Source organism: Castor canadensis, chromosome 14 (assembly GCF_047511655.1).
Source record: "Castor canadensis chromosome 14, mCasCan1.hap1v2, whole genome shotgun sequence".
NCBI classification, from domain to species: domain Eukaryota; kingdom Metazoa; phylum Chordata; class Mammalia; order Rodentia; family Castoridae; genus Castor; species Castor canadensis.
Genome location: NC_133399.1, coordinates 20,116,656 through 20,188,744, shown reverse-complemented (window position 1 = coordinate 20,188,744; position 72,089 = coordinate 20,116,656). Strand labels below are relative to the sequence as shown.

The 72,089-nt window shown below is 38.5% G+C and overlaps 1 protein-coding gene across 1 annotated transcript; it reads right to left on the bottom strand.

Annotated features, from left to right (window-relative positions):
• Positions 1–18,281: 18,281 nt before the first annotated feature.
• Positions 18,282–69,185, bottom strand: LOC109674487 (uncharacterized). The gene is given in 4 exon segments (XM_020151438.2): positions 18,282–26,958; positions 27,604–27,655; positions 27,863–27,989; positions 69,038–69,185. Coding segments are annotated over 4 exon segments (1,491 nt in total). The 5' UTR covers positions 69,041–69,185; the 3' UTR covers positions 18,282–25,649.
• Between the last annotated feature and the right edge of the window lie 2,904 nt (positions 69,186–72,089).

Here is a 72,089-nt window from a genome sequence, read left to right as displayed (position 1 = left end):
GTTCCAGTAGGTCATGTTTTCATTTTCATTAACTTCCAGGAAACTTTTAATTTCTTCTTTTATTTCATCAATGACCCATTGATAATTGAGCAATGTGTTGTTCAGCTTTCAACTGTTTGCATGTTTTTACTGTTTTTTGGTTGTTGAGTTCTAGTTTTAATGCATTGCAATCAGATAGAATGCATGGGATTATTTCTCTTATCGTGTATTTGCTGAGGCTTGCTTTGTGCCCTAGGATATGATCAATTTTGGAGAAGGCTGCATGGGCTTCTGAGAAGAATGTGTATTGTGCAGAAGTTGAATGAAATATTCTGTAGACATCAGCTAGGTCCATTTGATCTATGGTGTGATTAGGATCTAGGATTTCTTTATTGATTTTTTGTTTGGATGACCTATCTATTATTAGCAATCTATCTATTAGTGGTAATCTACATTACCACTGTGTTGAAGTTTATATATGTTTGTAGGTCCTTTAGAGTATGTTTGATGAAATTGGTTGCATTGAGGTTGTGTACATAAAGACTGATAATTATTATTTCCTTTCGGTGTATTTCCCGTTTTATAAGTTGGAATGTCCCTCTTTATCTTGTTTGATCAATGCAGGTTTGAAGTCTACTTTGTTCGAGATAAGTATTGCTATACCTGCCTGTTTTCAGGGGCCATTGATTGGTAAATCTTCTTCCAGCATTTTACCCTAGTCAGTGCTTGTTTCTGTTGATGAGATGGTTCTCCTGTAAGCAACAGAATGTTGGATCTTTCCTTTTTAATCCATTTTCCCAAACGGTATCTTTTGATGGGGGAATTAAGTCCGTTAACATTCAGTGTTTGTCTTGATAGGTATGTTGTGATTCCTAGCATTTAGTTGTCTTTGTTGTTTAACGGTTTGATTGTGTGCAACTGAATCAGTGTTACTATTTTCTTGCCTTTTCTTCTGTGGATTGGTGCTGCCTGTCCTTTCATGGTTTTGTTTGCTTTCATTTTCTGTTTCCAGAAATCCTTGGAGAATCTTTTTTAGAGGTGGCTTGGTGATTGTATGTTGTTTTAGTTTCTGCTGATCATGGAAGTCTTTAATTGCTCCATACATTTTGAATGATAGTTTTGCTGGGTAGAGTATCCTTGGGTTGAAGTTATTTTCACTCAGTGCCCAGAATACCTTACTCCATGCCCTTCTTGTTTTTAATGTTTCCATTGAGAAATCTGCTGTGATTTTGATGTGTTTACCTTTGTATGCTATTTCTTTTTTCTCTCTTATAGCTTTTAATATTCTTTCTCTATTCTCTGTGCTTGTTGTTTTAATGATAATATGTCATGGGGTAGTTCTAGTTCAGTTGAGTCTGATTGGTGTCCTGGATGCTTCCTGTATCTGAATGTACTACACATTCCTTTTGGGAAGGTGTGGGGGCTTGTCAGAGGTTGTAAAGGGTGGGTGGATCATGGAAGTATAAAAGGAAGTGTGTTTGCTCTGAAGTAGCTAGTGCTCTTTCTGTGAGATCAGGTGCTCTCTCCTTGGACACTGAGTGTGGAATTCCCTCCACAGACTGTTGGACCGATTTCCAAGTGGAAGAAGCAGTTTCCACCCTGAAAACTAAGGAGGAAGTTTGGTATAACTGCAATGAATCTCCAGGCTTGGCTGGGTAATGACCAGAGAGGAGGCCAAGTCTGCTAAGGGCTGTAGCAGGAATCAGGTATTTGGTCATGGCACCCTTCTCCCCTAATGATATTGGATCACAAGTGAATAAGAAGTGCTGAAGGGAGTGAACTGTGGAAGAAGACCAATCAGAGGTCAGCAGGAAGAGGCCCCACTGCTTAACATATAAAATGCATTTCCTTGTGCTACATTTGCTATAGCTCTGTGCTTGTGAGGTCCATCTCTGTGACTCAGTTTCTCACTGTGAAATGCTTGTGCCGCTGGTGATGTGGGAGAATTGGGTCACCAGAAGTAACAAATGATGACTTTCTGACTTATATCCTCAGACCAGGGAGTATCAGGGGGTTGACACTGGCCTTAGCTGCTGTGATGGAGCTGGAACTCCCCATGACATCCCTTGGGACTTCAGTCCAAGTCATTGCTGGTGCCACTTACCATTTGGTCCTCTCTTTTCCAGGGTTGGGGCTAGGTGAATAGGTGGAATCCTGCATTCTGTCAGCTGCCTGACTGATTTTTCCCTGGCCCCCAACACTGTCCAGGAGCTCTGCATTAGAGCTTGTGCCTCTCCAGACTGTGAAGAAGGCAGAAAGTGATGGGTTACTATATGGTGTGATCTGAGGTCCTTGAGTTCCTGCTCCCACCAATCTCCAGGTACATCTGATACACCTGAATATTATAAATGCTTGAAAGCTGGGTTTCTAAACCTGGTTTGGTCCCCCATCCCCATACTTCTTTTTTTTAATTTTATAGTTTCTACATTTACTCACATAACCCAGTACTTCTTTATGGCTGTAGTAAATTCCTAAATTTATAGGTATCCATGCTTTGCCCAACTCACTGCAAAGTGATTGCATATGCATTTGGTGTTCAACTTGAAGAATAGATTTGGAGACATGTTTAGGGTTCAGGTTGTTGCTCTCTTGGACATAATTGATGTTGACCTTGGCCTGTGTCTAGATAGTATTTTCACAAATGAAATGCGTATTCAAGTAGGATAGGAACATAGTGAAAGGAGGTTACAGTGGCAGGACAGCACCAACTGTAAGGCCTGCAGGTTCTTAAGGATAAGATAAAGCAGGGCCATGTTTTATAGGGAGGATCAAATAGGATAATAAAGAAGGTGGGAGAGTAGGGAAGATGGAAGGGACATCTGTTCTTGGAGCAGAGATTCTTTCTCTGAGACCACCCTGTCCTCAGAGTGTCAGTAAAGGAGGTGTCATTTGGTGTTTCTTATTGGATGTGGTCAGAGATCACAGATCTGGAGGAAGCAGAGAACATTGAGGGCAATTTGTTTAATGAGGGTTCTGTTTTTTGTGATCAATTATGCTACTGATTTTGAGGCAGAAGGTGTGGGAATTGAGTATATGCCTACCTTGATGTAGATTTAAAAAGGAAGGACATCTAAGTGTAATGAGAATAGGAAGTATGATGGGGTGGCTCTCTTTAATCACCAGTGTTCACCAGGAGTTCTTGGGTAATCCTGGATAAGTTTTCAGCGGTTCACATTTGCATTCAGGTCATTGGTTTAGTCACAATGTGCTTTGTGACAATTCAGAAAGCCTGTCACAGACAGTGAAAAATAAGATACCTTTGGGATGTGTCTGCCTCAAAAATGGGTTATAAATTTCAGAGTTTGTGTTTGCTTTTGGTCCCAGGATATTCTACAGAGTAAGTAAAACTCACAATGTCCTGAGAAATAGGAGAATATTTGGTTGTTTATCCTTGGCCCTTTTTAGGTTGTGTCTGTATGTTACTAGTGATATGATGCACATATCTGCCATTACCAGATAACTTCAAAATAGGAAATGGTGCTCTGCACCAGTGACTCACACCTGCAATCTTATCTTCTAAAAAGTGGAGATCAGGAGGATCATGGTTTGAAGCCAGCCCTAGGAAAATAAGCCTGCCCTGAGCAAACTGTTTGCAAGAACCTATCTCAAAATTACTGAACACAAAGAAGGGCTGGTGTGGTGGCTAAGGGGTACAGCACCTATGTAACAAGTGCAAGGCCCCTAGAAAAACATAACAAAACAAAAAGATGGAAAGTGGTAACCATAACAAACATAACAAACCAAAAAGATGGAAAGTGCAAACGCATGCAGGATGGGAATCTCCAGTGGAGCCAGTGTGGTGGGTTTCAGTGCTAAACTTATTGAATGTCTACAGCTCTGCATTGCAGAGTGTAATCAGAATTAAAAGATGGGATGCCCAATGGTGTTGGGGAATTCATTTGAGTTTTGTAATGCCAGGAACAGACAGCACAGCTCTGAATATTGAATTGGGTCTGGATAACAGTTTGACACCTTTCCCAATGAATCTGTGTAGTAGTGATCCATTTCATAGTGGAAGCTGGGAAACATGGTGTGTAGAAGTCCCGGAGTGAAATTTCCTGGTTTTGTATGTTCCCCTCATTCCCTTCCTGAAGTGAGCCACCAGGGGCTGCATTTGCTCAGAGACAGTGGTCTCTACGTTGCAAAATGTGTATAATATTCTTCTTATGGAATGTGTGTTAAACAGGCTGCTTCTTTGAGTGGCTTTCATTTTGTTCCATTTATAGAATCTTTATTCTGTGAAATTGCAGTTTACTTCAGTAGTTAGGATGTTTTGTCATTATTTGTGTCTAAGAGATTAATGACAGAATGATGTCTTAGGATGCAAGTTTCATAAACTTTTGTACAGAATTGGAAAAAATTCTTCTAAGGGTTCTTGGATGATATAAAATGTATTTAGGAAAATATGATGGCATATAAAGTTATCATTTGATCTTTCCTTTATATTTGCTTATTTATTGTGTGGTTCGTCAAAAATTGGAATGACATAATTCATTTAATGTCTTGTATTAAGTAGGATTTCAGTTCAATTATATCTTGTTTGTGTTCATCACCCCTGATATTATTTTAAGTTATAGTTTTTATTTATTTATTTATTTATCTTCTTACTATATTGTGGTTTGAAGTCAAGTCTTCAAACTTAAATTGTTGTTCCCTTAGTTGTATCCTGGTGAAATCATTATAGAAGATGCTGGACAAGCAGTTAAGAATTAAAGCAATTCATGCCATAGACCAGGAGTTAAGAGTAAAGAAACCACAAAGTTTATTGAAAGACAGAAAAGCACACTGAGAGGTGAGAGTTAGTGAAAATACTAAGTCAAACAATGGCTGAAGTCTAGGCAATGATATAGAGCATTAACTGCCTTGGGTCTAACTATTTGACATTTTCATGAAATTTGTGATTAATTGACAATGAGTCAGCTTCTTACTGAACTTAGCCACCTCTGTGGTCCTCTCCTTATCAAACTGAGCATTCCATGAAAGTCTGGTCAGCTCACCCAAACCCTGGGGCCCCATCTTGCAGCTGCATTTTGTTATTTTGGTTAGAGGATTGTTCTTGTTGTGAGAACCCTATTGTTGATCATGCCCCTTTCATATGTTTGTTGCTAATGTACCTCTCTCATTGAAAATGGAGTAACTGCTGTAATTACCTTCCTTATGTTACCAACAAAACAACAAAACCAAATGGTGGGATTATAGGCATGTGACACTATAGCTGTGAAAATGGTCAGATTTTGTTTTTCCTGTTTTCAAATGCAATTTGATCATTATCAATGACAGAGAATAGAATGCATGTTTTCATGCAGAAACTGGGTTTGTCCTTCCTTTGTGGGTTAAAGAGATTTTGTATTTAATCAGTATTGTATGATGCCTGTTCTGTTATGAATCAGTTTTCTGTTTATATTAAAGCCCAGTGAAGGCTGAGTTCCTTTTGTCTGAGATCTATTTGTAAATCTATTTTCCTTTTTTCTCTTTGTCTTTCATTTATTTTTTATTTTTTTGCTTAGACAAGGAGGGGAATTTATTGACAGACTGCTCAAAATACAGCTGAGAGCAGGGATTTGGACTGGCAAACTGGTCACAGCTTTCTGTTGCACTCCCTGCTCACTGACCAGTCTGGAGCACAGTGTCCATCAGGAAAAATTTTGAGGCTCCTCCAGGCAATCCTCAACTACTCCTCCAATGTCCATTCCACTGCAGTCACCCAAATGCCCATCAGAAGATGACATCTTTCACAAACTCCCAAGGACAATGTCCTGCACTGGTTTGCTCTGTCCTCACAGTCTCTCCCACATATTTTTGACCATGGTCATTGGTATTTGGAGCTACCCCTAGGATCTGTCAGGCAACTTGTAAAACTCTTTTTTATAGTATAGTATCCTTAACAATATAGTTTCAACCTTGTTAATTAAGATTAGACAATTAATCACTTTGTATTCTTTTTCCTTCGATCTGTCTTCTTCCTTTTATTCTTTGATTCATTTCAAAGAGTTATTCTTGCTATGTAGAGGACTCCAACATGTCCCCATGATCCAGCTGATGGAATTACAAGTTTGGACCTGTGCTTGTGGTTCAAAGAATCACCTTCTTCTTATTTATATATTTTTATTGGTGGTAGTGAAGTTACACTCAAGGCCTTATGCTTCCTGGGCAGGTACTCAAAACTTGATCCACTTCAGCAGCCCTTTTTTATGTTGAGTATTCTTGAGGTACAGGCTCATGAACTACTTGATCTCTGCCTCCTGAGAAGCTAGGATAACAGGAGTGAGTCACTAGCATCCAGCATTTGATACCAATTTCTTTTTCCAATGATTTTAAATGCTGTTAGTAACTTAATGCACCTAATATACTTTGTAACTAGTTGATGTTTGGTAATTTCAGGTCTGTTGTGGAAATAAGAGAATTGTACTCATCCAACTAGATGTTATGACATGTTGAAATAGATCTATTTGTAAGGACATGTGCCACAGTCTCCTATGTTCATTGTTATTTCACATTTAATGAAAACAGCTTATTTTATCTGAGTTGTCAGTAATGATTCTTATTTCATATTATATTTGTGTAGGTTTGTAAGAAAACAGGTGAAGCTTCCAAAAATTGCAATCACAGAAGTAGTGCTTAATTTCCTGAAGAAACAAGATTCTGATCTGAGGTATTTTAAAACATCTGTCTTGTTAATCAGGAGGATATTTTGTGTCTGCATCCTATAGGATTTCTTTTCCTTTCTCTGGGTCACAATTGCCTGTGATGTATTCCTTTAAAATTATTGTAGGATTTATTGTTGTTGTCGTTCTGGGGTTTGAACTCAGGGCCTAACAATTGGTATTCTGGAAATCTACCATGTAATTCTTTCTGCCAGCTGATTCTCATCCCTAGGGAATATGTGTGTGTGTGCCATGGAGAGATTTTCTGTTGTCATGACATGAAGGAGGCAGTAGATTTAATGACATCCAGTGGATGAATACTAAGGACATTGTCACACATTATGCAGTGGTCAGGACATTGTCCACAATTAAATATCAAGCCCTTAATGTTCCTAGTGCTGAAATTGAGAAACTTTGTTGTAGGTGCATCTTGCCATTGTTGTGAAGTCCAGATTGATTTTGAACACTTCTTTTTTTTGGTGGCAATGGGATTTGAACTCAGGACTCATGCATGATAGCTCTGGCTCTAAAACTTCATCTACTCCAACAGACCATTGTTGTGTTGGATAGTTTCAACATAGTGTCTTGGAAACTATTTGGCTGGGCTGGTTTTGAACCTCAAGCCTCTTGATCTCTAGCTACTAACTAGCTATGATGACAGGCATGAGCCACTGCCACCAGCTCTGACCTGGACATTATGATCTTCATGATTAATCCTTTCCAAGTGCTGAGTTGAAGTCTTGTCCCTCCATGCCTGGCTTCAATTGCTGTTTCTTGTTTCTGCTGTTCATCTCTTCTTTGCTTCCTTTCTTTCTTTCTTCTTCCTACTTATTCTTTCTTTATTCCTCCATTCTTTTCATTCTTCTTTCACTTGCCAAGGGAACTTTTTCTAAATTATCTGCTCTATCTTGTAAATATTTCTTTTTGAAGACAGGTGCCTATTGTAAATTTAACTGATTTCTTCGTTTGTATATATTATTGTCATATCAGATTTGGACAGTGCATACATGTTTCTCCAGTATTCCATCTACCTCTTAACTTTACCCAGAATATGTTTTGTTGATCAGAAACCCTAATGTTAAGTGAGGTATGGTGTGGCCATCCTGTAATCAGGTATTTGTAGGCTGGGGCAGAGAGGTTGAAATACAAGGCCATCTGGGATAAATAGTGAGCTCCATCTGTCAATGTGGCTCAAGTGGTACAGTGCCTGCTTGGCAAGCATGAACTCCTGAGCTCAAACACCAGGACAATAAAAAATTATTGAGCTCTTGCTCAGTCTTTGTAACACAAAAACCAAACAAATCCCAGTCCCAGTGCCTCATTGTTGTAATCTTAGGTACTCAAGAGGCAGAGATCAGGAGGATGTGCTTCAAAGCCAGCACCAATCAAATTGTTCATAAGACCCTACCTCAAAACAATTGATCAGAAAACAAGGGCTGGAGGACTGCCTCGGGTGTTAAGAACACCTGCCTAGCAAGTATGACACTCTCAGTTCAAACCCCAGTTCTACCCCCCCAAAACACAGGATTCCCAAGTTTGGTCGCAAGCCCTTTGCATATGCATACTCACATGCATGTAAATGTGATGGGGAGATATATTGATATACATGTGCATTTCATTGTGATATGGGGAGGCAGGAATGTTGGCACATATCTGAAATCAAGGATAGTCATGAGAGTCTAGAAGAAGGTTGGAAGATGGAGAGCAGCAATGGATAGCATGTGTGCACAATAAAAGTTCACATAAACAACTTCATTGGAACACTTCACACTTTCCAAAGTTAGAAACTAAAGAATCTGTTATACAGTAAGTCACAAATACAGTCCTCCAAGTTTTTATTCATTCACATGAGTATTGCCTAAAATGTGTCTTCTGGACTGGCTTTGTGGTTCAAGTGGTAAAGTGTAGACTGAGCATGCAGTGTCCTGAATTCATCCCCAAATGGTGAAAAAGAAATGGGAAACTACACCATGTGTTTCTTCTAGCAGTAGGGTTCTGCTAGAAGACCCTTTAATAGGCTGAGTTTATGAATCTGTAGTAAATGTAGCTTCTTTCTTCCTTCTCTGGCTCTCCTCTCCTGCTAAAATTTGGTTTGGGCAATAACTAGAATATTCAGCCTCTGCCATTGTGCCTGCTATATCTAGAACTGCCATAGCCACCTTGGTTTCCTGATTTTCCAAAATATTGACCTCAAGCACCATCAGGGCCAGCATTTCTGCCTCTAACTTTCTACCACACATGGGCCCAAACTGTGAAAATTTATTGTTATAACTGCTAAATTTGACATAGTGTCTTACCACTCCTAAAATTGCATCCTTCATTACCAAATTCATTGTAGCCACCCCCTCTGCCATTATACTAACCACCACCATGGGTGACACCAAAGCCACCATGATGACTAAAATTTCCTCCTTGCCCAAACAAAAACACTACTGTGACTACCACCAAAGTTTACAGAAACGCTCATCCAATTTGGCTAGATGAAGAACTAATTATACATATGTTTCTTTACAGAGCTTTATTTCATTGTTGCACAACAGGCACCTACTGCTTCAGCCATACCTCCTTTTCTCTTAAATCTTTTATGAAATATAATTGCCATGAAAATACATTTTCTCCATGCATGAAATTACTGTTTTATTTCATGTTCTTCTGTGTTTTAATTTCTTGGCTGAAAATTGTTAGATTGAAATATAAGCTGTGAGAAAGTCCTGCCTATCTGCTTCATTCTGATATCTAGAGTTAGAGCATCAAACCTACATTGACTTCCTGCGTCCTAGCATTCCTGTGTATCTCCTCCTTAACTGCCATGAGTTTTCAACAGGGAACATTTAGTCTGAAGTTCCCTGAGCAGACTTGTTGTCTCAAGTTCAGCAGGAATATGCAAGATCTCAATGGGCATGACAAAAAGGAAGTGCCTGATCTGGAGGACAGGGACAAGTTTTGCAGCAATTTCCACTCCCACTCAAACTGAGACAGGTCTCTATGTAAAGAGGAAGAATCTGGCAGGACTGCTAAGGGATTCAGTCATTTGAGTTCACTTAATCAGCTTTAGGATCTCCTTCTTGTCACTCAAGTCTTGGGGGGTGGGCCCTGTATGCATTAGCCAATCAGAGCAGCAGGTTAATCAAATGCACCAATCATCCCATGAGGGCACCAGTGACAGCAAGTCCACTTTAACTACAACATATTCGCCATATTTGCTCTCTGCTGCTGAGAGAGTTCTCAGGCTACTCAGCTAGAGCAGCTATGTGATTTCTACTGACTGCAATACTGCAGGGAGGTCACCTGGACACATTAGAAGCAGGAAACTGTGAGGGTGTGGCTGGGCATCTGTACGTATCGGGTAGGCTGGAGTGGTGCTGCCCAAGTCCCTGTCACCTAGAGCTGACAGTGTGGGACCTGATCCCACTGTTGGGGCTTTAGGTGCCCTACTGCCTGCAGTATGGGGATGCCCTGTTGTCCTTGGTCCACATGGGGCAACTTCATTCTAGCCTGCCGCCCTTCCAGGGCTGCTGTGAATGCAAACCCTTGTCTCTCTGACTGTGAGGTGACTGTGCTGTGTCATGGAACACTGCTGGCTACTTATGGACTTTGTGCCAGGATGAGGCAGTGCTGCACAGTGTCCCCATATCTCCTTTCTCTCTTCTGGAACTTGGTTTCCTTTTGAGTCCTTAAGGTTCATGGGAAGCATGGATTAAATTCTATGTCCTGTCCCTTCAAGCCAATGCTTCTCAGCACTGCCAGAAAATCCCTTAATTCCCATGGATCCCACCCATTGCCAGACTCATTGGAAATTCAGATCCACATGTGCATGTGCTGGCTTTGGAGTGGAGGGGGCAATTTTTGCCCTTCCTTACTTAACTGGTAATTGTGCAAAAATTGTTTCTAAACATCATCTTATGACGAAAAGCTAATAAACTTAGAACATGACATCAAGAATATTACTCTATGGGGAAACACCAAAAGTAAGGTATACAGGAATCTCAAGGTAAAGAGGATTTGTACTCTTCAAGAGAATAGAGGAGAAAGAAATTGGGATAAGACAGACATAAAGTTTGGCAAAAATTAGTTTTCTCCTGTGATCACTTTGGAATTGTTTCTTTGTTTGCCTGCTTTATTTTGGGGACTGGACTATGAACTCAGGGGCATTTGCAAAGACGGTGCTGAACAGCTAGAACCACAGGTTCAGTCCATTTTTCACTGCTTGTTTTCAAGATGAAATCTTGCACACTATCTCCATAGGCCAGTCTTGACTGGTACACTCATCTCAGTCTCACAAGTACCTAAGATTACAACCCTGAGTCACCATTGCTTGGTTCATCTTGGTCTATTGTGACACTAAAATGTGTTTTTCGGACTTAGGCTGAGATTTATCAAAATTCACTTTAAACCTATTTACCAGTCATTGTAAAATTATTTTCACTAATTACACCACATGATTTTTGAAGCAAAAAATTGGCATTTGAAAAGGGTGTGCAGGAATGTTTGAGGTTATGAATGGAATAATGGGAAGGGTTGGTTCCAGGCTCTTTTTCTAGCATAGAAAAGAAGTCAGGGTTAATCACAGTAAATAATGAGTTAGTATAGTCAGATGCATGGATATTACTCCTGTATTATTTATCATAAGTAGTGGTTTGGTTCATTTTTGTTTTGTTTTACTTTGGGGGGCAGCACTGTGGTTTCAACTGAGGGCCTGCCCCTGATATACAGTTATTCTTCCACTTCAGCCACTATCTTAGCCGTTTTTTTGTGATAGGTTTTTTTCTAGAGTCTCATGAATAATTTGCTGGGCTTCTAACCTCAATCCTCCTGACTCTCGTTCTTAGGTAGCTTAAATTAAAGCCTTAGTCAGCAATGCCTAGCTGGAAAAAAATTTCAAAGTTCTGTTCAATTGCAAATATGCTCAGAATGTTCACATGGTGGACTGAAATGTGAGCCTACTTGGAGGCACAAAACTAATCCTTCATTTCCCATTGGCCATCAGAAACTGCCCAAACATTTCCCCTCTCAGAGTTTACCAGGGATTTAAAAGTATTTGCTAGTCTATAGTGGTTTAATCAGGTAATTAATCCTAGCTACTTATGAGGCAGAGATCAGGAGGATTGCAGTCAAATAGTTTGTGGACCCTAACTCGAAAATATCCTACAGACAAAAATGCTGGCATAATGGCTCAAAAGGTAGAGCAAGAGTGACACTCTGAGTTCAAAGCCCAAAACTGTCCCCCTTAAATTTTTTGAAACTGAAACTCCAGTCATCTGCTCTGCTTGCTGCTCCTCTACTTTCTGACAGAGATTACAGGGCCCCTTGTAATTTCCTCCCTCGCTTATATTAAAGTTTCTTGATATATAACTCTGTTTTGCCTGGATTTCTCCAAGTAGGATATGATGAGTCTGGATGTCTAAATCAGAGACAATGCAAAATACCAAAGCCAGGCCTTTCCTCCTAGCACAGTGAGTCCTCACCTGGTCTGGCCTCTGAACCACTTCTCTGAGATCATAGGCTATCCACTTGGGAAAGTGAGTATGGAATTCTCTAAGAATATTCTGGAACCCATTTCCTATCAGAAGCAGGCTCCACTCTGAACAGTAGGTTCTGCTTAACAACAATGAATCCCCAAGCTTAGCTGGGTAGGTACCAGTTAGGTGGCCTGGCCTGCTAAGGGCTATGGCTGGAGACTGGTATTTGGTCCTGGCACTCTACTAGGAAGGGGATCACTTCTCCTGTTACTCAGATCTCTGGGGATGTGTCCCAGAATTAAATTGCAGCAAGATTTGAATCAAAACTCTTTTGGTGTTCCACCATTAATGAAAATGTTGATTGGATTAATTATATTTGTTATTGTTGTGGGAATCTCAGCTGAGATACGGGACAGTGAAGCAGTTTAGAAGGAACGTTTCATTGTGCTAGCACAGACCGAGTGGACTCATGTTCAAAGTCTGAGCCCCGAGAACAAAGAGGTCTTACCTTAAATATCTTTGCAAGCTGGTGACAGAAGCAAAAGGCAAAACTAAACCCATAGATAGCTGTATGTGACTTTATTGGCTATTTCATTTCCCCAGTGCTGTGACCTTCTTCACATTTCAATTTTTTAAGTTTTATCTTTGCTTTGCGATCCCTTCCTCCTGCCTCATTATCAGAACATAGCCTGTCTCTTTCTCTTCTGGCCCTCTTTCCTGCTATTTTATGACCAACAAATGTTTGCTATCTATATCAGGGACACTATCAAAAGAATAGCAGAACAATTGGGACCAACTAGTCAGATGGCTTAGGAGAACTGGCTAGCATTAGACTTGATATTGGCTGAAAAGGGAGGAGTTTGCATAGTGATTGGAATTTCGTGTTGCACATATATATCAAATAATACAGTCCCCACTGGAACAATTACTAAGGCCATACAGAGATGAACTACCTTATCCAATGAACTAGCTTAATTTCACATATAAATGATCCCTTCACTGATGTATGGAAAATGATTTGGAAGATGAAAGGGTTGGATGACCTCCATCTCAACCTCCCTAAGTCATATTGTCCAGAATTTTAATTTTAGCAGGATGTTGCATAATGCCTTGTGGCCGAGGACTAATGCAGTGATCAATTGAGACAGCTCTCACCAAAAAATCACTACTACCCTACCCAAATAATTTGTTGCTATTAGAAACACAGGAATGTAAGAGCTCCAAAATGAATTTGAATTAAGACAGGGGGGAAATTGTAAGAAAAATGATCTTGTCTATCAAATCATATGTCACCCTCTTAGGTTACTTAAAATTCCTCAGGTCACCATCTTAAGTGACTTGCTGCATTGCCCACAAAGATTGCCCACCAAACCATGTACCCTAACCTATCCTCAAACCTTTTAGCCAATTGAGAAAGACTGTGAACTTGTGACCTGGACAAATGCCAGGTAAGTGGCAGGTACAACTGTGCCAGGGATGTAAGGAGAAGCCACTGTCGGCCATTTTGGGCACACATCTCTGCTCATGTGTCTGTTTCAACACCAGAGGATCTTTAATTCCAACAATAAATTTAGAAAATGATGTATTGTGTATTAAGCTGTTTCTACAGTCATACTGAAATCCATTATTTATTTATTTATTTATTTATTTATTCATTTACTTTTGTTGGTACACTGGAGTGAACACAAACCCTTGTGATTAGTAGGCAAGCATTACACTATTTGAGACACTTAGCCAGCTGTGGTTCTTTATTGCAGCAATTAATTATATTAACACATTTTCTCTCTACACAGGATATCAAGTGTTTTTAAAATGTATGGTTATGTTATTTCCTGAACACATCAAAATCCTTTTACCAGTAATCTAAATGCATTTCTAATAACAATGTGCCTTCAAAGGAGTGCAGGAACATTATTATGTTCCCCCAACTTTATCCATACTCCGTGTGTAACTTTCCAAATATTTTTCATAAGCCATGATCATCTGGTCTATGGCTGACATTGCAATGACCTTGAGTAAATGTGTTCTGTGAGTGCAAGTATGGAAGAAGCAAGTAAACATTCTTTCTACATTCTGTTAGGGTGAACAAAAGGAAGTCAGATAGTAACTGGTTCCCTTCCCCCTTAAAGTTTATTTATTAAAAAATCTCCACCCAGCCATAAAGAAAAACAGACATCCACCATAAACCATAACTTACCTGTAAGCCATTATCTCAGAAGGGTCAGAGGGTTATTGAGGATTATCCCATCCAGTGACCTTCTTGGGTCTCCTCTACCTACCTCCTTTATCTACCCCCAGTCTGTAAGCTGCAATGGGCTTCAGCTCTTTTGGTGAGGTCACTCTCCACAGGGCCACTTCTCCACAATAAACCCTGTGCTGGCATATGAGGCATTTCCCACCTATTCATTCCATGCTGTTCTTTCATTTCCAACATATGGTGCCAAAACTTGAGGTAATTGTGTAGGTTCAACTCCCAGCTCTGCACTCTCACAATTTGGAAAGCAGTGAACAGCAGCAGGTTTTCCCAGGTTCTCTCTTACATGGCCTGCAGAAGCTGAAATCTTCCTCCCTCATCCCCACTGTCTCCCCCCCTTTTTTTTCACTACTCTCCCACCCTTTCCTTTCTTTCCATAGGCCATCATCACTGGACCTCTGCCCAACACTGTCCTTCACATTTTGGCTTGTTTGTCCTTCCATTCAGGTGTCTCTGCAGTCCGACCCAGGATATCTGACTGTGCACCACAACAATGCTCTGCTGCAGGAGAGAATCCCTTTGTCCACCAACTGGGTGGTTTCTCCTGCTGTTTTCTGGGGACACCTAGAAAATGTCCACATACATGCACAAGATAGGCTAGCAGCTGGCAGTGGGGTAGCTCCTGCCCTATGATATGTCTATCCAAGCAATTAGGGCCACTGCAGGGATTACCTACCACCCCTCAATCTCAGTCTAGGTCCCACAGGATTTGTCCTGGTTTTGGACATTAAGTCCCATATTTTGTCTCAATATTGGATCTTTGGACCTAATGGACATGTCTCAATTTCTGACACTCTATTTCCAATCCACAAAAAATGGGCCAAAATTATCCAAGGCCCTTAGGGCAGTCCATTGTCATGTCTCCTCAAAGCCTTCAGACTTTGGAGTTCACAAAGACCATTAAACTGAAATGGCTAATTTTGTATTGCAAAGTGATTTCACCCCAATATAAATTAGACATTGGCCCAAACAGGCCCCTTTCTATTTCCAAATTCATCACAATCTCAAAAACTACCAATGCTATCGAACATGATTGCAGGTTTCCTGATATCAAGGTCCCTGTTTATCTATGCTTCAGTCTCTCCCTTTCTCTGTTCTCCTCCTAAACAAAAATACTCCCTCCTCCACATTTTTCTGTCTTCCACTGAAAACCACCTTCTCTGACTTCAACTCATCTTTGTCATCCTTTCCTCATTTCACAAGATATAAAAAATGTTTAACTTGTCTCTAAATCTTTCTCAGCCATGATGGACATTTCCTTTTACCCCTTGTACTCTATGGCCTGCACATGTCTCCTCTCACAGACTGGCAATCTGGGTGAGGACAACAGAGAAAGAAATGGACAAAAATGAAATGGAAAGAAAATTCCTGGTCAAGTCACACTATCAGTTCTCTCATCCTCTTCAGTGACACATGGTCCCAGAACTGCAAACATAAAATCAATTGCAAATCTAAATGACATCTGGTTGTGATGATGGGAGCTACTTTTCTGTAGCTCCCACCTGGAGCTCTCTCCTGGTCTTCCACCTAACGCTAAGCCTCTAAATGTACCTGAACACTTTAACAGTTTTTCTCCTTTAATACTTGCTTTTGAGAAAGGCTATTGTTCACTGCAGATATGTCAAGACCAGGAGAGGGAACAGGCCATATCCAGGTTGCTGCAGGTGGTGACCCTAGGCTGGCTCATTCTGTTGGCCAAGGTACAATAGGGTTGGGATTATGGACCCACAATCTCAGCCTCACTTGCACACTGTCTGGAAAGACCAAAGACAGAATATCAATTCTATATCTAAAAGTGCCCCGTGTGTTTAAATTAAAATCTGTTTCCTAGGTTATGGCAAGCTAAATGGCAAAAGTACAACCTTCCTGAGTTCTGCTATGGATTCAGTAAGGCATTTGGATTTTTTTTCACCAGGCCCCTTGCCTAAAATTAACTCTTCAGGAGTTAAATCACTCTACCTTATCCATGATTTCTATCACCAGTTCAATGGAGATGAGTCTGCCCTTTTTTCAGCCGGTCATACAAATTCTAATTAAAAAATTGTTACTGTGAACTAAAATGGTGGATTTGCACATCCTATATCCTTTATCCAGGCAAGTATATGGGATACCAACTCTACACCCAAGATTAGGCTCCCCAAATCTACTTTAACAGTTTGCCTAATAACAAACCTACTGTAGCCCAAGGTAAACTATTATTAGCATTAAAAAAAAAACCCTCAAGCAGTAAATGTAAAGCCTTCAATATCTTTGAGTGTACTCAAAGTGTAGTTGTATAGTGTGTCATTGGCTGAGTTTTCTGTATGTCTGTTGTATGATTAACTTATTAGATACAAAAATCTGATAGCTATGGCAACAGTCTTATTGGAGACGGAAACATATCGAAAGCACATTCCTACAATTGACTCTTGCTTTAGATATCAAGCTGCCAAAATGAGTCCTAAAAGAACAGCACAGGAAACATCTCAATCTGTTCCTAATAATTTTAAAATAAGGGATCATTTTACTTGGAGATGCTTAATTTTTACATGTTCTTGAACTCTGTGCATGCTTAAATTGATACTTATGAAATGGCTAATTTAAAACTTTCCTGCATATGCATGTGCTTGTACATCTTTAGGATGATTCTCATGATTGGGTTAATGCCAAGAAATGAAAGGTTTCTTTTCTCCTCTCCAGTACTTCTTCTACTGGTACTTTAAAGAAAAACAGGTCTAATTAAAATACAGGCATTTTTTGTGGACAGTAACAATTTGTTTCACTTTGTCATGAGTTTAATTTACATTCAATTCTTTTATAGCTAGATATATTAACAAAAGTGCCTTAAAGTTACTTACAAATAAACAGTTTTTTGAAGAAAGTAAATTGCCTTTCTTCATGGGTCTGCACAGTAAAAATATAAGGGTAATTGGAAAAATAATTTTATTTAATTTAAAATTCTTATAAAGTCATTTAAAAAATACAAGTTACAAAATCAACAAATCAAGAAGTAGGAAAGATATAGAAGGGTATTGAGTATGTATTTTTGGGGAAAAGTTAAAGGGAAAAATTCAGAGGAGGCTCTTCACAGACAGTTTGGAGACAAGAGGGGATAGCTTCACAATCCATATGGAGTCACTTGAGCCAGACCTCAAGAACTTACTAAAGCCAACAGGCTTTTAAGAAATGATCTTACACAGGGAGAGTAAACATCCATGGCCAGGCTCTGCAGTTGGGCAAATAGGGCCACAGTCATCTTATCAATGTGTGAATTGATCCCACTTTTGATGCCACTCACTGGTGCTGTGAATCCTGCAGGGGAGGTGGCCAGGCAGGGGGTCAGGAAAATTGTCCTATCCTGTCTTCTACCTGTGAGAGGTGACTTTGTCCTGGCCCACAGTCCCCTCTGAAAAGATCCATACGTAAAAACTGAGACTCCCCATCTGTGTGGTGATGCAGGGTATTCACTGGGTCCTCTATGCTTATTTATGAAGTTTGTGTGGGTAAGGAGCATCACAGTACAGTGCAACCTCTATCCCCATTCTCTCAGGTGAGTTCTGGGTTTCCTGAGATAAGAGTAATCAGGAATTAAGTCCTCTGATTCTTAGTGCTGCCACTAAATCTATGAATTTCCAAGAATCTCCTTAATGCCAGACCTTTTAGAAATATACATCCACATTCATAAATGGTTGCTCTTGGAGTGGAATGGAGACTTATTCCCACCCCCACCACACACACATAACTGTTACTGTTCTCAGATTGTTTGTCAGTTTTATAGGAATGAATGTTAAGGTCAGGTGGTCTTAAGAAAGTGGGTCTGAGGGCTTGTCAATTTTTAGAAATGAAAATTGAGGTTTTGTATTTGCTGTAGGAGAAAGGAATGGAGTAAGGGATGCACTTTCAGAATGGACATGATTTACAGAGCTAAATATCACTTCAAATTACCTTGAAAGATCCAAGTTCAACTAAAAGTCAAGTATATTTTATTTCCTTTGTAAAATTTGGGACTAATGCCAGGTAGATTGCTACCTTGATATTCTTGGGACCAGGAACTAGCCTTGTTTTACATTTAGAAAGAACTGTTATATGTGCTTTAACAATAAGTACTATTTCTTTAATGTCTCTGAACACTTTTTACACTGTTTGAACTTGTCAATCCTTGTAGACCTGTTAATCATGGTATAAACTTGCATTGAGTTTAAGACTGTGGTACTTAATGTGTGTATTAAGATACACATGTACATGGCAAATGAGTATATAAGATAGCGTTGCTGCCTGAAAGTGTTACTAAGATGATGTAAGCGATTTCTGCATGGTATAAATATTTGTATATATTTTAAAAAATTGTTTGAATTAAAATTTTGCAAACTAGTTTCCAAATTTGAAATTTGCAGGATTCTTGACTTTTGGAGTTTTAGCAAAACTTTTCTCCCTGCAAAGTGGACCCATGTTTTACACCAGCTCTTGCAAAGAGGTACTTGAGAAACTTAACTTCTGTGATACCAAATGATAAAATAAGGGGAGGTGCCCAGGTGTACTGAGCTCTTAGGATTTGAACTTCAATGTGTCATTCAGTGTGGAATACTTTTATCTACCTATAGCTTCTGACTCTGTGTGTAAAACATGATGCTTTTACTTTCCTGAATGAATTCTAAGCTAAAAAGAAGAGTCAGGTGGAATATCACAGGTTATTGGTACAACCAAAGTCTTTAGAACGAAGACTCCTGGAAAAATGCAAGAAGCAGTTGCTTTTTCTAAGAGGAAAGACGCTTTGTGGAAACCTTGTTTGAGACATTTAATTTGTACCATGATTCATGCATGACACTGAAGCCCATCTACCTGAAGTTCTTTCTACTGTTTGGGTTAATTTGTTTTACATGTTTGAGAGAGGGAACAAGTGAATAGGAAGACACCTCTAAGTAGATACAAGACATGAATTTGTGTTAATGATCTGTTGTTACTGTTTTGACATTCTTTATGATTTCATAGCACAGAGACCCATATTTTCATTGGTGGACTGAGTCCCACACAGTATGTGTCAGTGCTGCCATCTGTGATATTCTACCAATTTTTGAATTAAAAAACTTTGTTCACAGGCTCATATAGAATCATTTTTTTTCTCCACTTAAAATCTGAGGATGCAAATTGTGTGCTGGTAACTCACACCTGTAATTCTAGCTACTCAGGAGGTAGAGATTAGGAGGGTCAATGCTGGAAGAAACGCTCGGAAAATAGTTTTCAATATACTGTTTCAAAAAAACCCATCATAGAAAAGGGCTGTTAGAAAGACTGAAGGTGTGGGTACCAAACCCCGGTACCCAAAAAAAAAAAAAAATTAATGTTACAGTGCTTGCCTACAAGGATGAAAACCCAACTTCAAAGCCAACTACAACCACAAAAGAAAATCAAGAATGTGGTTTTTGCCCATATGGATGTGTATATGCCTGTATCAAAACATGAATAAATGAATCAGAAGAAAAAAACTGGATTCTTACAGTCAGCATTACAAGCTGTCAGAGATCAGAGTGCAATAATAATATACTCAGAAATTTTAAGGAAAATATTTTGTATTTTATAATATCTCATTGTTCCTCCTTGTAGTTCCTGATTTCATCTATTCATGGAGGCTCAGAAAGTGCTTGTGAACACTGTGGAATTCTCTTTGCATCTGTGTGAAAAGTTAACATTTCAATTCAACTGTGACTAGAAGACTATCAAAATATATGTATTTGGGGACATTTGTATTGTGCGGCAAATAACTTGAGTGAATTTATTTCCATGTCTTATGACCTGATGAAACAAAACTGCAGTGTAATGAGCTATAATATCTGGCAGAAAAAATATATCTGAATGAAAATTTTGGGATGGGAGAGCAGTACACTCATATATATTGAGGGTAAGTTATCAATGCTAATTAGTTTGCTAGGTCCACAAAGTAGAAGAGCTGGGAAATAATGACATTCTCCCACATCTACTGCAAAAGCCTTGGCCTAGTCAGAAAACTACCAGAGGCTGAAACATCACAGACCCTACTAAGGAAAGTACAGGGGATATGCTGGGTTGAGGTAGCTGTGGAAAGTCTTTTTGATAATAATGTCTAGGGGGTCCATAGATATGCAAGTACTGCTTAGACACCCAAAACTGTTCATCTAGTGGTATATGTGACATCTCAAGCATATGAGGTAAGTGCATATGATATAAAGCACAAAAGTCGGTCAGAAAATCTATGGAGGCAAGGCTACATGGACCTGTGGGCACAAACCTTGCCTCAGCATGTCCAGAAAGCAGAGTGTTGGATCAACAATGATTGCATCAGGGAACCCAGTCATCTAAATCCTACCAGGAGTAATTCCATCTTTCACAAAGCCAAAATGAGACTCTCCTGTGTCTTGAGGCTATGTGCCACACTTAAAAAAATTGAAGACATCTGGGCTGAGGATGGGGTTCAACAGGAAGAGAGCCTGCAAAGCCAGCAGAAGCCCTAAGTTATAATACATTCCTGACAAATAAACATTTAATTAATTAAAGTCAGTCTTTCCACACTGTGAAAATGTTTGCTGAGACCAGTATCATCCACTATAAAATTTCCACCTTGTGAAAATGTTTCCTGATCAATTTGAGCGGTTGAAATCCCATGAGACTTCTGATAGATGGATGTTTGCATAGGTCTTCGTGACAGGTGGATTTTGAAAAAAAAAATCTTAGGTGGCTTGGTCACAAACGTTTGGCACTAAGGACATCATTTAGAGGCAATTCCCTTCTACATTTCTGTATGTTTCTTAAAGATGTGTGTTGCAATGCCCAACCTTGGGTGTCGTTTCAAGGTGACTCCCTTCCTATTGTATCCAAAAGATGTTTGTGTTGTGATGCCCTTTTCTGGTTAGCCATGGATCTATGCTTCTTCAGTCCCCTGCCTGCCTATCCTAGGCTATTTCCTATCACTAGATTGAGACATATTACATGTGGTTCTCGGTATCTAGTGTTGTGGTAGTGATATTAAAATACATTCGACACTTCCCCTTTTAGTTTTGGTTGTAGAAATTTTGACAGTGATGACTCCTGATCACTCCTCTCCCCAGGAGTAAATTTTGACAATAACTTCCCCATTCACCTCAGTGTAGTTCCCAGGGCAGTCTATTTTCCATGCTGCCTTAAGATAATTGCTACCTTCATGAGTGGCCTAAAGCTGTTTGTGACTCAGTTACCTAAAAAATATGCCTTTAAGTATACTTTTCAATTTTTATTCCTCTTTGGCATCAGGATACCTTTGGTGTGAATCTGATATTCAGAGAACAAATGAAATCTGTGTCAATGTTAGATGTCTTGTTTCACTGTGCAGTTTTTTTCTCTTATGTTAATCAAGTCAGAGAAGTAGTGAGTGAAGTAAACTTAAGGTGAAAATATATTCCTATTCAACTGAATAAAAGGAAACACATAATTCATTCCTATGTCACCAAATTTATACTCAACTCTTTTATGATACCATAAACTACTTTTAAGGAACTAATAATTTTAAGTAATAGCAAAAATTAGACTTTCTCATTTCCACAAGTCTCTCTGACTTCTCTATGCCTTTTAAAATGTTTACACACTCAGTGTAAGAAAATGGACAAAGCCTTACCAAAATAATATGTGCAAAAACCACTTAATCCCACTAAAATTTTGTTGGAAAGCCCATGTAAGAAGGCACATACTCAGTTACAGACCAAAAATGGGAGTAGACTCACCTTCTATTTCATTGTATAGCAAAAAGGTTGGAATTATGGCTGTTATGGTGAGACTCTCTTGGCTAAGAAGCAGGATTATCTCTGACGAGGACTAATGAAGGATTTAGGAAATCTGATGGCTGAGAACCATGGCTTGTCTGTTGATAAGGAATCACATTGTAGACTAGAGAGCTAATATTAACAATACAGCAATCTTGCTGACCTGAAACCCCAGGACACTCAGCCTCAGCCCGATCATCCAAGCAAGTATGTCCTCAAACCCAGCACCTAGGACATGTTGATGACAAGAAGTTTTGAGAAGTATTCTTTTGGCACACTTGATTTGAACTTGTGGCCTCAGGAACTAATTATCCAGGCTGGCTTTCAAACTGTAATCACTCTGGTCTCTGCCTGAGTACCTACTGTTAACAGGAAAAAAGGCATGTTGGACTGAAAGGTAAGCAGAGATAAATGAGGAGATAGATATGCTAGACTGAAAGAAGCATGGGGATGGCTCAATACCTCAGCACATGCTTTACTGTGAGAATTCTTTGGAGGCAGACCCCAGCAAGAGAGAAGCCCACAGCTGCTTGCAGCCTAGGGACAGATATAGCCAGTAGGAGAAGTCCAAGTTCCCAGGGTGGACTCCCAGGAAGGTCACTGGACAGGAATACCCTCCATTGGCCCTCTGCTACTCCTGAGATAATGCGGTCTTTTAATGAGGCTGGGTGGGAAATTTCTAGTAGTTGGCTAAAGTTGAATGTTTGTTATTCATTAGGGCTGGGTGTAGTTTTCAGTAAGCCAACTGTAATGAGGAAGGGCACAATCCAAAGGTGGCTGCCCAATACTTACCCTAACAATTAGAACTGCAAGCTTGAACCACCAGCATCTAGCTCACACTATGAGAGTTAATCACACAGAGACCAGTTTTCCAGGAATGAAAATCCCCATCTGTACCAACCACAATAAAAGCTTGAGTTCTCAGGACACCCAGTGCAATATTCCTTCTAGAGTCTTCCACCTCTCTTGCTACAGGGTGTAGCTTTGATTTTTTAATTTTTTTGCTTTGCATTACATAAACAAACCTGCCCAAATCTCACATCAGATCAGTACGACTACCCTGTGTTCAGTTGCCCAGTGCTTCCTACGTAAAATTCTTGCTTAAACTGTTTTCTTTTCTTGATAATTCTTTTACCCAGATGTGGCATCAAATGTCCCTATCACTCTCCTTATCTGCCCTTTATCTTGTGTAGAAGTGTAAGCACATGTGCTGTTTGCTGTCATTCCTCCATATTCCTCTTGGCAGTTTCTGAAAGCATTTTAATTAAGCTATTTATTTTGTCTTATTTCTAGTGTTTGCCTATCAAAGGTAAGGGGTGGTTTGTGTGCATAACTGATTGTGTTTACTCTGAGTTGTCCTGATTCTCAGGTGTGTTTACAATTCTCTACTTCCAGCCACACAGTGTAAAGTATGTAACAAAATCCACTTTATGAAGCATACTAGGTAGACTAAATGCCTTAAGACATTTGAATTGAGTGGACAAATAAGGAAATCCCCATAGCTGGGCACCAACAGCTCACAACTTAATCCTAGATGGTGAAGAAGAGCAATCGGTAGCATTATATTTTGAAGCTTGCTTGGGCAAATACTTTGAGGGACCTTATCTTAAAAGTACTTATTACACATACAAAGGCTGCTGGGGTAGCTCATATGGTACACTATCTGTGCACCAAAAAAAGGTCTGAGTTCAAATCCCAGGGCCAGCAAAAACAAAAATAAAAGAATGGAAGGAACTGATCCAAATTGTAGTTCCACCAGAAGGATTGTGAACTAAAGTTCACATGTGTCTACAGAGCAAAACAAAGGAAGGGCAAGAGAAAGAAAAAAATGCAAAGTGAGCTATAGTTTAATATTAATAACAATCTTGTAACAATACTATTAAACATACTATATAATAATAAAGAGATTAACAAACAGCCCCCAGTGGAAAACAAATGAGTCTTCAGTGGATTTAAATTTAAAGAGAAAATTGACTCCTGAAAAAACAGGTATCACACAATGGTGGCCAAAACAACAAACATCTAAAAATGAGAAAAGAGCAAATTCAGTTTTTACTTAAAAAATGCTTTCTATTCTTGTCTGTGTCTTGGACAATATGCACACTGAAATGGGAAACAAGAAAGATAAAATCTGAACACTTTCACAAGTATTATTTCACATTTTTCATCCCAGGATTTGGAAAACAGAGGTTGGAACATCCTAAGTTCAAAACTCCTATTATACATCTCCAGTTAAATAAGTCCCTGTCTCAATATAAAATGTAGAACATGTTGAAAGTCACAATCAAAAAGACACACAAGGGCTGCCAAAGTGGCTGAAGTGTTGGAAAACCTGGCTAGCAAGCATGAGGCCCTGAGTCAAAAATTCCAGACCCATATAAAAGAAATATTTAAGCACCTCCTTCCAGCAATTAAGCAAGTCTATTGATACAGCTGCCATTATAGGCTGGCATCAGAATAAGAAGCATAGACTGTTTCTTGAAAAAAATTTAGACATACATGTCCCACAGATCTCTAAGAATGTTTAAGCCAATTGCCAGTGGCTTGGGCCTATAATCCTGGTACATGAGAGGGTGGCAAAGGAGGATCATGGTTGGAGATCAGCTTGTGCAAATAGTTCACAGATCCCTGCTCTGAAGCAACTAGGAGAAAATGGACTAGAGGCTTGGAGTCAAGTTTTCTCTTCATACCATATTTGAGCATATCTGTAGAGGAAAGCAGGTGACATGGCATGCTTTTACTAAACAAAGTTATATAAACTGGGCAGTGTCATGAGTGCAAGAATGGAGTTCCTTCATGTTGTAAATGGAAGAAGGGTTAAGTAAACTCTTTCCCTCAGTACTTCAATACATATTTTAATTTTGTATGTTTTGAAGGAGCACTGGAATGTGTGAAGGCTTAGTCACATTACACACATGAAGAGCATTCTGTTACAAGGTGAATTGTGTTGTGTAGAAGATTACTGCAAGGTGAAGGCATTTCTACTGTACTTACATTGATAGTGTTTCTGAATTCATTCATATCACTGTAGTGTGATATCTTACACGTATTCTTTTGGTAATGAGAATAAGAGAAGAATTGTGTCATGTCAAAGATTACGACAAAAGATGAAGGCATTCCTACCTTACTTACATTGATAGTGTTTCTGAGTTCCTTCATGTTGTTGAAGGAGACTAGGATGTGTGAACATTTTATCATATTTGACATGACCCTAGTGTTTATTGACATAATAAGTTCTTTCAGGTGCATGAAGGGTACTAGAACTAAGGAAGGTTTTCCACACTGCTTATATACACTGGGTTTGTCCTGTTTGCATTCTTTAGTGAGTATGGAGGATACTGGCTAGAATGTAGGTTTTTGCTCATTCCGTACATTTATAGTTTCTCTGCATAATGTCACTAAAAATTGCTCATATCCATAGCTTTCTTCTCTAGTCTAAGTACATTTATGTATTTTAAGGGTAATAGGGCATGTGAACACTTTAGCCACATTGGTTGTACCCATAAAATTTGAATTCTTTCAGGACTCAAAGGCGACCAGAATAAGTGAATACATTCTCACATTGCATTTATCTATACGGTTTCACATGTGTGTGAGTTCTTCTGTGTGCTTGAAGGTGAGTGCATTAAGTGGAGGCTTTCCCACATTGCTTATATTCATAGGGTTTCTCTCCAGTGTGAGTTCTTTCATGAATACAAAGGGTACTTGAATCAGTGTAGGCTTTCCCACATTGCGTACATCCATAGGGTTTCTCTCCAGAGTGAATAATTTCATGTTTTTTAAGGCAACTGGAACGAGTGAAGTCTTTCCCACACTGCTTACATCCATATGGTTTCTCTCCAGAGTGAGTTCTTTCATGAATACGAAGAGAACTGGAAAGAGTGTAGGCTTTACCACATTGCTTACATTCATAGGGTTTCTCTCCAGAGTGACTTCTTTTATGACATCGAAGGGCACTTGAATCAGTGTAGGCTTTCCCACATTGCTTACATCCATAGGGTTTCTCTCCAGTATGAATTCTTTCATGTATTCGAAGATAACAGGCATGAGTAAAGACTTTCCCACATTGTTTACATCCATATGGTTTTTCTCCACTGTGAGTTCTCTCATGATATCGAAGGTTACTCACACAAGTGAAGAATTTCCCACATTTGTTACATGCATAGGGTTTCTCTCCAGTGTGAGTTCTTTCATGAATACGAAGGGAACTGGGAAAAATGTAGGCTTTACCACATCGCTTACATTCATAGGGTTTCTCTCCAGTGTGAGTTCTTTCATGCATACGTAGGGTACTTGAATCAGTGTAGGCTTTCCCACATTGCTTACATCCATAGGGTTTCTCTCCAGTGTGAGTAATTTCATGTTTTTTAAGGCAACTGGAACGAGTGAAGGCTTTTCCACACTGCTTACATCCATAGGGTTTCTCTCCAGTGTGAGTTCTTTCATGTCTTTGAAGGTTATTGGCTTGACTAAAGACTTTCCCACAGTGCTTACATTCATAGGGTTTTTCTACACTGTGATTTCTTTCATGACATCGAAGGTTCCACACATGAGTGAAGAATTTCCCACATTGTTTACATACATAGGGTTTCTCACTAATGTGAGAAGTTTCATGAATGTGAAAGGTACCAGATGGAGTGAAAACATTTCCAACTTGTTTCCATCCATGAGATTTCACTACATTGTGAATCCTTTCATGGATTAGAAGAGCTTTGTCATCAGTGAAGGTTTTCTCATAAGTATCACATATATTGCTTTTACATGGTGCTGTTCTAAGCAGAGTATCCTTGCTTACAATGTTCTCTGGAGTTTGTTGAAGGGATTCTCCACATTGAATACATTGTTTATGTTCATGCAGTCTTGCCAATACTTCAGGGCTGTAAAACAGACAAAGATTACCATTGTTACCCTATTAAAGATTTATGAGGACATGTTATGGTGCTTGATACTGTGAAGATTTATGAACACAAATGTACTTGTTCTGCAGCAGGGCCTGAGGACAGCTATTACCAAACAGTGGTGTTCACAATGTGTTTCCATCATACTATTTCCATGTTAGGTGTTTGACAACACTGAATGAATTTTGCTACATTCAAATACACTAAAAGGGCTTATTGAGATACCTTGGATAAAAAGCATGTTGGACTGTAAAATAAAAGAATGAACATGAAGACAAAGGATGAGTATTGTGCCATTCTACACCAATGCACACAATAATCCCATTGTGATGGAATTGATACAATACAGTTAAATTAGTTTGTGCACAGAGTGGGATTATTTTTCTGTATTGAGCAATTGGACAGTGTCTATTGTGACTTCTTAGGAGAAAACAGGAAAAATGGCACATATCAAACTTTGGATTTTCTGATTGTGGACACTTAACTTATTTTTCCAATCTTAGAGAAACTTTTCGTGATTTAAACAATTTAGAAGTAGAAGTTTTGGTCTCATTTCCTTGGTTTTCAAACTTCTTGTCAATGCCACATCTGATGTTCACTGTTTTGGTTATAAGTACAAATTACCTCATATTTCTTCTGGGATTCCTGAAGTCCTCTTCAATGTTTTCATTTAATTCTTTTGTTTGTAAGACACAGAGAAATCATTAGTATTTAATCAATATGAAAGAAAAATTTGAGACCTCAGCTATTTTCATGATATAATATATGATCATGCATATACATGAACCATTACTGTCCCCTTTTAAATACCCCATGAGGCAACAACACCAATGAGTCACAACAGTAGTGCACACTTTCATTAAGGTAATGATGCCATATTTACCTATGTAGAACAGGTTGCTATAGGTTTCTAGCATCACTTCTCTGTAGAGCTTCTTTTGGGAAGGATCCAAACAGCCCCATTCTTCCAGGGTGAAGCTCACATCAACATCCTCAAAGGTCAGGGGCTCCTAATATGTCCCACACACATTTGTGAGAAGAATTGTGAGTGTCAGAGGAGTAGAAACAGACAATCTCTGTGTAATAAATTCACATGCTGATGTGGTCTCCATATATTCAATGCACTCATTTTTATCACACTCTCATTATCCATCTATACTCACAAGCACTTCATAGTAATTCTGACTTATCAATGGACCTCTCTGTTAAATTCAAAGCAGAACACGGTCACAAAAATTACATGTAATACACTGAGATTGTAGCAATCTACTAACGAATTCCTTCTTAGTTCCCATTGGAGTAACATCAGGTGCAAACAGACTGAACGAATAATGTTTTTACCACATGAGTAAAAGTTTTTTGTCTACTGGCACTGCAGAAATGCTAACGGGATGAACCTCACCAAACCAAAAATAAAGAGTAAAAAGGGGAGTGTCCTGAACCAATTTATTCTAATAGTATCCTATTGTATGTATACTATTAACGATTATTTGCACATTTCTGCAAGGTTTACCAGAAGGAGTCTGTAGTAAGAAAGCCCACAATGCACTCACTCATGGTCATGAATAGAAAGTTGGTATGACAAATAGTATTTAATATCTCTTTCCAAACCAATTTTATTTTATTTTGGGAATTAAGCACCTTCCTGGTGACTGTATCAAGAGAGAACATTTGGAAGCTTCTACCTGGTTTAGAACAAACCAACCCAAATTTAAAGCTAAATAAGACTCATGAAGGATCAGTCACATAGTTACAGTTTTTGCTTTAGCAAGCAAAAACATAATGTAGAAAGAAAACATGTAGCATGTGTCCCTAGAAATAGATTTCAAGTAGCTGTACACAATTTTGCAATTTCTAAAATATACCTTAAAACTCATGAACAAAACTACTTTTAAAAGTGTAATCAGTGTCACAAATTGCAAACAGCAATTAAAAATAACTGGAATGAGAAAGGATCACTTGAAGCACATGTGGAGGACCAGAAGGAACACAAGTTAAACAATGAAGTGATCTACATAGCAAGAACCACTGTCAATAAAGGAAGAATAATAATGAAGAAGAATGGGAGAGAGCAAGGGACAGAACATAGTGTCCTATTGTGTATAATTAATAAACAATGTTCAAACTACATTATCAAGGACATTGTACTACAACAAAAATTAACAAATAGGCCTGAGAGGAAAGGGAACCAGTCTTCCCTTGACTTTAAAGTAAGAGAAAATTGATTCCTGACAGAAGACACATCATACAATGGTGACTAAGAGCACAAAATCTGGAACACAGTTTCTCCTTGAAAACACACATTGTATTCTCCAACGCCATGGACAATGATCCATTTGCATGGGAAATAGGAAAGATAAAATCTGAATACTTGTGAAGTCATGGTGTCACATGCCTGTTATTCCCAGCATTTGCAAAACTAAGGGAGGACTAGCTTATGTTCAATGTGATCCTGGTATGCATCTCTAGTTCAAGAGCTAAGTATGAAGTTTCTGTGTAAAAGTAACACAAAAAGAAGACCATTTGGAAACCTACTACACAAGGAACATACAAAATGAATGTGGAATGTTAATATACTAGAGTGTCAAGGGACAAACAATGAGGATAAATATCTGCAATGCAAGCAAAATAAAAGGATTAGTGTACAGCATACACTAATGAATGAGAACGTGATTGAAAAATGCACATGTCTTTTCAACATAAGACACCATGTGTGTGAATCAAGATCTATATTCCAGATTTAGGAATTAGTTGAGTAAAATACGTGTTCAAAATCCAAATACATAAGAAAAGTGTAATGCTTTAATTAACTGGCAAATTATATAATCTCCACTGATATATCTTTAGTTCTAATTAATTAGTTAATTACCAGAGTCCTGAAATTGTTTCTAATACCCACAGAACATATTATGAATGGTAATCAGAACTGTTTCACATCCTTCAGAAGACATCCAGAAAAGACCCCAAAACCATGACCACTGTAACAAAAGTGAAAATGGTGTAGTTCAGTATCACATGTAATTGAGTTTGTGAAATACACTCAAAGACAGCAACCAGAAGGCTTCTCTATGGAATAGGACTAATACTTTTTTCTAATTCCAAATGGTCAATAATAGAAGAACACCATTTAATGGATAAAATGGAAAAGGTAGGGAAAGGATAAAAGTGGTATCCATCTACTGTAGTAACGTGTGTACAGACCCTTTTTATTTACATCTACTAGGGCATCTAGATACTTTGGGTGCATGCATGTGTCCTTTTACTACTATCTCCTAGTAAAAAAACTCTATGAAATTTAAATCCAGAATAACTAGACACATCAAGTCAAAACACTGAAGAGAAAATGGCCCCATGATGGCCATAGTTATACCTTTAAAAAGGAAAGAGCACTCACCAGCATTTACCTGTGGCTCATCTGACTTCAAGTACTATGCAACTTCACACTGGCAACACACCTTCTCAGGGAAATCAGACTTTGTTCTGTTCTATACTTTTACATTACTCTCTTAGAAAAATTCATTGTGTTCATGAAAAATGTTATTATTGGTTGATTAATGAACTCTGTAATACTTGCATCCAGTTGGCTGATGAGCATATTGAATAATCAATCATCATATTCTGCATGATTCTCCTTTTTAATTTTTTGGTTGTATAAGGTTTGAATTCAGGGCTTTAGGTTTGCAAAGCAGATTCTCTGCCACTTGAGCTACACTTCTAGTCTTTTTACTCTGGATATTTTTGGAGATGGGAGCTCATGAAATATTTGCACTTCGCCAAAAACATTGAAATATGAAAATAAGTGAATCCTTGAGAAAAAAAATGAATAGATGGTGGTAGATCAATTTCTCACCATGAGCAAGGCCATAGGTTCTATCAAAGCACTGCAAAAAACAAAACTAAACAAAATGATACAAACAAAAAAACACGAATGAACAAAACAAATTCAAGGGTTAATTAAACATATAAAAGTAGGATTGCTTGTGTTATTTATATTGGTTTCTACCTAGTGTTATTGTCCAATTTCAAAGCAACTAAACAATAACTTTCCAAAAATGGCTACTTCAATTTCCAAAGTGAAAGATGACAGAAGGAAGAACTTGTTGGACCGTGGTGCCTCATACCTGTCATCATAACTACTTGGGAGGCTAAAGACAGTAGGATCATGGTTTCAGGTCACCCTGTTCATCTGGGAAGGTACCATGTATCACCTCACTAGCATATATTCAGAAACCACTTAAAGGGGCAAAGGATAACAACCAAAGTTGCTCCTGTTTTTCAGGATATTCTAAGAGTTTTAGTACTTCTGTGCCAGAACCTGTGAAGAAGAGCAAACACAGTGTTTTACAATGTCACCCAAAAAAATATCCTCTCAAGTGAATAACTCCTTTCTTTCAGCTGGAGATCCTAAAGATCTCTGACTTTCCCAAGGTCCATCACAACTTCCACAACTGTCACAAATTACATTGTGACTAGACAAATTCTATAAATGAAAATGTAAACAACTGAAAACTTACAAAAGTAATCTTTGTACCACTAGTGGTTAAGACTACCACACCACCATCCTTCATGTTCCCGTTATACTTAGATACCCAACAAGGGAAGGACACACTTTTGATTCTTCCTTGTTCCACCTCAAATATATTATCTTACTTGATCAGCTGAAAAACAACCCTAACTATATACGCTATCCTAATGAAATTCTCTGCTCTTTCCAGTCTCTGGCTCAGCTTCAGCCTGAGCCACTATATCAACCCATCCTTCATTGTCACAGGAAAAACAGTTGCAAGGCTAAGGATCTCTGGTCCAGGAGCTTATTTAGGTCCCTCTTTTACCCATGACCTCTCGGGTTCCTTTTATTACATTCTGATCTTCTTAACTCTTGAAAAAATAGCCCTTCTTTGCATTGCCTTGAAGCACCTGCACACTCTGTTATTGGGGTGGTCCTGCCACTGAAATCCTAAATTTATGTTTTGCCTCAATCTTCACTTCAGTTTTGAAAATGTTGTCTAGACGCAGGCCAAAGAGAACACCAATTATGTTCATAAACTTTTGATAAGTTCCCAATCTGAACCCTCCCACTCAAAACTCAACTCAAGTGCACCAGCATTTCAGTGAGTTGTGCAATGTAAGCTCTCTGTAAATTTAGACTTACTAGAACCCTAAGTAGCACATGTCTGGGATCAGGTTGTTTATTCAAGACTCTGCATCCACATTTTTACATAATTCAGGACCATCAATTTTATCCTGAGAAGTTTGGAAGGAGCGGGGACACCAAGTATCACAGCTTCAGTTGCAGGGAAGCTACTACCTCCCACCATCACATCATCTGGGGAGAGAATCAAGGGCTCCAGGATGAGTCAGGTTACTCAGAGGTACAGGACAGGATGACAGGGTCCTGCTCATCTGTGCAGATCCACACACAATAGAGAGGATGGAGGGTCCCAAGGCACTGCAGGAAACTCAGGCCCCAGAACCCAGCTCTGTGCTCAGAAGGCTGAGGTCTCTCACAACTGCTTCAAGCAGGTTCAACTTCCTCCTCCTCCTGAGACTGGAGACACTGGTCACAAACACTACTTCTACCTGCTATGCTGACTTGGGTTCTTCGCTCCAACCTAGCTGATCTCACATATACCAGGGAAGTGTGATTCAGTCCCACTGTCTCCATATCAGAAGAAATCTCAGTGATTCAGAAAATGATGGGAACCAGAAAGTCATTTTCCAAAGATTAGGGGGTGGTGCCTCCTCCCACTGGATTCTGGTAGGACAATCTAGAGAGTTCTTTCTCTCCAGTGACAGTTGTTTCCATTGGCTATTGAACCAAGGCCCTGTCGCATTAGATCTGGGTGTCAGAAGTGTTACATCATGTGGGATAGAGCTTGGACCAATAAATGATTCCTGGCACAGTCCTTAGGAGACCAGGCCTCCTCCTTGGACCTTATGTTCCACAGTGTGTAGATGCACTGTCTTTAACCAGAACCTGCACCTGGCTTTTCCAAAAGAACTCTATTTCTTTCACATGGATGGAGCCAGGTGTCTGCTGAGAATATTCTAAATTCAGCATCTAATATATAGCTCTTGATTTATTAAAAGGATCAATTTTGTAGGATAGGGCAAAGAAGTATCAATAGAATAGGACAAAAGGCTTGGTGTCACACTATGTTGGTATCAGTCCATTGTTTTTAAGGACAAGAATTTCTCACAAGATATCCATTTACACCCAAGAAAGTTAAGAACAGGCTGGACGCTAGTGGCTTCCACCTGTAATCCTAGCTACTCAGGAGGCAGAATTCAGGAGGATCATAGTTTGAAAAGAGACCAGGAATTTGGTTTGTAACACCGTATCTTGAAGAAAAAAAAAAAACTTCACAAAAAAGGGATGGCAGAGTGACTCAAGGAGTACACCCTTAATTCAAGCCCCAGTTCTGAAAAAAGTAAAAGAAAACAAGAAAGAACATACCAACAAATGAGCACAATTATTAAGTAGAAGAGAAGCTGTAGCTAAACCCACCAATTCAATACACCCCAAAAAACTCTCAAAGTAATAAAAACCTGTGTTCTAGCAGACAGAATAAGGTCTCTTGTTTTCAGACTGTACTTCACAAGCTTTCTTCTCAACTGTCAGGAGGCATATTTTGACAAGACCAACTCCCTTAATGAAAATGTAAACAACTTCCTGGTGCAGAGGCTCAAGTGGTACAGCATGTGTGAGACAGAGTTCAAACCACAGTACCACAAAAAAAGAAAATACAAACACTCGTGATTTAATAACACCATCTTTTGTGTTCCCATTACACTTACATGTCTTTCCTCAGGAAACCTAAAACAAGGTAAGGCTCACACTTTAGGGAATCCCACTATCTGTCCCAAAATATTTGTCCTAATTGTTCAGAAGAAACAGAATAGCTAATAAGCAAACTTTCCTGAAGGTTGTCTCCTTTTTATATTCCTGAATTCTATGACCCACCATCGACCTGAGGCAACACATCAACCCTTTTTTATGGTCACCTGAAGACAATGTCAGCTCAGGGGAAAGGATATCTGGTCAAAGAGCTGATGGTTGCCCCTTTGTTATCCCTCCTCTCCCAGAGTCATCCACAACAGTATGCCCTTCCCTAGAAAGCACAGCCCTGCTCTACCTCACCCTTGAGACCCTGCAGACCTCCGAGTTGGTGCTGCCCTGCTACTACTACTTCAATATGATCAGTCCCTGTCTCCACCTGAAATTAAAGTTTGAACAATCTATCTAGACAATGCCAATTATGTCAGACATTGCAAACACTTCAAACCTTCAACACCTTCCCAACATCTCCCCGTGGTCATGAATCCCACATGCGCATGCAGAGTCTTTGCCATAAGCTGGGCAATGCAAAGACAGCTTCAGGTTAGGAATTTATGACAGTCCTAAGAAGAACTGGGCTATGGAGCTGGCTCTAGTTTGAGATCAGCTTCTAAACACTTAGCTAATTCTGGGCAATCACCAAGGCCACAAGGATAGTGGAGGAAGCCAAAACCTCCCACCCACTGAAGACTGTGGAGACCTAGAGCTCAGGTGCTGAGAAGTCCTAACATGACTCTGGGCAAGGGCTATGTCGCTGCACAAAGAGGACAGGATGCCAGAATGTGCTCATCTGAACAGTCCCACCCCAGAGCAGAGAAGAACAAATGGAAAATTTCACAAGCAGCAAGTCAGGCCACAAAATGCAGTGATGTACTTGGGAGCACCCGGTCTGTACCAACCTTCTCAGGCCATTTCTTATGTCCTCATCTTCCTAGGGTCTGGGATGCCAGTTACAAACCGCATTTCAGGCTTCTTTGGTGATTGAAGTTCTGCTCACTCACATGGGACCATGTGCAAGTCACAGTAGGCGATAGACTAAATTACATAGAATTGCTCTCAGCATCACAATGTGATCCAGAAAATGTCCAAAGACCAGAAGGCATTTCCTGTATTAATCAGAGGGTCCTACTTACACCAGACTGTGATTTGCCAGTCTCAAGCTCTATTTACTGGCTAGGGATCCAGAACCCACCCCTTGAGTGAATTATGGACTAGGTGATCATACCATATAATATGATCAATCAGTAAGAAAAATTATATATGGGTTGAAGAAAATAGTGAGGAACATACCAATATATCTGTCCTGTCCAAGAATCATTATATCTTTATTTGAAATCCATTTAACTTACTAGGAAAAGGATTTTATAAGTTTGGGAAATTACTAACAATATATTTTTAAAGTACTTCGTATTATAAAGGGGGATAGAAAATGTGATAATATAATTAATAAATTACTGCCCCTATCAGACTGGCTCAAGTAGTGTAGTGCTTGCCTTAGCAATCACAAAATCCTGAGTAATAAATAAGCAAATAAATAGGTATATAAAGGACTTCAACAAGATTGTACTATACCAGTTATATGCAAAGCACATCATTTTGCTGAACTTATGAAGGAACAGTAAAAAAAGTAACACACACAGAGAGGTAGGGTGAGATGGGGGTGATAGTAACATGAAGCAACAAGTACAAAAATTGCTCAAAACCAAAGGTTATCAGTGTAGTACAAGAAGAGTATACAAATAAGATGTTTAATGCTAAATGGACAAATGTAATAAATTAGAACATCCACATATTTTCAAGTCACAAAATAAGCAAACAACCATAAAAGGTTACATAAATTCATACATTCTCAAAACTTCACAGTAAATTTCATATATCCATACTCTACAGAGCACCAGTGCCACAACTCCCACCCTAAAAAAATATTCCGCTAACAGGGTAGAACACGAGGGCAATGTAACATAATTATAATGAGCAAAATCTTTTGGGTCAAGCTCACCACAAGGGATATGGTTTATGGTCTTGAGTCTTTGTGAAAGATCTATTACTCCAGAAACTATTTTCATGCACCCACTTTGAGGTGAGGGAAATACTCAGAGTCATCTTCTAACATCCTATAGTGTTTGCTCAAGTACTGTCTTGGAGAAAATTCTACTTCCTCAACTCAACACTGTAGAAATTTCTACAACCAAACTTCAAGCGGAAGTGGCAAATGTACTCTACATATCACTACCTCAATGCTGGATCAAGAGAACCACATGTTGTGAGATGTCTCAGCTAGTGACAGGAGTTAGCCTGGGATAGACAGGGAGGGGAATGAAGAAGTATAGATCAAAGAGAGCCAGAACAGGGCATCACTACACAAACATATTTTAGAGACAATAGAGAATAGAGAAGGGACTCAGCTTGAAAAAACACCCAAGGGTGGGCATGTCAACACGCATCTTTAAGAAACAGATACAGAATGGTAAGTAAAGGATGTCCTTAGTGCCAAATCTTTGTGACCAAACACACCTAAGAAATGTTTTTTCAAAATCCACCTGTCAAGAAGACCCATGCAAATATTCATCTATCAGAAAGACTCCTGGACTTTCAACCCCTCAAACTGCCCAAGAAATAGCATACATTCCCTTATCCAGTTCACCAGCTATGCCTTGGATCATTTAAGCCAGTCCCTCCTTTGTAGAGTCTTGACCCTTTCTTTGCTTAAAAGACCTGTGGTTTGCATATATTCATCACTGAGTCTGTCAGTCTTTGATTTTGAACAAGAACTCAGTGCACACCTGACACATGTATCACTAGGGTTGACATGCTTATTCTCACCAAAAAATGATAAGAAATCACAAGAAATATGGAGAGACTGAGAAACACGGGTCTTGAATGGAGAATATCAATTTGTGAAAAATCTCAAGCAGTGGACTCATTTTACAAGGACCTCCTGGAAAATGTCTAAGATAGAATTAAAAGCTTGTAAAAAAAACAATGGATGTTGTAGAAATGAAAGAATGACATGGAATGGATGGATAGACAGGGATATAGCTCTCATGCCAGCATATGGTTTATTGTAGAAAAAACCTTGGAGCTTCAGAAAACAAAGTGACGAAGTGTTTAAAGAAGGTGTCCCAGATGAGGGAGGACATATGGCATCCACTTAGCCCAGGAAGACCACTGTTCCCAGCTGTCCATTGTTTGTTGTTGGAGACTGGCAGCATGTTCTGGAAGTCTCTTAGGGGCATCATGAATGATCATGGTCTGTTTGGAGTAAAGCAGCACTGACATAAAAACAGCATTCTTTGTATGAGGTTTTGGGTGGCAACTTGTGTGAAGGAATGTAGGCTTTGGGACATAATGTGACACATGGAGTCAAATGCATATGGGCCAATGGCAACCAGCATGAGAAGGGAAACCCAAGGGAACTTGGTACAGACACTGGCTGTAGGTTTAAGAAGAGAAAAGAACTAGGGGCAGGGGACAAAGGTATGCATAGCAAAATGTTCCAACCATGGTTTGACATGGTTGGTCACCATCTCAGTCCCTTTTCTGGGAGAGATTCCAGAGTTGTTAACTGGAGGGCATTCTGCCTAAGGTGTCAGCTAAGTCCACTAAAAAGAGGTACTTCCTAGAGTTCTTTTTGCGTTGGATTGCAAAGGCTTCAAATATGAACCCAGACTGCAACTGAGAAGACTTCGAATAACTATGGTTGAAGTACGGAAAAGTAGTTTGGCAATTGTGAGAACATTTATTCATTTCCATTGCAGACAGCATTTTTGGGAAAATAATTATGACTGACAGCATTAAAATAGCAGAATGAAATGTTCCTTGTTATAATTAGGAACACATGGATACAAGCTTGCAAAAGTCTAGCATCATTAACTTTACATCTCTTACAAGTTAGGGGGACAATGCCTGTGATACTAAATAATCTTTTTCTAATGCACAAGTAAATTTTATGTATACACAGTAACACTTCTTTGGCTAAGACTGAAGGACAGACCATGGGAAGTCAAGGAGACACTTCTCCTCTCTATTAAATTCCCCTTTGCAACTGAAAGGCTCCTCTGCCCTCAAGCAATGCAAAAAGGCTATAAAACCCACTCCCTATCCTGACTCACAGGATCAACAGTTTCTGGGTCCCCCTGCATTTACCAATATGCAGTATTTCTCTTCTCTTTTCTACAAATAAATTATCTAGAAATTAAATCATTCTGACCTCTGCTGTTAAAGTCTACCTGTGCTTTCATTCTCAGATCAGGCTCAAGAACCCTGAGTACCTGAAATTCCTGTGCCTGTCATCGATGCATCAAGACAAATATACGCTAGTCTTCAAAAAGCAGGATTGCCCAAATGGCAGAATTTTTCTGAGTGTTACTGATTACATACAGCACAATTTTCAAAAGCTTTACTAAACATTTTATATGGCAAAATTTCAGTGCAATACTTTTGGATAAATGAGAGCTTTATTTGGTACTTTTAGATTAACTGACCCTTTTAACTTTGCAAATGTTTGTACAATATTTAGATAAAGTCTACACACAGTACACAGATATGAGGTGGTTATTTAAGAGACCTTCACAAGAACAAATACTTAAATGAACTCTGATTTAGTAGTGTTTTAAAGCTTCACAACATAAACAGAAAGCCCGAGTGTTTACATTGATAACATCTTTCTGTACAACCATTTTTTACAGATCTTACTCAGGATAGAACAATATTAAGATAGTCTTGTTATTTTAAGGACATAGAGAATCAAGTTTAGTTTAACATGACCTTGGAAAATCATTTAGAAAACTCTTAGATGACAGTCAACTTTACTTTTTCCCGTCAATATTTCCCCCAAAATACATGCTTGATACCTTTCTATATCCTTTCTTCTTCATCTGTTGACCTTGTAACTTGTATTAAAATGACTTTTATGGAATTTTAAATTTAAATAACATTGTTCCAATTACCCTTGTTTTTACTATGCAGACCCATGAAGAAAGGTAATTTTAAACTGTTCATCTATAAGTACCTTAAAGACACTTTTAATAGATCTAACTATAAAAGAACTGAATGTAAATTACACTCATGACAAAATGAAATAAATTGAGATTACTGTCTACAAAATATTTCTTGTATTTTAAAAATTTTTATTAATTTATTCACATAGGCATACATTGTTTGGGCCATTTCTCCCCAGTACACCCTGCCGCCTCCCTCTACACCCCAACTTCCCTTGCTTCCAGGCATAACCTGTTCTGCCCTTATCTCTAATTTTGTTGAAGAGAAAACATAAGCATTTTTGCTAGTTGACATAAGGATAGATTACTAGCATTGCTTCCATGTACAAATGTGTTACATCCAAAGTTGATTCATCTCTAACTGACCTTTTCACTGGTTCCAGATCACCTTCCCATATTGACCTCTGTCACTTTAAGGTGTCTGTATTAACTCCTCTACAGTGGGGACATTAAACCCTTTCATGTTTTGGGTTTCTTACCTATCTCCATACTTCCTATGTGTAGTCTCCCCTTATCATGAGTCCCAAGTTGATTTTTGGTCTTATGAGCCTGGCTAAGCTCGCCCAGAATGATGTTCTACAGTTCCATCCATTTACCTACAAATGATAAGATTTCATTCTTCTTCATGGCTGCATAAAATTCCATTGTGTATAAATACCACATTTTCTTAATCCAGTAAGTATTCAGTACTGGGGCATCTTGGTTGTTTCCATAACTTGGCTATTGTGAATAGCACTGAAATAAACATGGGTGTGAAGGTGCTTTTGGAGTAACTTGAGTTTCAGTCCTTTAGGTATATCCCCAGGACTGGGATTGCTGGATCATATGGCAGATCTATGTTTAGATTTTTAAGAAGACTTCATATTTTTTTCCAGAATGGTTGCACTAGCTTGCATTCCCACCAGCAGTGTAGGAGGGTTCCTTTTTCCCCACAACACCTGTTATCAGTGATTTTTTTTTAATTTTTATTTTATTCATATGTTCATACAATGTTTGGGTCATTTCTCCCCCTTCCCCCGTCCCCTCCCTTACCCCCCACCAGTGGTGTTTTTGATGATGGGTATTCTAACAAGGGTGAGGTGGAATATTAGTGTGGTTTTGATTTGCATTTCCTTTATGGCTAGAGATGGTGAGTGTTTTTTGGCCATTTGAATTTGTTCTTTTGAGAAAGTTCTGTTTAGTTCAGTTGCCCATTTCTTTATTGGTTCATTGATTTGGGGAGAGTTTACTTTTTTGATTTTCCTGCTTATTCTGGTTATCAGTACTTTGTCTGATGTATAGCTATCAAATATTTTCTCCACTCTGTGTGTGGTCTCTTCAGTTTAGAGACCATTTCTTTTGGTGTGCAGAAGCTTTTTAATTTTATGAAGTCCCATTTGTCTATAGTTTCTCTTAGTTACTGAGCTACTGGGGTTCTATTGAGGAAGTCGTTGCCTATACCTATTACTTCCAGAGTGCTGCCTGCTCTTCCTGTGCCAACTTCAGAGTTTTGGATCTGACATTAAGGTCCTTCAACCATTTAGAGTTGATACCGGTACAAGGTGATAACCATAAATCTAGAATTTGTATGTCAGATGGAAAAAACAGCAGACTGTTGTGGTAAAAAAGATTACGTCTCCATTGAAACTGATGATACAAAGCATGGAAAATGTAGAATGAATTAACTCCTGAAGAGTTAATCTTAGGTAAGGGCCTGGTAAAAAAAATCCCAATGCCTTATTGAATCCATAGCAGAACTCACAAAAGTTGTCCTTTTGCCTGTTAGCAAATGCCATAACCTAGGAAACTAAGATTTTATGTTCAAATACATGGGGCATTTTTAGACACAGAATTGAAATTTCATCCTTGGTCCCTCCAGCTTGTGTGCAAGGGAGGCTGAGTGCGTGGGTCCATAGTCCAGACCATGTGGCGCCTTGGCCAGGAGAGTGAACAGACTACCCAAGGTTGTCACCTGGATTGGCCTATCCCCTGTCCTGGTCTTGACATCTCTGCAATTGGAAATCAGCCCTTCTCCAAAGCAAGACTTCAAGGAGAAAAACTGTTAAACTGTTTAGTCACATTAGAGGCTTAATTATATGTGGAAGACCAGGAGGTAAAGACAGAAAAGTAGCTCCAATCATCAGCCACATGTCATTTAGATTTGCAATTGTTTTCATGTTTGCAGTGCTGGGACAATGTGAGTCACTCATAATGCTAGAGAAATGAGAGTGTGACTTGACCAGGACTTTTCTTTCCATTTTTCCATGGCCATTTCTTTCTGTTGTCCTCATACAGATTGCCAGTCTGGGAGAGGAGACAGGAGCAGGCTATAAAGTAGGAGGGGTAGGCAAGTTGAAACAACTAGCTAAGTTCACACAAAAAGTGAGGTATTTCCACCACTGTAATGAAGGACAGCCATAACACCATGAGGCTCTGTAACAAGGAATTTAGGGCATCTGTGATCCAGGACACAACAATGCACAGAGCTGATGACTCATGTTGTAACATGAACAGGGATGACAGATGGCCACAAAGTTGTCATATTCTATCACAACCAGAAAGAAGTTGTCCAAACATGCAAATAACTCAAAACAATAAATCTGGGTGATGCACCCTTCATAAGTTATGGCCTCAATCTGCATCTGGATGCTTACAAGCATGTGTGGGATAGTGGTGGATATAATATACATGTCCACAAATGACAGGGTGGAAAGGAAGCAGTACAAGTGCATATACAGGTTGTTGTCTGAAATGGTGGCCTGGATGATGATCAGGTTCCTAAACACAGTAGCCACGTGTAAGGAAAGGAACAGTCCATATATGAGAAGCTGAAGATCTTTTTTTCTGTAAATTCTAGAAGAAATTCTGAAATTAGGTTCTAATTCTTTGGTTCAATGTGGTTTATGTGACTATGAGAAAAGAGAAAAAAATACTTGGCAACTTTTTTGTATCTGATCTCTTTTACATTATCCCTCCAGGCATCTCTCATTAACAATTCCTGTTCCTGACCCTGGTACACTACTGGTGGTAATGCAAGCTGGTACAATGACTCTGGAAAAAATTTTGAAGGCTTCTTAGATACCTAAACATAGACCTGCCATATGATCCAACAATCTCACTCCTGGGGATATACCCAAAGGAATGCAACACAGGTACTCCAGAGGCACCTGCACACCCATGTTTATTGCAGCACTATTCACAATAGCCAAGTTATAGAAACACTCAAGATGCCCCACTACTGATGAATGCATCAAGAACCCAGGCCAAAACATGGCTTTAAGTAATAGAAAGCATGAGACTGATAAGGTGTCTGTATTTTCACATCAGAGGAGGCAGAATTTTTATAAGCTGAGTTACATAAATTTTATGGAGAAGTTGAAATCAAAGAAAGAGAATGTCGAGAATATAAACAGATGGCGAGAGAAAGACACCCAGATTAGATCGAGAAATTGTAATTTCATATTCTGAGCCTTCCAGTTCTGTGCTCAGCAGTGCTTTTTTAGGCTCAAGAAAAGAGCACTTTTAGAGTTTCTCTCTCAAAGAGTGTTTTCAAAGAACTCTTGATATCCTTATTCCTCAGGCTGTAAATGTAGGGTTAAACTTGGGTGTAAGGACACTTTACATCACTGAGGCTCTTACAGTTCAGTGTGTGTTTTGGGTAAAGCAGAACTGAGGTAAACACCTGGGCCTGTACAATAAAATAAAGAGACAACCAGGAGGTGGGACACACAGATGGAAAATACCTTCTATTTCCCCATAACTACTGAGATGGCAAGAATGCAGGAAACTATCATAGAGCAGGAATAAAGGATGCAACTGAGGAGACAAACAGCCAGCAGCATTTCTGTATTATATGCCACCATATCATTAAGAAATGTGTCAGAACAGGAAAGGTGAATAAGTGATTAGGTTCACAGAAAAACTTAGAGACTTCCAGTGCTGGGTGTTCATGATCACCATGAAGTAAAGGTGATGACAGAAATGGTCAAGTATCTATCCTAGGCCATCACAGGCAGGAGGAAGTTGTCCAACCTTGCAATAATCCAAAACATAAATTTGGTTGATGCAAACTAAATAGGTGATAGGTTGATCTGTGTCCAGATGTTCACCAGCATCTTTGGAATGGTGGTAGAATTGAAGCTGATGTCCAAAAAGGACAGTTGAGAGAGGAAGAAGTATACAGGCATGTGCAGGTGGGAGTCTGAGATCATAACCTGGATGATATGCAGGTTCCCAAGCACAGCAATCAGGTACATGGACAGGAACAGTCTGTATATGAGAGTCTGAAGATCTTTTTGTTCTGAAAACCTCAGAGGAAGAAATTCTGAAATTATTGTACAGTTTTTTGGGTCATGTTGATGTGTATGACCATCAGAAAAGAGAAAATGTTTATGACAGATTTTTATATTTGGTGTCTTTCATTATACCCATCATGACATTTCTGATTAGTACTTCCTATACCTGTCAAAGTTTTCTTGAATATATTTTATAATCCACATTTTGGATAAAAAATCTATTATGAACTTGAAAAATGCAATGCTAGTTACATCACTGTTCTAAGTAGCATCAATGAGAATAGATTGTTGAAAAAAGCTTTTACCTACTTTGCATGGATAAAGAATATACATGGAAAGAGCTACTTGGAGATGATCAGAGCCCAAACAAAAAAGGGGCCCAACATGAAACCTGCTGAGGAAAGCTGCTAGGATCCAGCAAGCATAAATGGACCCAGACATGTCATGCGCTGTTGACCAAAGACCCTCTAAATACTGCTGAGAACTTCTCTGGAATCCTCTCGGCATTGCTGTGAGCTCACATAACCTTCCTTAAGCCAGGCTTGATGCCATGGATCCTGCGTGCTCACTGGTGTTGGCTGCAAAAGTCAGTGAAGAAGAGGCACCCACCACATAAAATCTACTGGCACCCAATGGTAGTCCAGAGGTCCCATGGAAGAAGGCACAGTGTGACCTAGGAGGTTGCTGACCATAGCACAGCAGCAGGAATGTCACTAACAATGGTGAGCTTCACCTACAAACCTGTCAGAGACCACAGGTGATGGCATCCAGACAAAACCCTGAATTTGTGTATAATTAAAGAATGCAAGTTCTGGTAATATTTCAGATAGGGGAAAATTGTTATTGTAGATGGGTAAGGCTGTCAAGTTGATGGGACAAATTTCAGAGATCCTACATAGATCTTTAAAAAGTAAACCGTCTCCAGCATCCGTCACCATTGCAGAGGCAGGTATCTAATTTAGCTTGCTATCCACTGGACTGAATGTCTTAGACACAAAGAGGGGCAGATCAACTTCTCAGAAAGCAATAGAAAATTCAGGATTTTTATGTAAAATTTGTGTTCTTTGCAGATAAATCTGTAATGTATATTTTTTTAATTGTAGTACTAGGTTGGGGTACATTGTGGCATTTACAAAAGTTCTCACAGTATATCAAATGTGATGTAGATTTTTTTACTCATTTATTTGGAGCTTATTTTTCTATACATTCCAACAGGACTGTTGCATTATTGATTCCCAGTTTTCTCTTTTGCCCTACTTTCTCCCTTCACTATCAGTGTAATCATCACATGAGAGACCAATAACTCACCTTTAAGTTTCAACCCCCAAACCATTTCTTCTAGTCCCCTTATCTACCACCCTCCTCAATGTATATTTTCCACTTGTCAGGCATTAGAACAACTGCCTAGCTCTCAATTTCCTTTTGCTCTGTCTACCCACCCAAATTCTCCTTCACTATAAATACTTTGAAGATATAAAGAGTCCCAGATTTTTCATTCTGTGGAGTTTGAATGTTTAATTTCCTCAATCATTCTTCCCCTCTCCTTTTTACATATTTGATCTTTTCTACCTAGTACAGTCTGCCCCTTAATTAAACCCTTCTATTAGCTAAGCCACCACTCCTTTCTGCTACATAGTCTTTTCACCTCATATTATCCACTACAGCTCCTCCCCTGTAACCCTCCTATCAACCTGTACTACCTGCAGGCTTCCAGGACCATGCAGATTCATGGTTGCTACAACAGACAATAAAGAATACAGGAACAGTAGTAGTAATTGATTTTTATAAGGAATTACTGTAATTTCCAGGCTGCACTTTGACATCTATGATAGCCTCAGTAGCTAAGCATCCTTGCCCTATGTGGAACTGGGGCAAGAATCTGGCATCTTGAGAATAAGAAGCTAACAGTATAACTATTGAGCCACTATACTCCATGCCCCCATTTACAGAAAAGAGAACATGCCAGAGCTCAATCAATACCTAGTCCTATGTATTCTTTCATAAAACTCCAACTAATGGGGCACAGAGGAGTATAACCTCTGACAAAAACAAGCTCGATGCACAGTGCTAAAGCAGAAATGTTAAGCAAAAAGGCAACAATGCCCTCTCAGAAGCCGATGTCACCATTGAGGATATAAACAACAGGAAAGAGGAGAAAATATTAAATATGAAATTCCAAAAAATGATAGGATAAATGATTAATGAGCTCAGAAGCCGATGTCACCATTGAGGATATAAACAACAGGAAAGAGGAGAAAATATTAAATATGAAATTCCAAAAAATGATAGGATAAATGATTAATGAGCTCAAAGTGGAGACACATAAGCTAGTTTCTGAATGCAAAGAGGATATGAAGAAACAGATAAAGTTATAAAAAATAATTGAATGAAACAGATGAATGAACTTAAGCACATCATGCTGGATATGAAAGAGGAAATAAACAACAGTATAGAAAAATAACCAATACAAACGAACTGCTCAATATCCCAAATAAAAACCTCATCCAAAAGACTGATGAACAGAGTGGAGCAAGTTGGTAACAGAATATCAGAACCACAAAACAAAGTAGAGTAATTAGATCAAACAATCTAAGACCATGAAAAACTGCTAAGAAAATATAAATGGAACATGCAAGACACCTGAGTCTTCACCAAAAGATGAAATTGAGGAGTCATGGGTGTAGAAGGAGAAGAGGTATAAACAAAAGGCATACATGATTCATTCAATAACACAAGAGCTGAAAACCCACAACCTTGAGAAATGGAAAGACATCCAGGTTCAGGAGGCTTACAGAACAACCAGTACCTAGGACCAGAAAGGAAATACCCGCAGATTTATCATTATAAAAACAGTGTATATACTCAACAAAGAAAGAGTCCTGAAAGCTGTAAAAGAGAAAACTCAAATCACATATAAATGCCAACCAATTAAAATAATCACAGATTTCACCACAGACTCTAAAGTTCAGAATGTCATTGAAAAGTATATACAGGCCCTGAAAAAAACACATCTGTCAATCTAGACTAGTATATACAGCAAAGTTATCATTCCCAATTGAAGGGGAAATGAAAACCTTTTACAACAAACAAAGCTAAAGAAATTCATGACAACCAAACCTGCGCTGCACAAAATATGGAAAGGACACTTGGACACAGAAGAATAGTTTAGAGTCTGCCAGTAAATTGCAAAAAATAATAAATCCTTTCAACTGAGCAAACTAGCAAACAAGGAATAGAGGAAAAATAAACAGCAGGGGAATGAAAGTGACTAAAACACCACACAGCACTCAATAATAACACTAAATACTGATGGCCTCAATGTCCCAATCAAAAGACACACAATAGGAAATCAGATTAAAAAACAAGACCCAACCACATACTGCTTAGAAGAGATACATCTCACAGAGAAAAATGAACACGGGTTTAGAGTGAAAGGTTGGAAAAAGGATTCCCAAGCAAATGTTCTAAAAAAATATGCAGAAGAAACTGTACTTATGTCTCACAAAGTAGACTTCAGACTAAAATCAGTCAGAAGAAAGAAGTTCACCTCATGTTAATTAACATAAAATAAAATTAAAAATAAAATAAATGTTCTTAGCATATATGTGCTAAACACTGGGGCACTCAACTACATTAAAGAAAATATTTATGGACTTAAAAGCTTAGAAGGGAGAAATGACACAAACAATGTACGCACATGTGAATATATGAATAATAAAAGTTTTTTTTAAAAAAGCTTAAATAGACCAAAGCACAGAAAGAGTGAAAGACCTCACTATTCCATTGTCACCAACAGACAGGTCGTCAAGGAAAAAGTTCAACAAAGAAACTTTAGAACCCAGACCAAATGGAATCTTTAAACATCTACAGAGTGTTCCATTTAGCCACCTTGCAAGACACATTTTTCACCTGCTGATGGAAATTTCTCCAAAACAGATGATATTTTAGGACAAAAAGCAAGTCTTTATAAACTTAAGAAAACTGAAATAAAGCCCTATATAATATAAGATCACAAAGGAATAAAAGTAGATGTCAACAACAAAGGAAACAAAGGAAAACATTAAAATACATGCAGACTCAACACCACCTTGTTCAACGACCAGACAGCCGAGGTAGAAATATGAGAATAAATAAATTCCTAGAATCCAGAGAAAATGAAAATACAACCTTCCAGAACCTGTGGGACACAGCAAAGTCCATACTAAGGGGAAAGCTCAAAGCCAAAAAATAGACACAGCTTACATAAACAACAAAATGATGCACTTTAAGGTTCTAGAAAAATAAGAATAAACCAAACCCTAAACAATCATATGGTGATTGCATATAAACAGAACCAAGGAGAAAAATCACATGATCATCCTAATAGATGCAGAAAAGTCCTTTGACAAAATTCAGCATCCTTTTATCACAAGAACTCTGAAGAAACTTGGATTAAAAGGAATGTTCCTCATCATAGTAAAGGCTATATATGGCAACCGTATAGCCAGCATCATACCAAATGGAGAACTGAAACCATTCCCACTACAGTCAAGAATGAGACAAGGATGCCCACTCTCCTTGACCTTATTCAATGATTTTGGTATTCCTCGCAAGAGCATTAAGACAAAAATAAGACATAAAAGTGATACAAATATGGAAATAAGCAGTCTAGCTCTCTTTATTTGCAGATTACATGGAGGCATATTTAACAGATCCTAGAAACTCCACCAAGAAATTCTTAAAAAGTATAAACTCTTTCGGCAACATAGCAGGATAGAAAATTCATGTACAGAAATCAGTACCTTCCTGTATCCCAACAATGATCACACAGAGATGGAAATCAGGGAAACAACACAAATACAAAAGCCTCAATAAAATAAAATACCTAGGGTTAGATTTAACAAAGGAAACTGAAGACGTTTTCAATTAAAACTATATATCACTAAAGAGAGGAATCAAATAATGCATCTGAGGTTGAGACTATCTCCCATGCCAATGAATTGGTATTATCAACATTGTGAAAATGACTATACTATCAAAATCTATAGTGTTCCATTCTATCCCTATCAAAATTCCAATGACATTCATTACAGGAACAGAAAAATCAATCATAAAATCCACAAAAAACACAAGGCCTCAAGTGGCCAAAGCAATTCTGAACAAAAAGTCCAATTTTGATGGAATCCCAATACTTGTTTCCAAAGTATACTACAGAGTTATAACAATAAAAACAGCATGACATTGGCAGGAAAAGAGACATGAATAGGATTGAAGATCCAAACAATGGAATAGATGAAGACTAGACAATATGTTCAACAAATGTAACTGGGAAAACTGGATATTCACATATAGAAGACTGAACTGGGATCCATCTCTCACTGTACAAATATCAACTCAAAATGGATCAACATAAGTCCTGAAACTTTGAACGGCTATGGAAGTAGTAGGAAATACATTGGAATATATAGGCATAGGCAACAACTTCCTAATTAAAAGTACAATGGCTAAGCAACTAAAAGAAATAATGAACAAATGGGACTGGATCAAATGAGAAAGTTTCTGCACAGAAAAAGAAAGTGTCACTAGACTCAAGAGACTGCTCACAGAATGGAAGAAAAACTTCACATGCTACTCATCAAATAAGGAACTAATATCCAAAATCTATAGGAAGCTCAAAAATACTTAACAATCAAAGAAGCAGCATTCCAATGAAGAGATGGTCTCATGAACTGAATGGGAACTTTCAAAGAAAGAGGTACAAATGACTACAAAAATTAGCAAGAAGGGTTCTACTTTCCCAGTGATTAAAGAAATTCAACTCAAAATTGCACTAAGATCTCACCTCAGCCCAGTTGGAGTGGTAATCATCATGAACAAAAACAGCAGCAAATACTGGTGAGGATGTAGGGAAAGAAGAACTCTTATACACTGTTTGTGGGAATGTAAATTGATACAACCATTTAAATACATGTAATGGAGTTTTATTCTGAATTGTCACAATGAATTTCTCCTTTATAATGAATATAAGATAATTAAAAATATAAATAGATATGGTTAGTCACAAAAATAAGACATAAAAGAAAACTTGGAATATTTTCACCTTAAGCAAATGGTAAACATTTAAGGAAATAGATGTTGACATTACACAGTGTAACAATTATTAAAATGTCACATTACATCCGATAGACCTATGTAATTTTTATGTATGAGTTAAAAACAAAAAGAAATTACCATATACCAAACCAGATGGTAACAAATCTTATTAAAAAATTTCAGGTAAATGTAGAGTGGATGCAGGCATTTTGTATGGAGTCCTGGAAGACAGGCAAACAAGACAACTTCAAGGAAGGGGTTAGAGCCATGAGGTTAGCTCTTAATTCAGTGTCTGGTAGGAGCCATCAGCATACAATGAGGTTAGTGCGTAACAAATTTCTAAATGAAATTGCTGTGGCAATGAGAATGCTGAGGAGGAAGATTTAAAAAACATCACGTCCAAGTAGATTGAAAATGATGTGGCCTCCTGAAAGAGGCTGAAATTGTCGAATGTAGTGACCTCGCTTCCTGTGTTGTACTGTGTACTTTAGTTTTAAGCAGCCATACTAACCTCCGACACAAATGCAAAAAACTGCACGTGTGTAGTATATACACGTGGGTGAGTTTAGACCAGGAAAACCCTGGTCATACCAGAACCACCCAGAGTTGGATTGTGTTCCATTTGTTTTTTAATTTTAACCTTTGGTAAAACAATCAATATAAGATCTATCCTCTTTTCAAATTTTCCTTCTGTTTCTATTTTGTTCTTTCATCCTTCTCTGTGATTTTATTTTGAGACAAACTCACTGTGTAATCTAGGCTGGGCTTGAACTCATGATCTCTCTTGACTCAGACTCCTCTGTGCTGGGAATACAGGTGTGTGCTACTATATTCACTCTTGTAACAGATTTTTGAAGTGTACAATATCATATTGTTAATATTAAGTTCTATGTTCTACAACAGGGTTCTAAAAATTAATCACCTTATATAACTGTAAAGTAGTAATTCCATGTTATAAAGTCATCCTATACCCAGCTCCAATATTCTATTCCATACATCTATGAGACTGACTACCTTAGATATCTCGTGTACTTGAGATCATGCAGTACTTAGATCTCAAATACATGCTGTGAATAAAACTGGACCCCAATTTTTTTCCTTTGTTGGTTATCCTACCAGTGTCTGGATTGCTAGTCATAATTTGGTTAAACAGGAAATTAAAAATATAGACCAATGTCCTGGAGGAACACAAATGCAATTATCCTCAATGGAATGCTTGCAAAGAGAAATCAGCAGCATGTCCAAAAGGTTATTCCCAGTTTAGAACATGTGAGCACAGGACCCAGTGCTCTAAGAATGGCTCTGTAAGATCCTGTGCCTGTCAGGACAATCCAGTCCCTGTCTTCATATGACTATCTGTGGGGGTCACTGTACCATGCATGCTTTTGATTTATTGTATCACATTTTCCAGTAAAATATGAAATCTGATTAAGCAGACATTTTAAGGACTTTGCTCCATTTTATGTTTTCCAAAAGGATAAAATTTTTAGAAAGTAGGTCTGAAGGAATGGCTCAAGTGATGGAGTGCCTGCCTTGCAAGCATGAATTGCCACATTCAAAACATAGTAGCACCAAAATAATTTTTTAGAAATCATATTAAGCAAATAGGAAATTAAAATTCTAGTAAGAAAAAGAATGATCTACTAAATAAATGGATTCAGAACAACTGCCTGAAGTGAAACTAATTTATCAAAGAAAAGAGATAAATTAAAAATTTAATGACAGTAACATGAGTTTTTAATTTTACTTTTAATTTACAAACTTGTAAATGCAATTTGAAAAATATACCCTTTTTAGTAGCAGTGGAAGAAGCCATATCTATGTATAATTTTCACCTTGTGTAAACATAAAGTGACTCAAGTGTGGCTGTGACACTGGATACAACTTCAGGTAACAGTGATGAATTTAAATGAACCCATGATTACAATGTTTTCTCAGCTCCCTTCCTGAGGTCTCACCACCACCTGAGCTAAGGCAGCACATGCACCATCACACTCATTTCTCACCCTGACTCTGTAATCCCCATTATTTATACCCACTGTTCAGAAAGAAAATCTCTATAAGTATAATGAAGTTGGTATGTGTGAAAATATGCCTATAAAAATGTAGGTGATCTTTAGAACTTACAATCATGTGTTCCACAACGTGCCAAAGGATGATAGATTTTGTAAAAATAAAAGCAATCACAAAAGACAAAACTAAACTGATCTGGAAAAACTGATAGCTGAAGTTACAGAAGGAAACTTACTAATTTTAATGAGGCAGAAAAATTGCAATTTAAAATGCACTGGGAAGATGAGTATGCAATTTGACTGATGAATAGTTTCTATCACATCAAATGCATAAAATTTCACATACTTCTTTCCAGAATATATCCACATATTTACATAAAAGAGCTAAATGGGAAACAACAAATTTAGTAAAATGAACTTCCAATTCACTTTCTGACAACAAGACAAAAGCATTCAGACCCATAACAACAAAGAGTTTATTTTTATGTGAATGCCAACATGAAAGCACACACTGTTGCTCATATTGTTGTGAGGTATAGTTTGCAAGTCATCTGACCTTTTTTTTTTTTTTGCATTACTTGGTTTTGAACTCAGGGCCATGAGTTCCCAACCTATATCTGGTTTTTTAATGAACACAGAAACGTATTCAAACATGCTGCACGTTAAAAATCAAAGAAAAATTTCTATCACTGCATAGCACTACACTACACACTTAAAACTCCAACTTGCTGATTAGTCATCTTTGGATACATTCTAATTTTATAAGAAAAACTTATGCCACTTCATTCAGTCTCCAACTTTGCTTCAATTTCCATCGCTAATGTCTATGATTTAAGCTTTGCAGAGTCTAAAACCCACTTCTCTTTTTTTAACATGTTAAGAGTGCTGCCAATTAATTATTCATGTAAGTCAACACACAGTGATCTCTGTGATCTCTCAGCTATGGGCTTGGCTGACTTGTTCTCAGGTGACACCAGGCAGGTAAATTTTGTCAGTTTCCATTCAGGTTTTACATATCCTGCAGGATATGAGAGTCACCTGATGGGGACTTTGAGAAGGGGGTCACCCTATGGAAGTGTAAATTCCTCCCTGGATAGTGGATAAGGGACACAGAATCTCTGCCCTAGATAAGACAGCAGGAGGGACTGAAGAATTGATTCTCTAGCCACAGTTAAGGCTCGACCAAGTCAGACACTACACAGGCCCTTTTTCATTGTTTACTTATGAAATATGGCTCAACTAGTGCCTAGAGTGGCCTGGAGCACCATCCTCCTTTTTGTGTTACCTGTGTAGCTGTGATGACTGGTGAATTCCATTTCAGCCAGCCATTTTTTGTGATGGAGACTTTAGAACATTTTTCCTGGACTGATCTTGAACTACAGTATGAATCTTCATTGCTCATGTAAATAGAATTATATGCTTAAGTCAACCTATTCACATTTAAAATAACTTTAAAAGTAACAACAGACATTTACTTTGATATCAGATGAAGCAGAATTCATACAAACCAAGAACTAGTAATTAAATAAAAGGATCAAAATATAGTAATTTCTTGTTCTAGGGATTCCAGTCTTGTGCACAACAGTGCATTTTTTAGCCCATACTAATGACAACTTTTACATCCTCCATCTTAAAGAGTGTTTTCAAAGATCTCTTGATATCTTTTTTCCTCAGGCTGCTACGGAAAGCAGTATGGAGATTCGTCAAAAAACGAAAACCAGACCTACTTTACAATCTAGCAGTATTACTCCAGGGCAGAAGCCTAAGCAATGTAAGTCAGGGTATGACTTGCACACCCACATTTATTGCAGCACTATTCATAATTGCCAAGTTTTGGAAACAACCCAAATGCCCTATGACTGATGAATGCATTAAGAAAATGTGGTATATATACCCAATGGAGTATTATTCAACCATAAAGAAAAATGAAATTATGTTGTTGGCAAGTAATTGGGGGAATTCATGGTAAGTAAAGTAACCCAAGCTCAGAAGGAAAAAAGTAACATGTTTTATCTCATTTGTGGAAGCTAGACCTAAAAGGTACATGACCACATAAATACTCATATGACCTTATATACCTATTCATATACATAGGTTTAGATATAGATACAGATAGCTAGTTAGCTAGATGACAGATTGATAGAGAACATGATGATATCTGTCCATCTGCCTTTATAATATATATGAAAACTGGTGCAAATATGCTGCATGTTACAAATTCAAGAAAAAAAAATGCATTCATTCACCTCACACCTCACCACACCAAAAACTCAATTTCTTCCTCACTAGTTGAAACATCTTTGGGTAAATTTTATTTTTTAAAGAAACTATTTAATTGTTGCATAATAAGAGCAAGCCAATGATCTAAAAGGAGATTCATTTTAACAGAGAAAACTAAGTAAGAGTTTCATGACAGTACAATATTTGATAATTAAGCGTTCTTAAAATGTAATGACTAAATCAACAAATCTTAGTTAACTTTGACCATGACAAATAAAATTCTCATTTTATAAGTCTTTCATAGCATTTTATAGCTTATGTATGTCTTCGGTTAGTGGCAAAAATGAACACATTCATTAACAGACCCAAGTATATGTAGTCTCTCTGGGGCAAATAAAAGTAAAACCCAAAAGCACAAACCCTTAAAACTATAATGAGCAACTAGCATTCCAATAGTAGATAATCCCTGGGAAATTCTAGAATAAATGGATAAATTTATAGATGCATTTACCACTGAAAACTGAACTAAGAATATTTTAGCCACTTAAATAAATCTATTACAAGTAATGAATTGAAGCACCAATACTCTCCCAACAAAAAATACCTCAGAACCTGATTAAATTGTAACTGAATTCTAACAGAACTTTAAGATCTAATACCAGTCCTCTCAAACTTTTTCAGGAAGTAGAAATGGAAGGCAGAGTACAAAACTCATTCTATGAAGCCAGTACTACACTTATTTCAAATCACAACAATGATGCAAACAACAAAAAAAGGAAAAATGAAGACAATTATCTTTAATAATTATCAATGAAAAAATTCTCTACAAAATCTGGGTAAATAAATTCAACAAAACATCAAAAAGGGCACACAATATGACCATTCATTTTGCTCCATGAATGCAAGGATGGCTCAACATACACAAACCAATAAATGTAATATAGCATTTAAACAAAAGCAAAGGTGAAAACCACATGATCATCTCAATAGATGCAGAAAATCCTCTGAAAAAAATCAGCATCCTTTCTTCCTTTTAAGAAATTTTCATTAGGATATATTCATTATACAAGGGGGTATTCATAGTAACAATTAGAATTACATTGCAGATTATTTACATTATCCCCATCCTCTCTCCCCATCAACCTCCTCCCCACCCTACTTAAAGCAATTGCAAGAGGTTTCTTAGTACTGTTGCATATAGTAATATAAAGTCCATCTTCTATATACTGTCACCTTAAACTCCTTCCTTCACATTTCCCCTCCCTCTAGTACCCGCCCCACACCACTGTACTGAGTTTACAGTCCTGGTTTCACAGTTAATATTGAAGTTTATGTTCAAAGAGAAGTCTCAATGTGTGCCCACTTGTGGGATAAAAGCACTGAAGGAACTAGGAAGACAAGGAACATTCCTCAATGTAATAAAGGCGGTGTACAGCATACCTATAGCCAACATGAACTAAATGACCAACTGAAAGTATTTCCACTGATGTCTATACAAAGAGTTAATGAAACAAAAAGTTGGTTCTTTGAAAAGTTTAACAAGATTGGCAAACCTTTACCCAGAATGACAAAACTGAGGAAGGTGAAGACCCAAATTAATAAAATCAGAGATGCAAATGAGGAAACAAATGCCAATGAATCCAGAGAATCATAAGAGAATAATTTGAAAATTTATATTCAAGTAAACTGGAAAATCTAAATGAATTGGATAAAATTCTAGATGCATATAGCTAATCAAAATTGAGCCAAAGTATATTAAACACATAAATAATCCTACCAGATACAATGAAATTGAAGCAGTAATAAAGAATCTCCCTACTCAGAAGAATCCAGAACCTAGTAGATTCATGGCTGAATTATACCAAATGTTTATAGAAAAACTAACACCAATACTCAAACTTTTCCAGGAAATATAAAGGGAAGGAACACTACAAAATTCATTCTGTGGAGCTAGTATTACACTCTTTCCAAAATAAAACAAAGACATAAACAGAAAAGTGAATTATAGACCAATGTCTTTAATGAATATAGATGCAAAGATTCTCAACGAAATACTGGCAAACAGAATTCAACAATTCTAAAAGATCATACACCATGACAAAGTCAGTTTCATTCTAGTGATGCAAGGATGGTTCAACATATGTAATTCATAAATGTAATACAGCATATAAACAGAAACAAGGAAAAAAACCAAGTAATCCTCTCAGTAGACACAGGAAAAGTCCTTGGCAAAATCCAACACCTTTTCACAATAAAAGCACTGAAGAAACTGGGAATAGAAAGAGTGTTTCTCAACAATCAAGGCTATATATGACATAACTAGAACCAACATCACATTAAATGGACAACAACTGAAACCGTTCCCCTTAATATCAGGAAGGAGACAGGGCTCTCTGCTTCTCCACTCTTTTCAATATAGTTTTGGAATTCCTAGCCAGATCAATAAGAAAAGAGTGAGAAAAAAAGGGATTCAAATAGCTAAGGAAGAAGTCAATGTATCCCTATTTGCACAAGATGATCCTATACCTAAGAGACCCCAAAAACTCTACCAAAAAATTCTAGAAATTATAAACTCTTATTACAAAGGAGCAGGATACAAACTTAACACACAGAAATCAGTAGCTTTTCTATATACCAATAATGCACAGACTAAGAATGAAAAACAATAAATTACTAAAAAACAATAAATTACCTTCATATAAACTTAACAAAAAAAAACCAATGACGTTTGTAATGACAACTATACACCACCGAGAAGAGAAATTAAAGACATCAGATGATGGAAAGACCTTCTATGCTCATCAATCCATAAAACTAACATTGTGAAAATGGCCATTGTACTAAAAATGATCTACATGTTCAATGCAATCAAATGACATTCTGCACAGAAAATTCCAATTACATTCTGTAAAGAAATAGAAACAATAATCAAACAGGAGGATTCAAGATGGTGGTTAGAGTAGGAAATTAGAAGTCCTAAGCTCCATGACTCCAGAAAGCACCTTGAGATATTGGAGCTACAATTGGGTAATTCTAATTGAGTCCAACAAAAACAATAACCACCATAATATTAGGCTCACAGGAAATTCAAAGACTGACCCTTAAATCAGCCATTAGTTGTACATAGCAGCCATTAAATTTCCACAGAGCATGACCAGCAAGGCATATTGCACCTTGAGCAAAAAGCCTCCTGGCCATTTCACTCTTTCTTTTTCCCTCTTGTTTTTTATCTCCCAACATGCAGAAGAAAGAGCATCAATTACAATCAAACTGTGTGACATACTGGATCATTAATCTGTCAAGAGCCTCCCTATGCTATGTTATTTCTTTGCACCATCAAGTTCCAAAATTGCTAGTGTGAATCTGCAGAGTGAACAAGTTAGCATTATGCACCACGCATGATTCCTCTATGCACACCTGGGAACATAATCCAGTGAAGCCCCTGGACAGACTGAATTCGCCAACAAAACTCTAAAGCATAAATAGTGAACTGTAGTCTAGCACTGACAGTGGATGTGGGGGTGGATCACTGAAACTGCCCTGGAAAATGGGCTTGGGGCAAGAAGCCAAATTCTCAGTGCTGAATGCTCATGGCATGTGGGAAAAAGAATGAAGGCTGAGAGCAAGGATGGGCCAACAAGCCAAACTCCAACAGGAGCTGCTAACACTGAGCAGAGGTTGGGAGAGGTACAAATGCTGAGAGCGGGGGTGGGCTGACAAGCCACCTTCCCAAAGCAGTGCAGGGGGTACATCTTGGTGCTGATCTCATTGAACAGAGGACAGTATTCAAAACTGTATAGCTGGGGGAGGAGCTTACCAAACAGGTTTGCAGCTGAAGGGCAATGAAGTCATAACCTGGTGAAAATAATAGCAGTTCTGATCACCTTGCACAAACTGACAGACTTACCCCACCTCCCAATTTTAACTTGCCCTGTAGACAGAAGGAACCAAATGCTAATCACAAGCCAGTCACCTTGTGAAACCACATCAGTGCAACCATTTGTATGCTAATACCAGCTTTGGACACCTAAGGAATAACTCCAGAACTAACCAAAAGACTAAACTATTTGTTGTTCCTGTACCTGGTTTTGTTTTTCTGCTTTATTAACTTCACCATCATTTTTATCTTATACATATTCTTACCTCCTTCACTTTCCTTCCTTTTCCTGAGATACAATCCACTGTTCTCCCTCCCAATTACACTTTCTCCCTTTTCTCATTCACTCTACCCCCCTTTTCCTTCAACAACACTAAACTGTCACCATACTACCCCACCTCCTAAACATTCGCCACCAACTGACTAGCCTACTGTACCAACTGTGCACAACCACAGATCCTGTAATCCCTGACACAATCACCCTGTACTACAACAACATAAATACATCCAACAAGAAAAAGGACCACAAAACCCAGCAGCCTCCATACCTCTTCAACCACCCACCCCTTTTCCTGCCCACCCTTTGTAGTGCCACCTTTACCAGTTATCCAAATTTCTACATCTAGCCTAATAAAAATTAGCCATCTCACCAACTCTCACTGTGTGTTACTGCCATTACCAAGGGGTTTTCTATATAATATGTATAAAATGTGTGGCATTGAACCTGTGAATTTGTTATTACTAAATTACACCGCCAGGCCAGGGACAGAAAAAGCACGTCAACCTAGCTAACAAACCAAGTCAGTAACGACACAAAAATTAAATTAAGGGAAAGAAGAAAGGGATTTTAAACCACCAACTAGCATATCAAGATCAGAGTTGCACAGCACCAACAAGAGTGATGGGAAAAAGAAGACGGAATTTAAACCACAATCCTCAAAAACATAATTCTATAAAGAATTCAGGGAACACGAAGAAAATGGATACCCAGTTCCTGTCTCCAACAAAACAATTATAAATGCCACTAAGGAGCCCAGTGATTCCCACAAAACAAACAAAAAACCCTGATAGAGGAAATCTTGGAAGAAATTACCGAGAAACTCAGGAAGACAATAATAGACATAGTTAACCAGATGTAAAGATTCACTCAAGAAATTTCAAGACATCAAAAATAAAAAACTTGAGAAGACACAGAAACAAAACATGAACTCAGAGAGGACATCAACAAACACCAAGGTAAAACAAAGGACACTAAAAAAGAGATATTTGAATTAAAGATTACAACATAAAATATAAAAGAGGAGTTGAACAAACATATGGAAAATGTCAGAAAAAAAAATCAAATAAAAAGCCCCTTTAGTCATACAAAAAATTCAGTGGAAGGCCAATCCTGCAGACTAGAAAAAGTGGAAGACAGAATCTTGGAGCCCAAAGATAAATTGAAATTAAAGAAAAATCAGCATAAACCTTAGTCAAACAAACCAAAAGCTGTGAAAGGAATATTAGTCAAACAAACCAAAAGCTGTGAAAGGAATATGCAAGGACTCAGCAATGCCATCAAAAGATGAAACATGAAAATCATGGGCATTGAATGTGGAGAAGAGGTGCAAGCTGAAGGGATAAGTAATATATTCAATGAATTTTTAAAAAATTCCCAAATCTTGAGAAAATCTTGTCCACTCAGGTACAAGAAGCCTCCGGAACACCAAATAGACATGAACAAATTAGAACCTCCCCATGCATATTGTTATTAAAACAAGCACAGACTACAGAAAAAGAATACTGAAGGCTGTAAGACAGAAAAACAATGTATAAAGGTAAACCATCAAAATAACAGCAGATTTCTCAACAGAATCCTTAAAACCAAGAAGGGCATGGAGTGAGGTTCCTGAAAGGAACTGAATGAAATATTTTCAGCCCTAGAATAAACTACCCAGAAAACTATCATTCAAAATTTACGATCAATAAAAATCTTCCACAATAAACACAAACAAAAATACAATTTGACCACCAAGCCATCACTACAGAAAATTCTACAGGGAATTCTACAAACAATAGAAGAAACCAAACAAAACTATGATAGGACAGGAATTAATAAACCACAGGAGAAGAGAAGAAATGGGAGAGTAGAATGTATTCAACTGTACACACTCAAACACTTAAACAAAAAAAACAATTAAATGATGAGAAGCACCACATACCAATCAATTTTAACACTGAAAATCAGTGGACTCAACTCCCCCTTCAAAAGTCACCATTTGGGTAACTCGATTAAAAAGAACTATCTGACAATCTGTTGTTTACAAGAGACACATCTAATTGATGGAAATAAACACTGCCTAATGCTAAAAGGCTGGAAGATTTAAGAAATCCTTGGCCCCGCAAGATAGGTAAGAGTAGCAATATATACATCAGGTAAAGTAGACTTCAAACTTATATTGGTCAAATGAGACAAAGAAAGGTACTTCATAACAATGAAGTTGTTGAACAATGGACACAGACACATTCAAAAAGTCAAACTAAAGGCCAATCCCCTTAATGGACATTGATGTAAATGTCTTCAATAAAATAACAGAAAATCAAATCTCATGAAATATCAGAATGATCATTCATCATGACCAAGTTGGCTTCATCTCAGGGATGCAGGGGTGATTCAACATTTGCAAATCAAAAAATGTAATGTAGCACATAAACAGAAGCAAAGACAAAAACCACTTGATCATCTCAATAGACACAGAAAAAGCCAATAAAATTCAACATCACTTCATTATAAAAGGTCTAAGAAAACCAGGAATAGAATGAGTGCACCTCAACATTATAAGTTTTATATATTTCAAGCCTATAGCCAACATCACACTTAATGGGGAAAATCCAAATCCATTTCCCATTAGGTCTGGAATGAGACAAAGATGCCCACTCTAACCACTCCTACACAAAATAGTCCTGGAATTCCTAGCCAGAGCAATGAGGCAAGAAGAAATAAATGGAATACAAATAGTTAAAACAGCCAAAATATCTCTATTTGCAGATGACATGATACTATACCTCAAAGACTCAAACTCCACTGTAACACTTGCATCGAGCTGGCTGATAAGCATATTGAATTATCTATCATTATGTTCTGCATTTTTCTCCTTTTAATTTTTAATTTTTTGGTGGGATAAGGTTTTGAATTCAGGGCTTTATGTTTGCAAAGCAGATTGTCTACCACAAGAGCTACATTTCCAGTCTTTTTACTCTGGATATTTTTGGAGATGGGAGCTCATGAAATATTTGCACTTCACCAAAAACATTGAGATATAGAAATAAGTGAATCCTTGAGAAAACAAATGAATAGCATGGTGGTAGGTCAATTTCTTAGCATGAGCAAGGCCACAGGTTCTATCACAAGCACTGGAAAAAACTAAACTATTCAAAATGATACAAACAAAAGAGGAATGAGCAAAAGAAATGCAAGTGTTAATTAAACATATAAAAATAGGATTGCTTGTAATATTTGTTTTGGTTTCTTCCTAATGTTATCTTCCTATTTTAAATGAACTAAGCAATAACTTTCCAAAAATGGCTATTTTGATTTCCAAAGTAAAAAATGATTATAATACACAATACAGAAGGAAGACCTTGTTGGACCCTGGTGCCATTTACTCATCATCCTAACTACTTGGGAGGCTAAAGACAGTAGGATCATGGTTTCAGGTCACCCTGTTCATCTGGGATGATACCATGTATCACCTCACTAGCATATATTCAGGAACCACTTAAAGGGGCAAAGGATAATAACCAAAGTTGCTCCTACTGCTCATGATATTCTAAGAGTTTTTGTACTTCTGTGCCAGAACCTGTGATGAAGAGCAAACACAATTTTTTTAAATATGTCACCACAAAAAATAACCTCTCAAGTGAAAGTCTGACTTTCCCAAGAGCTATCACAACTTCCACAATTGTCCCAAATTACATTGTGACTAGACAAACTCTATAAATGAAAATGTAAACAACTGAAAACTTACCCAAGCAAAGTAATCTTGGTACCACTAGTGGTTAAGACCACAACACCACCTTCCTTCATGTTCCCATTGTATAAAGATGCCCAACAAGGGAAGGACACACTTTTGATTCTTTCATGTTCCACCTCAAATTCATCATCTTACTTGATCAGCTGAAAAAGAACCCTACTATACACATTATCTTAATGAAATTCTCTGCTCTTTCCAGTCAGTCTCTGGCTCACCCTCAGCCTGAGTCATTATATCACCCCATCCTTCATTGTCACAAGAAAGTCTCAAGGCTAAGGATCTCTGGTCCAGGAGATAATTTGGGCCCCTCTTTTACCCACAACCTCTCAGGTTCTTTTTATTATATGCTGTTCCTCTTTACTACTCTTGAAAAAACAGCCCTTTTTTACCTTGCTTTGAAGCACATGCACACTCTGCTGTTGGGGTGGTCCTGCCACTGAAACCCTAAGTTCATGTTTTGCCTCAATCTTCACTTCAGTTTTGAAAATGCTGTCTAGACACAGGCCAAAGAGAATGTCAATTATGTTCACAAACCTTTCATAAGTTTCCAATCTCAACCCTCCCATTCAAAACTCAACTCAAGTGCACCACTACTGCAGTGAGTTGTGAAATGTAAGCTATCTGTAAATTTAGATTTACTAGAACCCTAAGTAGCACATGTCTGGAATCAGGTTGTAAATACAAGACCCTGCTTCTACATTTTTACATAATTCAGGACCATCAATTTTACCCTGAGAAGTTTGGAAGGAGCAGGGACACCAAGGATCACAGTTTCAGTTGCAGGGAAGCTACTACCTCCCACCATCACATCATCTGGGGAGAGAATCAAGGGCTCCAGGATGGGTCAGTTTACTCAGAGGTACAGGACAGGATGACAGATTCCTGCTCATCTTTGCAGACCCACACACAATAGATAGGATGGAGGGCCACAAGACACTGCAGGCAACTCAGGCCCAAGAATCCAGCGCTGTGCTTGGAAGGACAAGGTCTCTCACCACTGCTTCAAGCAGGTCCAACTTCCTCATCCTCCTGAGACTGGGGACACAGGTCACAAACACTACATCAGCTTGTTATGGTGACTTGGCTTCTTCCCTCCAACCTAGCTGAGCTCCCATATGACAGGGGAGCGAGATTCAGTCCCACTGTCTCCATATCAGAAGAAATTTCAGTGATTAAGAAAATGATGGGAACCAGAAAGTCATTTTCCAAAGATTAGGCAGTGGTGCCTCCTCCCACTGGATTCTGGTAGGACAATCTAGACAGTTCTTTCCCTCCAAAGACAGTTCTTTCCATTGGCTATTGAACCAAGGCCCTGTGACGTTAGATCTGTGTGGCAAGACAAGTGATACATCACGTGGTACAGAGCCTGGACCAACAAGTCATTCTTGGCACAGTCCTTAGCATACCAGGCCTCCTTCCTGGACCTTATGTTACACAGTGTGAGGATGCACTGTATTTAAGCAGAACATGCATCTGGCTTTTCCAAAAGAACTCTATTTCTTTGACATGGAAATGGAACCAGGAGTCTGCTGGGAATATTCCAAACTCTGCTGGGAATATTCTAAATAGTTCCTGATTTCATAGAAGAATCAATTTGTAGGAGAGGTCAAAAAAAAAAAAAAAAAAAAGAAAATACAATCAGTTGAAATATTACGAACGCAAAGTAATCCTAGAAAATACTAATGATTAAATAACATCATCGTTTGTGTTCCCATTACACTTACATGTCTTTCCTCAGGAAACCTAAAACAAGGTAAGGCTCACACTTTAGGGAATCCTACTATCTGCCCAAAAATATTTACCCTAATTGTTCAGAAGAAACAGAATAGCTAATAAGCAAACTTTCCTGAAGGTTGTCTCCTTTTTATACTCCTTAATTCTATGACCCACCTTCAACCTGAGGCAACACAACAACCCTTTTTATGGTCACCTGAAGACAATGTCAGCTCAGGGGAAAGGATATCTGGTCAACGACCTGATGGCTCCCCCTTTGTTATCCCTTCTCTCCCAGAGTCATCCACAACAGTATGCCCCTCCTAGAAAGCACAGCCCTGCTCTACCTCACCCTTGAGACCCTGTAGACCTCCGAGTTGCTGCTGCCCTGCTACTGCTACTTCAATATGATCAGTCCCTGTCTCCACCTGAAATTAAAGTTTGAACATACTATCTAGACAACTCCAATTATGTCAGAGATTGCAAACACTTCAAACCTTCAACACCTTCCTAACATGTCTCTTTTGTCATGCACCCCACATGCGCATGCAGTCTTTGCAGTAAGCTGGGCAATGCAGAGACAGCTCCAGGTTAGGATTTTATGACAGCCCTAAGAAGAACTGGGCTGTGGATCTGGCTCTAGTCTGAGATCAGCTTCTAAACACTTAGCTAATTCTGGGCAATCACCAAGGCCACAAGGATAATGGAGGAAGCCCAAGCCTCCCACTCACTGAACGCTGAGAAGACCTAGAGCTCAGGTGCTGAGGAGTCCTAACAGGGCTCTGGGCGAGGGCTATGTCACTGCACATAGAGGACAGGATGCCAGAGTGTGCCCATTTGAACAGTCCCAGGGCAGAGAAGAACAAATGTTAAAACTTCACAAGCAGCGAGTCAGGCCACAAAATGCAGTGATGTACTTGTAAGGACCAGGTCTGTACCAACCTTTTCAGACCATTTCTTATGTCCTCATCCTCCAAGGGTCTAGGGTGCCAGTTACAAACACCATTTCAGGCTTCTTTGGTGAGTGAAGTTCTGCTCACTCAACTGGGACCATGAGCAAGTCACAGTAGGGGAGAGACTAAATTACATAGAATTGCTCTCAGCATCACAATGTGATCCAGAAAATGTCCATAGACCAGAAGGCATTTCCTGTATTAATCAGAGGGTCCTACTTACACCAGACTGTGATTTGCCAATTCTCAAGCTCTTCTCACTGGCTAGGGATCCAGAACCCACCCTTTGAGATCTGAGTAAAAGAAGAAGTAATCGCCTATGAGGGAGGGTGCATAAATGAAATAATTGAATCCAGGAACAGAACTCAGCAGTACAGGCCTCCTCCCTGGTGCCTACCCACTACAGCCTGGTGATGCATTGCAGCGAAGAGGAATCTGCTTCTCAGAATAGACCTTTCAACTGGAAATGTGGTGAGAAAATTTTACACTCATCTTCCCAAGGGGACACCCTGTGATCTCGGAAAAGCTGTGGTTCTAGGCCGGGCCAAGAAAATGGAAAAATTCTGCATGAAGATAATATCATATCCACTCTTCACACACAAAGAACAAATGACAACAAATATGAAGAAACAGGGAAATGTGGATCTTCAGTTAAAAAAGCATTGTAGGCAATCCTCAGACTGCTTTTCCTAAAAAGAATGGACTCCATACTCAGTCCATGAATCAACTAAAGCAGGAAAAAACATGGCACCTACCATGTTGAATCAGTTTGTTCTCTGAGCCTTGTTCAGCAGTCACCTTGCAGCCCCCTTGGAATCTAGGATGGAAAAGATAGATATTTTCTTCATGACCTGAAGCCAAATCTATCCCCAACAATAGACCCTCCTTTGGATGGACCATCCTCTGGATAACAACTCCAGAACCTCTCCCATATCAACAGCAGAGTTGTAACAACTACGTCACACCTGTGACTGGAACTGTTTAAATGTGCATATCTTTGCTCTGTGCCCCTAGGTATCTTTGCCTATTTAAATCTATACCACATGTATGCACCGTGGAGATGGTGAACATGAGCTGAGTACAAACATATCCTAGTTGTGAAATAATACTGCTTTCCCTGCTTTCACCATGCTTCTTTCTTTGACATTGAAGTGTAATTAGCTGGACTTACAATGTGCAATGAGAGGAGCTTGTGCCCTTGGTCCAAAATTCTATTTTCAGAATGAGAAATTGACTGCTGAAAAATCTCAGGCAGGAGACTCATTTCACAAAGCCTTTTCTTGGAACTGTTTAAAGTGGAATCATCAAAAGACTATAGGCAAGCATGAAGAAGAAACAGCAAAGTGGAAATATTATATACAAAGAAGATAAAATCAGTGCAGACTTAGAAATCATCAAAGGATTACACAGAGCATGAAGATGGATATACAAGTTCAATGAAACCACCATTATAGGTGCTTAATGGTGGACTAGAGGAAGAACAAAGAGTCAGCATGAAAATGATTGAAATGATGCAGCTAGAAGAGAAAGAGAACACTTTTAAATTCACAGAATGTATCACAGGTATCTGAATTTGGTAATGGTTGAAAGATCTCTAGAGAGAAACAAAAACATATAAGCTAAGAACTTAGATCACATAAAGAAAGATAGTGTTAAGAAATTAGAAATTCTTACTAACAAAAATTCTTTACTTTCTTCCTCACTACTGGTACTAAAGGACAACCTTTGCAAAAAGTCATTCAAAGTGAATTATGGACTAGGTAATCATCCCTTATACTATGATCAATCAGAAAGAACAACAATATATGGGTTGAAGAAAATAGTGAGGAACATACAAATATATCTGCCTTGTCCATGAAGCACCACATCTTTATTTGAAATTCATTTAACAAACTTGGAAAATAATTTTATATGTTTGGGAAATTACTAACAATACATTTTAAAAGTACTTAGTATTATAAAGGGGGATAGAAAATGTGATAATATAAGTAATAAATTATTGCACCTGTCAGACTGGCTTAAGTGGCGTAGTGCTTGCCTTAACAATCACAAGACCCTAAGTAATAAATAAGTAAATAAATAGGTAAATAAAGGACTTCAGCAAGATTGTACTACACCAGCTATATGCAAAGCACGTCATTTTGCTGAATTTGTAATAACCGTCTGAACTTCACACAGTAGAAGAATACCATTTACACAGAACAAAGGAACAGTAAAAGAAAAATGACATGCAGAGAGGTAGGGTGAGATGGGGGTGATAGTAGCATGAAGGAACAAGTACAAAAATTGCTCAAAACCAAAGGTTATCAGTATAGTACAAAAAACAGCATACAAAGATGTTTAATGCTAAATGGACAAGTGTAATAAATTAGAACATCCACATATTTTCAAATCACAGAACAAGCAAACAACCATAAAAGGTTTAAAATCATACATTACCAAAACTTCACAGTAAATTTAATATATCCATACTCTACAGAGCACCAATGCCACAACCCCCATCATAAAAGAATATTCTACTAACAGGGTAGAACACTAGGGCAATGTTATATAATTAAAATGAGCAAAATCTTTTGGGTCAACCTCACAACAAGGGATATGGTTTATGGGCTTGAGTCTTGGGAAAGATCTATTACTCCAGAAACTGTTGTCATGCACCCACTGTAAGGTGAGGGAAATACTCAGAGTCATCTAATATCCTGTGACCTTACTAAGATATCTTAATCTTTGTCCATGTACACTGACTTCTATTAAATGCAATGTTTATTTTCAGAAACCTTCTATCTCTTCCATCATTTTAGTTTTGGTGAGATTTTCTACATGGTTTATACCTAACTGCTATCTATGAAGTCTATTCAATGTGTATTCTTTCCTTCATGAAACTTCCTTCACTTTGACTCAGTGCCTTTATCTCACACAAGACATAAGTACCAAGAATGGACACTGGTAACATTACCAAACATTGCCCCAAAGACCCCAATGTTATGACTTGTGCTAAATTTCTTTGCCATCACTTCTCTTAACAAATATGTGGTGTTACCAACAACAAACCAACTTTCAAATGCCAACTAATTTTCCTTCAGTTCAAATTCGACACCCTCCAGATTTAGCACAGTCCCTCCAACTTCTGGGCAGTGTGAAAGAGACAAGAAGCCATGGCACTTCTTTGCTATGTCTGTTCAAGCCAGTCACCTTCCTAACGTTATAAAGATGTAGCACCCTAAGACCTGTCATTACAATAAATACAAACATTGCCTCAATGGGGCTTAGGAAAACAACCAAATACACTCCTATTGCCTCAGAAATTTCAATGATTTCAGAATCACTGTGCTAGAAAATGATACAAGGACCAAAACTTTTAATCTATACTACACAGTCACATCGCTTTCCAAATACACCAACTTCTTGCCACTTCAAGAAAAATATAAAGGTGTCTTTCTGAGCCTGAGCCTCCAAGACTTCATTGGCACAAATTACACTCTGTCTAAACAACTATATCAACACAAAATGGAAGTAGTGCAAAGATATATTTTGAATGTTGCAAACCTCATAAATAGCTGCAATTAAACCACACTTCCACTCATTTCCACACTAGCAAAGGAGCACAGAAGCAACATTCTTCCCATTACCCCATTTGTTAACTCAGATACTCCTCCACACACTTCCCAAATGCCCTTTTTTTGCATAAAATGATTATGAAGTAATCATCACAAATATCTTCAAAATGATTTGTAAATAGTAGTAAGGTGATTTGACAAATCTCAGCCTGAGTCACCAAACAAATCACACTTTACAGTCACCATAAGATCAGGAAGAACCCAGGTTCCTGAGGTTCACACCTGTAATCCTAGCTTATCAGGAGAGAGAGACAGAGAGAGAGAAAGAAAGAGAGATATATCAGGTTTGTCTTGGTTCAAAGCCTGTGCTAGCAAAAATTTCTTGAGACTCTATCTCGAAAAAACCCATCACCTAAAGTGATAGAAGGGTCACTCAAGAGGTAAGAGCACATGCCTAGCAAGCGTGAAGACCTGATTTCAAATCCCAGTGCATTCCAAAAACTAAAAGAAGACTACGAAGATCCTAGCACTGGTAGCTACTTCCTATAAACCTAGGTACTGGGGAGACTGACATCAATGACAGTCCAAATCAGCTTAGAAAAATTGTTTACCAGACCTCATTTCCAAAATAACCACAGCAAACCAGACAGGAGATATGGTTCAAGAGGTAGATCTCTCCTCTGTAAATGTAACACTATGATTTCAAATATCAGTCCCCAAAAATAAAACGAGTAACAAAAACAAAAGACTGAGTGATCATAGGAGAAAACCAATTTTGCCAATCTCCACGTCTGTCTATACTAACTTATTTCTTCTCCTGTGTTCTCCTCTCTTTGAGAGCAAATTGCCTTTCTGACTTCAGATGTCTACATTCCTCACTTTTGGGGCTTTCCACCTACAGTAATTCTCTTAAAGTCAAGGTCTAAGTTAACCAGCATTTCATTATAAAACAATATTCTAAAAACAACCTGAGGACAACAAACAGTTAAATCAGGAAGGGCAATAACTGTCGCCACCACTCAGAAGGCAACCACGTGCACATGTGGATTTGCACTTCCAATGAATCTGACAAACTACAGGATTTGTGGAAATGACGGATTTATTGGTAGCACTGCATTGAGGGGACAAGGCACAGAGCTTAGCCCATACTTCTCCTGAAGCTGAAGGACTCAAGGGGAAGAAGGTCCCAGTAAAGAGTTATGGAGACACTGCACAGAAGCGCCCTATCCCAGCAAAAACTCCCGAAGTGCTGGGGAGGCTCCGCGTCCACCTTAGTCTGCTGGACATGGAACTGCAAACAGAGTCTCCCATCAGGGCAGTGGTCTGGGAGCAAGTCGCCTCACAGGGACACAGGACGGGGTTCAAGTCTTTAGTCCAGCGGCACCTTCCAGGAGACAGTGGACCTAAGACCCCAACCATGTGATCAAGGCGCAGTCTCCAGAACAGACAGGGTCCAGTCAAAACCACCGCAGCTTCGGGATCCAACAGTCCCGCCACCCAGCACTGCGGATGCCCAGCCGCCCTCTCACCATTTCCCGCCTCCGACACGTCCAGGTGACCTCCCTATGGTCCTGCAGTCAGAAGAGTTCACACAGCTGCTGGAGCTGTGCAGCCTGCACAATGTCCCCCAGCAGGCGCATGGCAAATATGGCGACAATGAGGAAGGCAAGGTGAATCGCCCAACACTGCCGCTCCTCATTGGATGGCTGGTGCCTACGATTAAACAGCCGCTCTGATTGGCTAAGGGACGAAGCGCCCACCCACCAAGTCCTTGAGTGACGGGGAGGTGGAGGGGGAAGAGGTGCGAGACTGGTGACTTGCAAATGACACTCCAGCTGTCCTTGGCAATCAGGCTTCCTCTGTTGGAGATATATTTTAGTTTATGGGTTAATTACATTCAGCAGAACTTGTCCTGACCCTAAGGACACAGCGCCTGCCTCTGATCATACTCACTGTGACCATCTTCTATACTCCCCTTGAAAATGGGATAAAGGTTTGCTCAGAGAATTCTAGTCTCAATAGCCCACCGAAAAAATTCATCAGGTCAGTTAAGGTGAGGAGATTCAGGTAGGTTAGGACACAGGAAGTCCATGCAGGGCTGATGCTCAAACTCTGGAAACTGGAATGAAGCAGATGGCCAGGGCTTTCTCACACCAAAGAAAATAAACACACATTGCCATAAAAGTGTCACCTGACACGTCTCCCAGCAGCAGGCGCATGGCAAATATGTGGATAATGTTTTAGGTAATGTAAACGTGCTACCAGTGTCTGCAGAATAGCTAAGGTTACAGGCGAGAGGCACAAGTCCCTGGCTTAAGTTCAAATTTAATTGTGTATTCCCTGTATTCCATTTTGTTTTCACGATTAGGATATCAATATATTTTATTTTTTTTTATTTGTTACGTTAATTCATTTTGCATTGTGTACTTGCAGTTTATGTTAATGCAGTTTGTTCCTTTTATTTCGTGTGTGTGTGTGTGAGTGTGTGTATGTGTGTGTGTGTGTGTGTGTGTGTGTTACTGAGTTTTGCCCAAGACCTTGTAATAGATAGCAAAGCTGTCCAGTGATGAGCTACATCCCGGTATCTTTTTATTTTGAGACAGAATCTCACTAAATAACCATGACTGACAGCCAATTGATAATCTGTGTGCAACATCCCCCCTCCTCAGTGGCTGGGATTTTAATTGTATAGGAATATAACTGAGTCTTTTATCCACATTTTTGTGATTCTGACATTTGAACTCAGGCCTCGCACTTCCTCAACAGACACAACAAAGTCCTGAAGTATACTTTCAAATAACATTACACACCTTAGGGTCAATTCAGGTATCATGCAATGCTCCAGTGTCTTCCGTTCCATAACATATTCAGTTACTCTCATTCATCATTTCTTTTCAGATACCATAAGTACCCAGTACTTACATTTATAGATGATAACAAATGTGAATATATGATTTTGCAGACAGGAAGCATGGATCAAGTGTTAGATCATATGCCTAGCAAATTTGAATCCCTAACTTTAAACCCAGTATGCCCAAGGGAGAGAAAGGATTTATTATATCCTCATTTAACTCTTTTCAGCACTCTTTCTTTGCTGGATCTTTATTTCCAACCACATTTTCCTTCTCTCCAAAAACTCATTGCAATTTTTGCCTTCCTTATGTACATGTGATATATTCTGTAACTATTATTCAATTTTCATGTTCTTGTTCAGAATGAATAATCTCAATTGCTTGAGGAAAAGGTGTGGAACCACAGAGAGCAGCTTTAAAGAGAAGATTCTCAAAATCCTAGTCATCTATTCAATGTGAAGAAGAGGTGTGGCTTAAGAATTAAAGCACATGCTTTACAAGTGCAAAGCCCTGTGTACAAAACCCAATTCCTGCAAGAAAGGTAAAATACAAGATTGTTGGAAGCATTAAAGAAGATATGGAAATTTATCAATGATAGGATGATTGTGGAATGGATGGCAAAAATGAATCAATTAAGTCACAATCCCAGATGCAATGCAAAAGAAGGGAGTTTGTGTTGCTAAACTTGGATGATCATGACATCAAGGAAAAAATTGTATTTCAGAAATATCATAGTGTTTGTTGGTATGTGGTGGCTAATGCCTGTGAACTCATCTACTCAGGAGACAAAGATTGGTAGGATCAGGGTTTGGGACCAACCTGGGCAAACAATTCTACCACATGGGAATTTTCTGTGCAAGGATTATAGTATGAGGCAGCAATGGTCAAAATGGAAGACCCTACATGAAAAATATCTAAAATAGCACTAAATAAAATGGGAACCTGTCTTGATATGCAAATGCCTATGTCCATGGTCAAAAATGTGTAACACAGGCTGTCAAGACAGAGCAAAATAGGGAAGGATTTTGTTCTTTGGACCTTGTCACAGACTTCAGCTGCTGGTGGGCAGTTTGTTTGGTGCATGGAGTGCACATGTAGTGAGGAGTAGAGGTTTGCCTTAAAATCTTACATGCAAAAGCACAAAAAATTCATAACTGGTTAGGTAAAGAGCATTTTCACAAAAAAAGATTCTAAAAAGGGTTCAGAATGAAGCCACTCAAGGACACAGCCTGTTGAAACTACCATACATAAGGAAACTGTTATACACGTTTTTAAACTGTCTCTGTGCAGATGCAGCCCATGGTGATTCACTTTGAGGAAAGGAGTCAGGAACCTAGAAAACCAGGAACTGTCACTCTGGGACCTCCACACACACCATTTTCCTCACTCACTTGATGAAATGCTTCATTATGACACAGGCTCAATAGGAAAGGTGTCAAATGCTCATCCAAAGCCAATTCAATATTCAGATCTCTGTTGTCTTTTCCTGACATTGCTAAACTCTAATGAATTCTCCAACACCAATGGGCATCCCATGTTCTAATTCTGAGGACAGTCTGCAATGCAGAGTTTTAGATATTTGACAGTTTAGCACTGAATCACACCACACTGGTACCACTGTATGTTCTAATGCCACATATATTTGCTCTGTATGGTCACCATTCACCATCTTTTTTGTGGTACTGTGGTTTGAATCCAGGGCCTTACAAGTGCTAGGTAGGTGCTCTAC